The following is a 71,406-nucleotide window of genomic DNA, read 5'->3' as shown; positions in this document are numbered from 1 at the left end:
CTGTTGTTCCTTGTTTGGCTGAATGGCCTTAATGGTGTTTAACGGCTATACACTTCTTTAGCAATAAATTACATCCCCATGAGCACCATATGTCTATTTGCAGTTATTAACAAAATCATTTATAAATTTATTTACGAATGGATAAATATGAATTAATTAGATGAAATATGCTTATGGTGCAATATAATTCTTATGAGGGAACATTCATAGAAAGTCCCCATCTATTAACAGAAAAATCAATATATGTGCTGCAAAAATGTAGTGTAACTTTAACCAAAATGTGGACACATGATAGTACTGTTACAGTGCAATCTAGCGCTGCACCAAGAATAACTTCACGTGGTTCAACATAACACCAACAGTGGAAGATACCATTTCCATACCATTTCTCTGCATTCACTTTTAACAGCCTCATTTTTTTTCAGTTACACATTACTGTGACATGAATGACGTAATCTGAGGACTACACTTGTGTTTTAAGTGAATACGATTTCACATCCACATTTTAACAAAGGCTATGATATACTTAACGACAACACAGAGTGCTTTGGTGACTGCTAAGGTATTGTCAATGACCATCAGTAAACTTGATCACACTTCATCAATCAATATATATACCACAGGAAAAGATGGTATGGCTCAGTGATATTAAGAAATTTGCGTTGATGTTGATATTTAGCCCTGTTTACTGACCTTTGCTTTTTGCCCAGTAACTGTTTTGATTTGCATTAAACTGCATTTTGTAATACTGCGAGCCAACCACAAATCATTTCTGCCTGGCATGTCCCATCAATTCAGTGTGCAGTGAGAGTGAGGGCCTGATTCTGTCTATCCACAAAGCTGTGTGTTCATGCCTCCATACTGTGAAGTTTCCTTCACTTTTTTAGCTAATTTATTCCTTTGCATTCATGGCATTCTGCTTCATGAGCATTGTCAGAGTAATCGGAGCCAACGGGGAGGTGCCCTGTCACAGAACTTTCTTTTTGGATGTGCTTCCTGTCAGTCACAGTGCATATCCGAGTAAGCATGGACAATAAATATCGGGGAGAATGCACAGCATTTGTGCATTTAACCATGCTGCCATGTTTTAGGCCTCTCTCCCCCTCCCCCCTCCCCCCCACACACAAACTTGACTTCTGAAAATGAAAAAAAGTAATACTATCTGGTTTTCAACAGGTGCAAAGTCCACAGCCATTTCAAGCTTAGTTCTTAATCCTTAAATCCTTAAATAAAGAATTGATGAGAGCTTGTGCCATTATCTCATGTGAATTGAATTCCACCCAAAGTAATATATATATATATATATATTAGGAGTTTTTCAAAGCAAAATACTAGAAGAGTCTTGACTGTCCAAGTCACACGATCTGAATCCAATTGAACATGCATTTCATATGCTGAAGAGAAAACATTAGTTAACTAAGTTAACTGAAACAAGTAGGAGCAGAATAATGCTCCGGTACAGGTCTGCCAGAGAAGTCCGCAAGCAGTCATTGCATGCAAATGATATGCCATAAAGTACTAAACATAACTACGTTCATTTACGGAACATTAAAATGTCCCAAATATCATGGCGCCCTGAAATGGGGGAGACAATTAACAAAAAGTGCTGTAATTTCTACATAGTGAAACCAAAATGATGTATAAAAATACATTTGAATGTAAACACACACACATACATTAAATAAGCTAAAAGTGCAGGTGACCTTTAGTAAAAGGCCTGTGAACAGTAGTCTGGACTGCAGAGTGAAGGCATTAGATATTTACCAATTGATTTGGCAGTGTCACTCAGAATCGCAGCTTGCCTGAGGCAATAACCCATTCAACAGAATTCATATGTCTACTTCATATTAAGCCTGTGCACTGCTTATTGGCCTTTTCACTTTGAATTCTCGCTCCTGCGCCCGAATAGAGCCCATCTTTGTCCTGTTTGACATTACTATTCCCCCTCCCCAGACATTCCACCCATAAAACCACACAGCAGATCCTTTTGTTTATTGTTCCACAAAATCACGAGAAGGTTAACTGGATTCTTGCTAGAGCAGTTTATCTTATAGGGCAAGGGACCACACTCTATGGGCATTCAAACCTTGGTCAACTAATTATTGGAAATACTTCACCCTTTTGTACAACAAAAAGATTCCTGAAGATTCCAAAATCTTCATGAATTCTTCTTTAATATAAATATGCTCAGTTTTTTCATTTAAAATTCTCAAGGATCTCTGTAGGAGTGTTTTCAAATTTTACTGAAATGTCAACAATTAGAATATTTTAACCCAGGTCTGCAGGTGAAGCATTCTCTGTGCTCAGTGCGCTCAGTTTCTCAATGAAGCAACCCCCTCAACTACAACCACCACCACCACCAAGAACAACAACAACAGCACCCCCCCCCCCCCCCCCGGGAAACAAACAAAATTCTGAGCTCACCCAAAGTGCCACAACCTTGTGTACACAGCTCAGATCATTGAAAGAGTGTTTGAATCTTCTCCTTGGATAAAAAACAAAACAAAAAACCCTTTCCAACTTCCAACATGTTCTAAAGTATTGATTTTTGTCAGCATAATATTATTTTTCTTTTACCAGGCCCAGGCAAACCTACCATTGTTTTTTTTTAAACCTGCTCTTCACTTTTTCATCTTCTTCTTCATCTTTCAGTTTGTTGGTGGATTTAAAACCAAGACTAACGTGCATACCGCCACCTACAGTACCGGAGTGTGTGGTATGTCATTTCACTTAAATTGTTCTTGTCTAAATCTTAAATTCTATTCACGAACCTAGTACCTCCAAAAAAGAAAAAGAATAAAAAGAAAACTCACCTCCCATATCCCATCTCCCATCCCCGCCCAACCTCTTTTACCCTTTCATACAACCTTTCCCTGTCTGTATTATATTTTTACATAGCAAAAGTACATGTTCAACATCTGTTGACATTGCATTCCTCACACATATCTGAATTACATTTACCCAACAACAACAAACTTGATTTAATCCCTGTATGATCAAATCGTTATGTTGATAATATTACCTCTTCTCTTCTGCACTTCCCTTTAAGCTGCTTCACATTAATTGATTTCTGTATATTAAGGGAACCTCAGCCAATATCCCCTTCCTGGTTCTGTTTCTCTGTCTCGTAAAAGCACAAAGTGATAAAAATGAGACCTACCCTTTCCAAAATGGAAGGCTGAATTCGCCGTTCAGTAATTTTATGTATTGTAGAAACCCACTAGTTTTCTAAGCTAACCCACAACAGTTTTCTGTTAAAGTCATTGTGGCAACCCATTAATATTGCACATTTATTCAGTCTTACAGGTGTTTTATGGCATGATTTGTCAGTCGTATATATGTATGAAAAACTACATATTATATGATTGTGTCACAACTATATTACATATAGTTTTGTCATGTTGTATTTTTTTATACACATTTTAAAGTTTTCATCCACCATTATCAATTATAAATAGCTAATAAACCAGAACTCATTAAATTGGTTAAAAGCTGTTATGTGACTGCCATGCTATGTCAGTAAAGAGTTTTTATCTGTTAATTAAATCAAGTAATGTGAGAAGGGCACTGCAGTACATACAAACAGAAACATGACTAATAGCTGTGAACAAACTCATTGAATAGAAATGAAAGTATATATATATACCTAAATGCTGTCTATATGTATCTTATGTATCTTTAATCAGACCTTTTCTCTCACTGCATGGGCACAGTGTAAATTGTAGCATTTCCCGTGGTGTTGTGCTACAGTGCCTATTACAGGTGTCTGTGGTATTGAAGAAGGAGGTGTCTGTCTTTCATCCTGGTGCATTTTCATAGCCGTTTCCATGGGGACACTTCCCCAAACCTGCTTTCACATCCCTCTCTGTGGCTGATGATTTAGTATTGGCTTATTTTATTTGAGTTATTTTGGGGTAGAGGATTGCTTCCCTGTGAGAGGAAGAAATGAAGGTGAGGTCTGGAGCAGTGATTCGTCCCCCTGCTGATCAGCGCAGATTTTAGATAAATAGTGGCATGGCGACCCATCGAATACACAGGATGCACACATTATGATAAAGTAGGTCCAAATCCCAATTTATTTTATGCTGTCTTTACTGTTACTGGTAAAGGTTAATCTTGAAACACTGGGAGACATAGTTAAGCACTGTTAAGCAGGCAGGAGGATGAATTTACCACTGTGGGCAGTGACATCTCTTAGTTCTTCAGCTTGCAAATACATTAAATACAGAATAATTCTCTCAGTGAAAATAAATCAGCATTCTGTACTGTGCTTTTTATCCCAAAAGTCCCTATTCTAATTTCTTGAAGCCCATTAAAATCTCTTACATCATACAAGGCTGGTGGTATATCTAGATAAAACTCGAAGCCATCATTAAAATGGCTGAATAAAGATGAATACACCTTATATGGCCATTTTGTTGGTTTTTTTTAGCACTGAAAGTTCTCATACAGTCTATGTGCTGTCAATGTTTCACACCTGAACAAGTTGGAGTTGGAAATGAAAATAAAATTTTAAAAAACTTGTAAACAGTGAAAAGGGTCTGTCAGCTGTAACATGTCAGCCATTTGAATTCAGATGGAAAGGTGTAAAACCAATAGTATGTAAACCTGTGTTTCTTACATGTTGTCTTGATGTTTTCATAAAACTTTTCTGCTTCATATTTTAATATATGTGAGCTTACTTTTTTTTATAAGTAAAAAGCTCATTTAGTAAGACATGGGTTCAAACAATTCTTGAACCTCTGCCTTCTATAATTGTTTTTTTTGTGCTGTGCTCTTTTCTCACGAAATTAAAATGCAGCAAATGAAAGTGTCTTATTTAAAATGGCCCCAAAAGAATTGACTCTCAAACCATTTCTGTCTGTGCAAATGTTAGATTTTCTTTTTAATTGAACAAAACGTTTTTAAGTGGCAGAGGCACGGTTGCACTGTCCTCCTGCACATCCTACACCATAATTTCTGTGCTCTCCCCTTTTAAAGAATGAAGTCCTCACTTTGGTTGTGAAGACGCCCTCATGCTGGTGGATGGGTGCTGATTCATTTACATTCATTCTAATAATAACCACCTGACACATCTGCCTGTCACTTGGAAAACAGCTTGGGCTTTTCTCCCATCCCTGGCTTGTTTTCTATTGTTTCAAATTTACCCTGTCATCAGTGAAAGCAAAGCTGTGAAAGTTAAGTAGAAACTGCAAGAGGGCACGTTTGTCACCACCTCTGAATGGGTAACAGTTTGGATGGTTTGTTTAGTTTATTTATGTTTTTGTCTAGTTTTCTTGTTTGTCAAAATCATTAATGGAACAAAATGTGCGGAGTTGCAACTTTCTTTCAGAAGGGAGTGAGACCTAATTAGCACTGACTCACAACAAACATGTTTTTCTTTTTTGTACATAAGTTTTGATGATTTTCAACATGGTCTCATAACCCATTCGTATCTAACCAACCAATTTCCAGCGCCCTAAAATTCATGCTTAGTCTACGCATGATGGGCTCCTCACATCACGTGACTTATCAAGTTTCTCCAAATCAATTTGAACCAAAACGAAAATCAGCCTTTTTCCTTTCGCCAGTGAATCAATAAAGGTAAGCCAATGTTGATACTGAATTTGGAAACTACATTTATAGAAAAGCTTTCTTATTTCGTAATCTCATTTTCATGCAGTATGATGAATCATTCTCTAGCTTTTTTCATCTGTCCTTTATCTGTCCAAATTGTCTTGTATCACTTACTAACTACCCAACGGCGTCCTGCATAGCTAGCTATGTGCTAGCCAGCCAGCAAGGTCTATTTGCATCAGTGTGGCTGCAGTATTATGAGTTTTATAATTAATCAGGGATTTAGCTTGTGAGTGAGGCATCAGAGTGTTTAGTTTTCAGTTCTTTTGAAATGTATAATGCAAGGGAACTGAGAAGATCTGTCTGATTAAAAACAACACCGTTAACATCTTTGAGGAACAATTAAATGTGCAGTCTGTATGTAAACACATTTTGTTCTTTGAATTAACAATTTTGGACCCTCTGATTTAGGAATAGAGAATTACTCATACAAAACCCAAGGTTAAGTCAAAACAATCACTCAAGTATAGCACAGCTATAATGTCAATCATTTGCCATTTGTCATTGTCATTTCTAACATTTGCACTGATTATATGCACTGATTTATGAATTCTTTTTTGTAAATTCATAGCATTGTTTTTAGGTTTTGTGTTACAGTTTGTCGATGTGCATCAACATACGTATCAATACTGCCCCAATTCACAGTAAAAAGGTATGCCTGGATCGACCTACAAGGTATTTCAAAAGGTATTTGCCTCAAATGTTTGATGTACCTCTATTGCCACATAACTCAGCATTCTCTGGTCACAATATATATCAGGTCAAGCACATTTAAAATTTGCCCACTTCCTGTCTTTAAAGTAGCTTGCCTCACACTTAGGAATAGTCAACATTTTTGAGCAGATTTCCTCATCTAGTTGACCCAGACAGAAGTGTACTGGACTTTAATAAGGAAATACTGTGTATAAAGATGGATGCTGAGCATGACACAATCCCAGCTCCTTATCTTATCAAAACACATCATAACACAGATTTACTGAAAGCAGTTGTAAAGGCTTTTTTGAGCTAGCCAGCTTGGTAGAGTCCAACTGCAACTTGTAGTGCCCCAAGAACCTGACTAGCTGGCGACAGGAGCATCTATTTTAAAAAATATAGGTCTGGACAAAAAAAATGTCATTTTGGAAATTCTAGCCTTGCTACAACCATCTCTTGTCAAATTTTAAATTATGGGATGTCACCATTTCAGAAACATAAAATGTATTGTTTTTAAACACAAGAATGGCCATAAACAAACAAGGCAAATGACAGTTTTTTGTTTGTTTGTTTTTAATGACCATTCTGAAATAGCCGCTCAGTCTACAATGTAGCAGAAAGTAAATTCAAATATAATGATTTTTATGTGCCTCGGTAGGGGTCTAGAGATCGAGAGTAGGGCGCAGAGAATGTTGTTCAGCTGTCAGTATTGTCCATAGAACAAATCAGCAGATTTATTTGCTTGTCTGTCCTGACACTGTTAAAAAAACAAAACAAAAAAAAAAAACAAAAAACTAATTTACAAAGTGATAAAATTTCAGGGGCAGACCTGTACTTGGATGCTTGTCAAAATACAGATGATGGAAGTATATTAATGATGATTCCTTTTGGTGCTGAAATCCCCACAACTTCTAAGCAAAATCCCCACAAATTTGTAGAAAATTTAGCTGGCTCAGTTTCAGGGCATTTTCAGTGCAAGTTATGGTGGTAAAATTATTGGCTAGCTCGCCCTTATTAATTCATTTTTGCCTTGGGCTACAGATATTTAAACAAGAAAAATCAAAACACATATTAATGTCTCAGAGAAGCAAATACGGAATATAAATTTCAAAATGGGGTTTGCAATCAAAAGGCCTTCAAGGTCTCATTTACTCAGACCTAAACCTCCAAATAAATACACAGGAAATCAAGTGAGGCAGAAAAATAAACAATAAAAAAATCTGTAGTTCATACAATAACATGCAATTAATCATTTGAATTGCATGAATTTAAGTAGTTTCCATAAAAAGCTGGCTAGATGCTTGAGCATGACAGTCATCTAATTACTGTGTGTTAGGGTTTATGTAACCAAGCAGGCTTTGGCCTCTGGTGTTATCACAAAAAATATTTTGACATTATCACTTTTTATTTCATTATAATTCAAGAATTATATGGAACTTTATATACACCAGGGGTACACTGTTTCCAAACAAAGATATATCAAGTCAAAAATGCAAGCCACAGAACATGATCTCAACCATAGACTGTTGAGAAAAATAGACACAATGATGAATATCACCCGGTCATGTCCTTAGGCTTGTGTACACTGGCACATGAAGAACCAACCAGGGCGCCACCATTGTATTTTTGTAACCATTTTGCAATCAATGCAAGCAGGTTAATTGTTTTTTTTCCTCCAGTTTTTGGAAGATTTTACTAATTTTACTAAAACTCAACAGCATGCATTACTGCTAGTAACATTTCAATGATTTACATTGACTCATATTTTTGATATTGTTATATTTTCATTTGTTGTAAGAGACAACTGTTAGTCTTTGATAATAATGCTCATCATATTTGTATGGGGGGCTAACTAATAGGTGTTAGGATAGGGCATACCCTGGGGAGTGTTAGCATAGTGACTTGTAATGGCCTGCTTTGTTAGAATTCATACCACTCACAATTTAACTCTTTAAGAGGTTTGCGTTATTCTCTAAGTGGGCATTTCATGTATTGTAGCGTAAGCATTCATTGGTGGCTCAGTCATGAGCTCAATATGTAATTATTTGGAGTCAAAAGGTTGTGTATAATTTTATAAGAGTACATGTATCCAAAATTTTAAATAATGTTGATAAAATCTGCACAATTTTTTATTTTTCTAATAGCCTAATTCAGGAGAACTGGCTATATCTGATGGTATTTTTCATGCACACTTCATAAACTTCATATTCAGACTCACTCAGCCAAGATGTAGCTTCACTTGTACGGTCCAGGGATATGTTTGTTGCTCTGAAATATATGTATGGTCATCCAGCAATGATTAGTGAAGTTGAATAACATTTAATAATATTGTCAGAAAGACAGCAGCAGACTACACAATGTCATGATCTTGGGACAGGTTGTCACATGAAACTGTTTATACTAGATTATACATAGGACTACAGCTCAAGTATCAAAGACACATTATATTCTCTATTATTCCTCCTTACTTAATAAAACCTACTAAAACTTTTTCAATATCCATACGAAACAATGTCTTATTACATAAAATGTGTAGTACCATTTTTTTTTTACTTTGAAGGGTAAAAAATTGTTCTCACCTCAGATTAGTGTGACCTTGACCAAATGTGAAAAGGAAGTTGACAACAGGTCACACATATTGCTGTTACATTTTCGAGGTAGTGCCATCTGGTGTTGGAGTTATGAGTAGCATGACACCTATGTGACATGTCCTGGTTTCCGCTACTCACTATAAATACATCTAAGGGCTTTTTATAATTGGGGCACAAAAATCGATTTCGAAGTCGTCGCCCTGCTCTGCAGTGTCTCCCGCGCTCCATGTGAAGGGTCTTGAAGGAGAAAAAAGTACACAGACGAACATCAGCACTCCGTAAGCCCTACCATGGAAACAAAGAATGAGAATTTAAAGCTCTTTAGAAGATGTGTACCCCTATTCAACACTGACAAATAAGTAACACACTGACAAAGTAGAGGAAAAGACAAAATATAGCGTCATAAACTGAACTAGCTATCAGTGAAAACGATGTACCGATATTGTCATTTAGCCCAGATAAGAGGTGATACTGCACACATAATGTTAGCTAACATGATAGGAGATGTACTATGCTTAGCTATGTGACTGGCAAGCAGCAAAGTTTAACAAGTCAACATTGTCTCTGTACATTCACAACATTGGGCAGTTAACTAGTTAGTTATAAACCTTATATTTTATATATTTTACCACCACAAAGTGCTGCCTGCTTCAGTAGTCCAGTGAGCGGGCGGGACTCATGTCAAGGAGAAAGGATACCATCAATATTAACATTTCAGTCATCCATGCTTCGTGCCGGTATTGAACATGGCGCTGGGGGAACTTTTGACCCCCAAAGCACATTACATTTAATCAACACACTGTGTAAAAATAGAGGACATGCCCACAAGCGACTGACTGTGGGAGATTTAAGCGATGCTAGGTGATACCAACTTCATCCCTGTACAAAAATATCACATCTACGACCTGCATGCTAACTGTGCTACCTCTGTGAATGGCTATTTCATAACAACAATGACGACAAATCATTACCAATGAGTGAATCTCGGCACCATAGTTATATAGACAGTATAACCCTTCTGTGACTTCATAATTATTGAGGAAGATTTATATATTCATTTATTTGTATAAACTAAGCATGTTGCAGATTATTAGAGCACATGCTGAGCCCAAGGAAAAAACAATAGTTTTGGCTTTTTACTTTGCTCATGTTTATTTCCAAGCTCCCTGGAAACTTCAGTTTTGTTTCTCTAGGAGGTCATTCTCATACCCCAAAAATATAATTATTAAATAAATTCCCCTATATATTTTCCATCACTATGCTACAGTTCTCCTCATAAATCCACAGCATTTTTCCGTGGTCATAAAGCTAAAACCTAGACTGCTCTGTGGAGCAGCAGCGGAATCATAATGAATCTAAAATTCTAATTTGATGAGCCTGAAGGATGCATTAAAGGCCATTCCTAACCAAATGGCCATATTGTTTGTCGGTGGATGGCGATTTGCTGGAAATCTGCTATGAGCCGGGCCAGCTAGGAATGTGATGTGAGGCGGACCATGCAGTTGCGCATGACTGGAACAGCATAATTCATTTGCCTCTCAGCAAACATGAGCTTTAATCTTTTGTGTGGTGGGAATCTGAACTAATGAGATAAATTAAGAATTATAAGTCGAAAGCTACACTGTAAATATATGGCGGGAGCTGAGGAAAATGGCTTCCCGGGAGCACTGTAAACATAACATGGAAATGAATTCCACTGATAAGTCCTATTTAGAGCAGACTAAAAGGAAATGTACACACTGCAGCAGACACAGCCGATAAAAAATAACACATTCCCTCATACCTCCCCTTTACCTTTCTTTAGGAGCATTTAAATATGGTACTGTGTTAAATGATAAAATAATAATACAAGTAGTAATAGTAATAATAATAATAATAATAATAATAATAATTATTATTATTATTATTATAATTACAGAAATAAAAAAGTTGTGTGATGGTGACTGTTGTCCCCACAAGTCACAGAAGTAATTAAGTTAGAAGAAGTTCCCCTGGTGCCACCTTAAAAAGAACACACACCTCGCATGCTAATGAATCTGAGACCAGGAAACGTTAATATTAGTAATCTTTTTTTTATTCAGTAATTCTTTTTCCAGATAGATCACATTGAACACAGCCATTAGACAATAGCAGTTGAGATAATCCGTACAATAGGTTTCTGTTCTCATTCTCTAGTTGCCCAGTGTAGCCAAGAGCCCTATGGAATGAAAGGAGAAGGGTAGGGTTGGCAAAGGGTGGGGCTGGGGTGGGAGGGGGGGTATAGGGTGGCTGGAAAATGTCGGAAGAGGGCCCCTGGCCAGTAGGGAGCGAGAGCGCCAGGGTCTCAATCACGTTTCATTCAATTATGCTGCAAATCAACAAACTTTGATAGCCGAAATTCCCCTCCGCACTAATACAGCAATTAATCCTTCCCAATGCCAAAAGAAAGTAATTAGACAATAATGAGGGGGTGTACATTATACTAGATTTCCAACTACGTGTTGACCTCAGCAACTTCTACTCCATTAGCCAGCAAATAGCTTGAAAGCCAAAGGTAATAAAGCATGTCTCACACTTCACACAGAGAACAGTCTTATTTATGCTGCTGAATTACTGGCCTTGAATTTGAACACAGGACCCCGTAGCAGTCCATCAGAATCGCACAATATTTTAGCGCAGAAGAAGTAGGAAAATAAGAAGCAGAACTGTTCAAAGAGACAATGGTTTCTTTAAAAAAGAAAGTTTGCAAAACACTTAGGAACACAGTTACTTTTCCAGCGTTAATAACTACTCAGACCCAGCACAGTGTTTACACGCGCACACTCACAAACAGGTGAAAGCCATGAAAACAGGAGGAGGGGAAAAAAACCAACAAGCAGACTCCGTATCCATCGCTGCGTTTCAGTTACCTCTCTCAAAACATTTATGTTCCTTTACAGTGTTGTTCATTTAAATGAAAGGATTTAGTCACCGAGCGGTGATAGGAGAGGGACAGGAAATGAAATAATTCTGTCAGGCTGAAGCGGCCCTTTTGTAGTGCTGGGATCAGCAGTGTGTGGAACACAGCGTTTCATTACTTGTTCTGGGTTGTTGCGGCATTCTTGCAAACATGTCGAGCATGTCAGAAATGTCAGGCTTGTCATCCAGTTTTAAAAAATCTAATTTAGAAACCAACACAAAGGCATCCTTCTCCCAGAACCCGTCTCTGGCAGTGTGTTGATAAAGCTACTACAACAGACAGTGGAGAAAAAGGTAGAAAAAAAGTTTCTTCATTGCTATTTTGAGCTAGCTAGCAAGAAGAAAAAATTGATTTACAGGAATGGAGGGGAAGGGAAGATAAAAATCACAACAATGCGTTTATGCTCTACAGTGGCATGGCAGCGTAGGGCCAGAAAGCCAGAGATGTACGCGGCTCCTTGTGTCATCCCAGCTCTCAGTTTCATAATTGGTTCGATTATCTTTAATTTAATGCGGGCAACCGTGTGTTCAGGGCGCTCAGAATTTCAGCAAACACATATGGTCACCTGTGCTAATTTAGCATGATAAATGATCCAGTTATGTCATTAAGACATGGCCACCCCAGACCACAGCTGGCCCTATTCCTGTATAGTGATTATAGAGTAAGATTTCATGAACCCTACAACGGGTGGAGATAAAATGACCTGTTAATCACTGAATTTTCTCTGAACCAATCAAACAAATTCTCTCTCAAAAGAAAAAAGAAAAACAAACTGTTCTGCATCAGTGAGCAGAAGATATGGTAACTTATTCTTCACAGTGTCTACAAAGAATGCACACCCTTTGACTGTGAATTCAGTCAAAAAATTTTGATAAGAAATTTTTCACAAAATGGCTGATTTGAAGTCTTATGTTCTCTGGGTTTTCATAAGCTAGGCCTTTTCAAAATGGTCAATGAATAGGAGATCAGGACCTGCATGTTTAGGAGTCTATAAAGATTGAAATGGACTTTGTACATGGATGTTTATATATGGCTGCATGGCATCATTATCCACAGTTTTCATCTAATTTAATCCTTGCAAGCACATTTTAAATTATTCCAGTCCCAGTCCAGCTCACTTAAAGCGGTAAAGTGTCCCCAAGATCTTCTGTAAGTTTTGAGAAAGAACTTTGCATTTTTACAAAACTGCAAAAGTGAACACACAAGGCTGTTAGAAACCTCATTGTACATGATTTTAAAGAATAATCTCTTTAAATTATTTGAATTATGCTTTGACTACTTCAATAGTGCTCAGCTTAGAAAAGACATTTAAAAAAAGAAAAGAAAATAATTTCCTTGGAATTTCAGTTATCAAGTTCGATAAATCTTGAGAGAATGAAAATTCTGACGAATACAATGCAGTGCATACAGAATATACATAAACTGCTCAAACAGGAACCTTTTTTTGGTCCTAATTTACAAAAATCAAAAACGGCACATTCCTCTGTGAATCCTTCAGCCTGGCACACTGGCTCGGGCGCAACAGTCACCAGAAGTGTTCGGCACAGAGCAGGTAAGGCAGTTTTACGTTTAAAAAGGAAATAAGAACTGCGGTATAAATGACAAGATTTTATCCTTCCAGAAACAAAACAAAGCAAAAAGAAAATGTAGCTGCCTCGGAGCATGACATTGGCTGAGTAGGAGCGCTCATTTGAGCCAGCGATTGTTGCTTTTCCTTCTATTTTTTTGTTTCCCAAGAGCTGGCTCGTGAAGCTTTGAACAGTTTATGTATCCGAGTGATTCGGACCGAATGCAAAGGGAGACTGCACTGAAGCTCTGCAGCTCAATGCTGCAGGAAGAGCAGTGGAACAAAAGAAAGTAAACTCATAGAGTTCGACGGCTACCACGGCAACAGTTGCCAAATACAATATAAGCCCATGTACTGTATATTGCAACACAACTATATATTAATTTAATAAAATACACAATATAGCTCTTATACACTTAACAATTTGGCTCATATGCACAGAAATTGCAGTAAATCAATAAAAAATATTTCATTTTGATGTAAACACATTTAATTTGATACATTTACACATTAAATGATATTGTGTACAATGATATGTGAAGGGACATTTCCTTTTTATTCTTTTTTTTTTCTTTTTGAAACTCGGAGCCATAGCAGTGTCCTCGGCAGTTTCTTAATAAATAATTATTTCACAATTAACTGCACTTTGTCATTTTAAACACATTTTTGTTCTCTCTTTTTCTGTTCACTCCTTTTTTTTTTTTTTTACAAAATGTATAAATATTTTTGTTAATATTTGGACACTATACATGAGTGTATACATATTTAACTATATATATATATATCTTTATATATATATCTTTCACAGTAGAGGAAAAATGTCCCTTATATACAGGTGTGTGATAACTGTAATACAGGGTTGGACACATGGACAGTACTGCACATGAGGGATGGGGAGAATGATGGCCAATGAGGCGCTTACACTTCAAACATGATGCGTCTTACCGCTTCACCTATCTGGAATGTTCTAGAATGTGTCAGATAAATGTGTCAGGGAATACAGTTTACACATGTGAACCATAATGGTGGAAAATGGTTACATTTTTCTTAAAAGCCCCACCCAACCCCCCTACCCCCTCCATCCACCAGCCCTTACCAAAAAAATTCATTTTTCAGGGTTTTTTTTTTTTTCTCCATCAAACAACAATATCTCAATATCAGAAAAGTTGTGTGTGTCTTTGTCTCTCTCTGGCTCCGTCTGTCTCTCTCTATCTCTGTCTCTCTCTCGTCTGGAAAATTCTGCCTTTACACCGATTGTCATGATACACTATCATATCTGCGGCGAACACACACACTCTCCAGCACACGCACACACTCACGCACGCACACACAGGGACACACATACACGCCCGTTGCGTGCGAGTGGGGTATTTCTGCTAAAGGACTGAAATGAAATTGGCTATGAGCTGGTGGACACTTAAAATGCTTAATTCCAGGAAAGAATTCCATAGTCAGTTTCTCAATGCCACCTCCCAAATCCAAAAACACTTCATTCCTTTATTAGTTTAGGTCAAATAGGGCCCCACCCATTTGAGTGGGTGTGGCCTCGCTCCCTGGCAGTCCTGCAAAATCTTAGGCCCTTGCTCACTTATGTCATTTCTTCCAGAGGTGTGGCCTCACTCCCCCAGCAGTCCTGCAAAAGCTTAGCCCCCCCGCTGACATCACTTCCTGAGGGGCGTGGCCTCACTCCCTCGGCAGTCCTGCAGGAGTTTGTCGATATCCCGTACCACCTGGTCTGCATCCATGCCCTCCTGGGGGAGGTTGGCAGCGTTGCCATGGTGATCCAGCTGCTCCAGGACGGAGTCCATCTCACTGGAGTCCTGGCTAGCGCGCGAGCGCACGTCCGTCAGCGCCTTGGCCACGGGGTCAGAGTTCACATGTGATGTCGCATCCTTCGCCTGCTTGTTCGGTGACAGGTACTGTCCGTCGGGCGGGCCGTAGTGACCGCCGCAGCCACCCGACTTGCCCTCGGCCGCTCCGCCTGTGGGACCTTTCCCAGAGGCACAGGGTGCCGAGCACATTTTGGTGGGGCTATTTGAGGCTGAGGGGACCTCCTGGAGCAGGGGGCTGAGAGCCCGCTTGGCCTTCAGGTATGGCTTGACATTTGCCACCAGAATGGTGTGGTCCCGCCTTTCCTTTCCAAAGGTGCAGAAAGTCTTTTTCCCATTGGGGTTGACTGTCTCATAGGTCTCCGTCTCCACAGCGACCTCCATCCCCGCCGGTACAAAAACGTTGGTACGGTAGTCCGCCCCCTCTGCCTGGTTCCCTGTCGGGAACTGAGGCATCCAGCAGCGGTCTGAGTGCCCTAGCACTCGGCACTCCTCTGTACAGTTAACACACTCTTCTTCTGCAGGAGAGAGAGAGAGAGAGAGAGAGAGAGAGGGAGAGAGCGAGAGGTTTATCTCTTTTGCTATTAAGGTTTATCGCTTTAGTTGTTAAATGATGTGCGGGATACATGTGTGGGTCTCCCTCTCGACCGAGCAATCTGTGTGCCCCGTTGTGTCCTATAATTAAACACACAACAGTGCACGCACATGTGTAGATGCAAATTAAATTTTAAAAAAGAAAGAAAAAACTGAATAATTACTCAAAGGAGGAGCGCAAGCTTTCAGGGGAATAGTGAATACCAGCTGGCAGAGTTTGTATTTTCCACGGCTATGATCAAGGGGATCACATTGTTTACAGAAAGCCCAGAATACACTCCCCTCCCTAAAAATGGGAGAGGAGAAAAACAACAGTTCAATTTGGCAAAAGTGCGCCACTGTTATCACAAATTTATGTCACCGGGCTTTGAAGCCATCCCAAAGCAGACAAGCCGTATATTTCAGCCAACTGCCTTGCGCTTTTCTGTTTGTGTCTCCCTTTCATCTGAATTCAGAAGAAACCACATTCCAGATTATTTGTTTTTGATGGCGCATCCAAAGCATCCAAGACAGGAGAAAAAAATGAAAAAGCAAAATAAGTAAATAAATAAACAGGAACAGGCCCTCCTTACCATAAACCTTCAAAATGTTCAGGTAGGAACTCACTTAGAGGGAAAACAACTTGCAGGTCTTTGTAAGCCTCCAGCTCATGGGCATGCATGACTGAACACAGATTCCAAGTTTAGCCATCATGTCGCTTTGTGGTTTTTCCCATGAAAAGTAAATGACCAAAACGCGGCCATTAACTATTCAGAAGTGCACAGCAGGAATGTGCTTTCCGGAACGTTGGGTAGCAGATGTCCATACAAGAACGCGCGCTTTGTGGCCCTCCAAATTCAATGGAAAACCATTTCCCATAGTTAAAAAGAACTAACCCAAACATGCCAGCTAAACTTTTTTCTACCAAATCCCCATAGTCTCAGACAACTGTGACTGGAAAGCAAAAGGCGGTGGTGGATAGCAAAAGTAAGGCGACAAGAACATTGTTCTGCTACACCCCATAATGATCTGTTCTGATGAAGCCATGAGGACGGGAGCCATTAGTGCTAATCCTCTATTATTACATCACTGGACTCTGCATAAGAAACCAGCTCACGACTGATGTTATGAAGTGCCCTTCTTATGAAGTTTGTGACCTCTGGACGTCACGTTGTCTATTATAAACTTGTATTGCCGCTAGCGCTACTCAGTAGAAACACCATTTCCCTCCTAACACCCTTAGTATTCACTGGTTAACATCTCCGGGTTGAAGTCTCATCGGATCTCGCCACACCCCTCCGCGAAATCTTACCATGGTTCAGGCAAAGTAAACGGCACACGCTCAACAGAAAAACACGCAAATCTGCCAGGGGAAGTCCTGGTGGCTTTTGCTGTAAAAATGCTAAGATCACTTCGGGGGGGGGGGGGGGGGGGGGGGGGGCAGAAAAAGGTGCGTCAAGGAATTCCTGCAAAAGGAATGACTACGGGGCGGATTTGGCTGCCCGTGGAAGCTGCTGCCGGTGCCGGGTGTAACCAGGCTCAGCCGCTTCCTGTTATCCTGCCGTCGCTCGGCCGATTGGGTGTCTGTATTAATAGCAAACGGCTGAGCACATCCCAGGGAGTGCAGACAAGCTTTCTGTAGCAGCAATCCTTTAAACGCAGGGAAGGGAAAAAAGAACATCCTTTTCTTTAACAATTTGTATTCAGTCGAGGGTCATAAATCATGCAAGACGACGACTGGGCACAGGAAATACAAGCAACCCGCTCTTGTTCTGGGCTTACTCCTATCTCTCTGCCACCACCAAACTGATCTGCCTCACCTTCCATATTTCACAAGAGGGAAGTGGAGGGGCTTCAGGAGCTGTACATGGCCTGGCCTATAACACACCTCAGTCCTTAGTTACTCTTGGATGGGGGGGGGGGGGGGCTCTGTAGGATTTTTTGGTATGTGGCAGACGTGGCCTCAGGTTAAGTACCCCACTTCACTCACTTCAATGCGCGAAGCAGGGAAGCACTGGGTTCAAGTCTTTTTTAAGCGGCAGAGACAGAAAGAGAAAGAGAGAGAGAGAGAGAGAGAGAGAGAGAGGGAGAGAGAGAGAGAGAGAATGGGCTGACGATGACAGAAAAGTAAAAAAAAAACATTAAATAAAAAGGTAAAGGTTAAAAAGGAGCAGAAAATAAAACTTCAAATGGTAGCATGACATTTTCAGAGGTGAGCATAGTCGTCTGGAGAAAGAAAAAGAAACTAATAAAACTGGAGCCCCATGCAGCTTGGAGTGATGTAAATAAAGACACACACACACACACACACACTTCAGCCATCTACCCTTGACTACAGAGGAACAGCTTTCTTAAATAAAGATAGTGCCGATGCTTGGGAGTGCTTGTATCCGCCCGTCCTTTGATACCCATGTTTCACATGCTGACACGGCCCGTTAACACTCACTGCCTCCATCTTTCACCGAACCAGCCACTGACAACCCAGAATGTTCCACGAGCAAATGACTGACATCTATCCCCCGGTTCACTCCTAACAAGATCATGTTCATTTGAAGCTGTATATGTTTGCAAATGAGGTTAGGTCATTTCTAATTCTTACATTTTTCTGTGCCATGCTGAGATCCTTTTAAAGAACACAAGCTGTTGTATGTAGGTCACATGAAGACCCATGTAGAACAAGGACTCGTATAGATTATTAACACAAACTGCATTCTCTGTATTGCGACCTTGCGTTTCTCACCTTATAGCCATGATTAATAACATGAAACTGGAGGCTGGCCTATCATCTTACAACACTATGGTGTTATCAAGACAGTGTAACTGATAAATAACATGCATTGATGCATTTCCCTTGTAAGATAACCATTATTCATTAAATTCTATCACCATGATATGATGCTATGCATGTTCATTATTCTTATGATTAGTGAGTTACATGAGAATAACACCTAACCCTCACTCTTTTCATTGCATACACAATCCTTTGGATTATTTGTTATTCTTTTTTTTATTAAATAGTGGAAATCACTTTAATCTTCGAGAACTGGATTTGTTTTGCAGCCAATTCACACTGTCACATAACAAACTACCATAAAAAAATAATTTGTTTGCAATTAAAAAGTAAAGTATCGTGACTTAGGCAAATGGTTACAATAGCATAAGGTTTATATAAGGCTATGTTATCTGTAGTATCTAAAGGTGGCATAGGTTTCAGGTCTAAAGGCAAAAGAGTGACCCTCATCTTGACTGTTCACAAATGCTTTCAGTTTAAAGAATGAAACACCTTTGCCTTTACACTAGCCATTGGCTGGAATAGCTTGCTAAACCATGCAGTCTAGGCAAAGATACTCTCAGGATAATCGGCACAGATGAGCTGAATGGCTTGTTCCTGTCATCAAACATCCTTACCTTCCCACAAAATGAACAAGCAAGCTTCAGAAAGAGAACTCTGTGCCCTTTCAGACAGTAGAGGTGCTAACATTGGCATTCTGACTTTCCTGTGGGGGGAGGGGGGGTGGGGGGTGGGGGGGGGGGGTGGATGTGTGCTGCCGCTGTTTTATTTGATTTCCTTGGCGCTTGCAAACACAATCCGGAGAGCAGAGAGCCCCCCGTGTGCTTCTAATGCACAGACGGCTGCATTAAGAGCTCCAGCCAAATCTTTTATTAGCATCTCATTTTTCAGCCCCAAGTCTCCGCTGTGGGAAGGAAGCAGGAGGGAGGAGTGGTACCCAGGATCTAGACTCGTCTAGCCCACAGTCTGCTCCTGCCTGCGCCACTTCTATTTCAATTTTCAATTTCCATTTCAAATTCGCTTTATTTGCATGGCAAGATAAATTGCATCGCTACAACAGTAAATACATGATTATGGCATTAACAACATCGCATGCTCTCCCTCTCTCTTTCTCTCCCCATCTCTCTCTCACTCACTCCCCGAGTTGCCCATTTGTGAAATGTCAGTGGGACTGAATTTATGCCAAGATTTAAAAAAATACTTCAACACATACTCGGGCAAAAACAACAGCCTCCGGGTTTGAATTTAGCATTTAGTTTCTGGTCCCGTAACCCTGACCCAGCCAAATCGCTGTCCCAACCTGTGCCAACTGACCAAAGCTAAAATTACAGGAAGAGATAAGGCATGAGGGTGCCTGGCTGTCATTGTTAAACGGTGGCAACGGAGCCACTTTCTGAAAGTAGAACAGGAGAGCAATTATCCAGCAGGGTTCATTGTTGTTCAGTACAGAAAAGGCAGCATTTGGCATGCCTTTAAACTAACTAATTTCTGAGGGTAATTTACCCAGCTTTGAAACACATGAATGGTACACACAATTACGGTGGCTAAACTGAGGTATGTACCATGCTGCATCAAAAATGCAATATGCTTATGTTTTCAGCCAGTGATTGGAAATATCCATTTTAAATAGCCATTAGCTGCATTTCCTGGAAATTCCTGTTAGGTTCAATGGAAGCAGGAAGCATGGATACACTTAAAAGAGTTCTCTGAAAGGGGCATCAGTCAGCTTTCAGCAGCACCATATACACGGAACCATGCTGCAAATTAACATTAAGTGATTAATGGAGCAACCGTCCTATCCCATACAGACACAGTATAGGGGTGTGCCGCTACCCACTGCTAGAAATGCTTCTCCATGAGATGGCAGACAGTGATTAGGAATGATGCTTCAAAACCTTCTGATGAAATCAGCTTTTCTCCTTTTTTTCAGGACAGAGTGGAGGGAAGGATGACAGACAGGTGGGCCCCTAGCCCCTCCCACCCAGGATGCTGAGCTGCCTTTGCTTCACCGGTCGATGATGTGAGTAAGATCCAGCGAGACTGGACAGGAAAAACTGGAGCCAGATGTTACGAGACCAGGATTCCGTTCACACCTGATGCAGCCGGTCACTGACCACCACCCCTCCCCCAGCCAGATTTTGTGGCAGCTGGATCGGGGTTCAGGCTTCTCCAACAGGCTGCACTTGCACCTGTTCACCTGAGGGGGGGCACCGGTCGTGATCTAAATAAACTCTCCACAACAGCTCGGTGGGACAGGCCTCCTCATCACTCCCCAAGGCAGCACGCCAGATTCTTTGAGCGAAACGTCTCTGCTTTGCCTCCTCCCTCTCAACCCCCCTTTTAATTGCCTGTACCACGGACACACAAAGGGCCATTTCAGTCCACTCTCTCATACTCTTCGGTGCAAGAAATGAGGGTATCTGGTTGAGTGTGTCACCACATGTAATTTTTATAAACACAAAATATTCAACGCCTTTCTGTGTCACATATCGACAAGAATTGGATGTTTGTCATCTTGACTTGATTGGAAGTATTCTTCCTTTGGGTATTTGCTGAAGTGCTGTTCAAATCTTGTCTTAATACAGACCTTGTACACCAATATGAATACATTTTGGACAATCCATTAAGGCACGGGGTCCTAATCATTTTAAATTAGCACAATTCTCAAAAACCCAACGTTTCTGACAAATAGGATGTTAGCTACATCAACATAAAGTTCAGCTTGGCACAGACCTCCAAGAGGGCCAGTTTGACACCTGGTGATTGAATAAGGCCACTCCCACGTCTGGACTGCTTTTAGGGATTGCGCAACAGTGGACCTTTCATCCCAGCACGAGGGGAGAGATTTCCGATACGCTCTATGAAGCATGCCAGCAGGCAACTAAACAATGCCGCGCTGCTTTAACTAAGCCACAAACAAAAGGCCTTCAATCGAAAAGCTAACTTTTCATTAGCTATTCCTTTCCAAATCAGCAGGAAATGTCTGGCTGTTAATGCCTGACCGTTGTCTTCAAAGTGCTATCCCTGCGAGGGATGGCATAAGTTATAAACAGAGGACGAGGGAGAAGGACAAAAAAAACAAAATACCCCAAAAAATAAATGGAATTGATGGCCATTATATAACATAAGGTTATCATGAGGCATTGATGGATGCGCTTAAACAGAAAATGAGAGGCTGTTTTGGTTTCTCTTAGACCCCTCCATCCTTGGGCCAGCTCCAGTTACCCACCCTATCTGTATCACCCTGGGGACAGAACAGGACGGACCGGGGAGGTGGGGGGCAACAGGGATTGGGCTGTGCGAGCGAGCACTTTGTCTGCTATTGTGGCTGCTACTTTGGGATAACACAGTAAAATCTGATTCTTCATGCCGATGGGGATTTCCCCCGAAAGAACGAGCACTTATAGCTGTGAGATGGAGGATATAATTACTTTGATCTGGCTGTGAGGCCAAATTAACCCGACGGCAGTTCTTCGATCTCTCGCAGCTGGCATGGCTGTTATCGGGCATCATATCACATCGATGCCTGTTTGAATGGGAGGGGATCCGTTTCACAGAGGAAGCCGTTTCTGATGAATAAAGCCATTCATCTAAGTTTGAGAGTAGACGATATTCTGTTAATGCTGTTAGGTAAACAAACACAAACACAGGGAGTCTGGTAGTGTGAGCGTCTCAGCCTACCATAAGGCAGTCTCTTTTGCTTTGATCTAAAATAAGGCTCTCTATATTCGAAGAAAAAAAACAATGAAAGCCTTTCTTTAAAAATGGTTTGAGATTCAAATGTCAAATTTGCCACGGTTGTCTCAAGCAGAAAGGGGTCTCGACTGACAAAGCCCATCTTACCACAGTCTAATTTATTGCACTCTAAATCCAAAAGCCAGGCCAAATTTTGAAAGGTGTCTTTCCAATATTAACACAGAAAGATGAATTAAATCAGCACTTTCATATTCAGTGAAGTGAGCAAACGTGATTAAAAGTTACCCTAGTCGGACATTATTACATTTTTTATGCATACATGCAGACTAATATCAGCCACAGTTAACAGTCTGAATGCTCAGTCTGTTTCAGATTGTGTTCAGTATGCCCGATAAAAAGGCAGAGGCAAAGGTCACGCTCATGTTCAAGAAGCAAAAAAAAAAAAAAAAAAAGGCAGAAAAAAAGAGAATAAAGAGGACGACAGGAAGCATTTTCCGTGACACTGTATAATTTCAATCTCTTGCGGCGACACGCGAGGCTAATCAGCCCTAATGGCTCGTCGATTGCGCAGGAATGCCTGCTGGCTAGAAGGGGACAAAGGCCGTTTAGACTGCAAACGCCTGACCAGAACACTGTGCACCGTTCCAAGAGGAAGAAAGAATCAGGAGCAAAAAAAGAGCATAATGAGAAAGAAGGTAGAGAAGGAAAAGGAGAATAACGTATAACATAGAAACAGTAATGAAAAAAGCAAACTGAAAACGCCTGGAAAAAGGGCCCTCGTGTGCCCCTTGCCTTTCATCCCCACAGCACACAGTGAGAGAAGGCTGCCCGCCAGCCACGCATATGCATATTTTACCTGGACACGAGCGCAGTCAGGAGCTTATTAAAAACAGGTGGAAACATGGAGGAGCAGATTTAATCCAGCGTTTAAGCCTCTGTAATTAGGACATGGGGGGATCGGATTCTCCAGGGGGGGTAAGAAGGGGGGTTTGTGTTTCTGCACGCGCTCGCCCCCGCCTCGCCCGCCGAACGGGACGCAGGTTTTCTCCCGGAAGCTGCGATCCGTGCAGAGACGGGAACGCCAATGCCCGGCGGAACCTGCGGGCAGGTGCGACGGGGAGGCGGCAGCTGAGGCTGGCGAAGGGCAAGTTCAAACAGGCCTCTCTTTGCCCCTAATGGAGAGCTAATTACACAGAAACAAACAGCATGCACACTACTTAATTGTTTTCATTCTATCTTGTTTTTCCTTTCTGTTTCCATGGCTTGTCTGCTTGAGAAGTACACCACGTCTGTTTCTTTGTTATTATTAAACCTTTTTTAGTCTTGGTAAGATCTTGAAAAAAATATGACTCATTTATTAATTGAAAAATCACTGCCCACATTTTTTTTGTCTTAATAGGATTTTTTTTTTTTAAATCACTACATCAAGACAGGTCATCTTCACATGCATTCCTCAACAAAAACTTTTCTAGAGAACAACTAGGGATCTAATAAAGTAATTTATCTTGACAGATTTAATCAAGCACTCATTATAAAGAGGCCAGTGAAGGCTTTAACTATGGCTATATTTGGCTGGGACAGAAGGGAGGACCCAGGAAACAGTCACTTGATTGTGAGTCAGCTTGTGAAACCTGGAGTTACAGGTTGGAACCACTAGAGGCAGCAAAAGGCAAAAAGGGCAGTGATGTCATTACGGCTAATATTGACTGTGCTGCGCTTTTTTCAACCCTTGATATAGATTAATTCACAACTCTTTCAGTTTTTATTAACATCCATTTGTTTCAATTATAATAACTCCTCATCAATGTAATATACATATCTGACTTCACCAGAAAATGGTATCAAATTACCAATGCCTTATTAATGTCTTTAAAAAAAAAAAAAAACGATCACACCTCAACATGTATACCTACACTATATTTATAGAGTAATAGTATGGAAACACGGATATGATTAGAGGTTCCGGAAGATTTTCCACTTCCACATTTCCACTCTATAGACATCTTCTGGCTTATTACAGGCAGCTGGACTCTGAGCTGTAACAAAAGAAAACCTTTCACTGTGAGAGTGTGTAACCTTTTTAATTAAGCTGACTGGCAGTTTGAGTGAGTTTCCTGTAAGGTGACTTTATCATCACTGAGAGTTCACCTCAATCTTTACAAATAGATCAGTGATCCATTGTTGCAATCTATAATGTTTCTCAGTGAGTCTGCCTTGAAAAAGAATGTTTTCCCCTCCAGCATTTATTCTGGTTAATGTTATTGTCTCTTGAAATTCTCACATAAAATTGAAGGTTTCAAAATTGTTTTAATTGATCTGTTATCCAGGATTTCCTATTGTGTCAATGTAGCTTCCTCATGGCCACTTGCATTGCATTGATATTTTAAGCTTTTGTTAGTAATAGAAATTTCTTTCAAAATTGTTTTTCAAGTTATGGAAAAGAGACATTGTTATTCTGCACTTTAGAAAGTAAAATAACAGACACTCGGTCTCTGATGCAACATTTCGCTGCAGTAAATGGAAAAATTCAAATTACATTCATCAGTATGAGCAGAAAATACTGAACAGAATGAAATTCAATTACTTTTTTTTTTTTAAGAAACAGCTAGGACAACATTTATTGTGATTCTCTAGAGAACAGTAACATCTGGTTTGAGCCTACATCCAAATGGACCATGTCTAGTATCACCATTTATACCATTGCAGTCGTATGCCATCTATGGAGGAATTAAGAAAAATTCTCTCTACAAAACAACTCAGTGGGTTTGCTGCTCCTGCTGTGGACAATATCTCTGTGCATTCAGATCATTTGGGCCATAAACCCAACAGTGGGGATAATGCCACCAATACCATCACCCTGGCAACTGATTTAGGACACCAGGAACACAGAGATAATGTCCTCTCCTTAATGAAGCCTGCCAACATCATGAGAATATCTTAAGACGACTAGCAATGTTGGATAATCTGGAACTAGATCACAAAAATGCAATAACACATCAAGAAAATATATAGTGCTAGTTTTCACTGTGTTGGTTTTTTATTCAGAAATAAAATCTCTTTCTCTCCCAAATATGAAATCCAAATGATCAGTCTTGCATTACCAATGTATAGCTATGCAAGCGACAAGGTTCTCCTTTGCTATGGCTCACTGAATATTTTAATGGGCACAAGGAGCTACAGGGGAGCTAGTGCTGATTAGAGACCTGTCTCTCACTGATTAAGGCTGCGTGTGTGCCACAGGAAATACTGGCTGAAGTTGCAAAGCAGTCAAGGCAAAGTTCGTGAAAATCACAGAAAACTGAAAACAAAAATGTAAGAAATCACTGAGTTTTAAAACAAATGATTATTTATTAAATCATTAATAGATCTCATGTGCAGCAGTGGGAAATTAAATAACATGCTCGGAGTTTCAAAAACGGGCATTAACCGGCTCCTAAGAACAAATAGCCTACCCGTGATTTTTTTCTGAAACTTCAAGAACTTGTTACTGTAGCTACAGCTGTGCATGTTTATTTCAGTCATGTCCCACTGCTGCGTATGAGATCTTAATTTAATTTAGTTTAAAAACATTTTATAAATTGATGTATTTAAACGCTCCCTGATATCTGCTTTGCTGAGACTTCTCTGTGACTTTTGCCAATATTTCCCATGACAAACACCCAGGCTTTATTGCTTGGCTGCAATAATTCATAATAATTCATATTGATAATATGCTTTGTTTTTAATGTGAAAACTCCAACTGGCATCATAAAACACTCCCTTTAATATCCATTGAATAACTCCCTTATTTCTGAATGTAGGATTGCTTTTTTTTTTGTTATACAGAGCAGATCTGTGACTCTCAAATATGTTGAATCTACCAACAATAAAAGCAGATTTGAATTTTAAAACTTCAACTACATTTGGTAAATTTTGGCTGTTTAGTCACCAACAGTAGTAGCTTCTGAAAACACACAGTGAGCACAGATCATGCAGCACTGCAGCTTTAATACTTACGAAAGGTGCCTCAGAAATAAACATTATCAGTAAAGCTGCCACTGAATGCCACACTTTATCATAATGACGAAGACTGTCCAAGGATGAGGATGTTCATTTCCATGTAGGATGACGCACTATTGAGGACGAAGTGAAACAAAGTGTAATATGTAACTATAGAAATAAGCATTGTTTTACAGGCATTACAAAATCGACAGTTATTCTCAAACTGTGTTTGATACATATCAATTTTGTAGGCTTTTTGTCATCTTTTTCAATTGCTTGTAGCCTAATCATTCAGTTCATGCCAAAAAAAACAAAAACTTATTGACATGGATAGTTATTTAGAAAGGTACTTTTGTTTTATCTTGTAGTTATGTATAATGTTAATTCATTTTTATTTTATAATTTATTATTGCTAAACAAATTATTGTTTGAATTGGTTAGAGTGTCATCAAAATAAAAGAAAACTGTTTTGTTTTGTATTATACGTAATAAAGCCATAATGGTATGTCCTATTGACATGGCCCTATGATGTGTTACTCCATACAACCTATGCTTGCAATGAAAGACAATATACCTGAGTAGAAACTTTTGGCTTTGGAGATATACACAAGTGGACACCTTTTTTTTAGTAAGTGAAAATGATTTTTTCCTCCTATAATAGGATCTACCAACTAAACCGTATCATATCCAGGCCTAAGCTTGACATTTCCTTTTAGGGGAAAGTCTCGTAAACAAAATGAGGGATTGCATGAGGGGGATGTCTATTGAAGGAGTTAAATATACATGCATTAAGGAGAGAAGCGCATCTTGCGATGACTCACGTAGATCACACGCATACTCTGCTTCCAGCCCTGTGCACTTCTTTGATACATAAGATGCATGTTTCTGGGGCAGAATGTGTCATATCTTTGTATGAAAAGTATCAAAAAAGCTTAGTAAATCCGGCCTTTTGTTTCTCCCAGAATTTGGCAATATTGTTAAAATGCTTAGGCTTGTAGAAATAACATTGTAAACTACGTTAAGGTTGGCAGTTACCATGCAAAACTGCCGAAAAATCACAGAAAGTACTAAAAACTAAGGAAATTGAGCAAATGGCAAAAAAAAAAAAAAAAAAATTGGGGAAAGTCACGGAACTGTAAAAAAATGGCACAAATCATGGAATCCATGACACCCGTGTCTCCCGTGACAAACACCAAGCCTTAATTATGACTGGAAGATTGTGAGGATCTGGCATGCTGCTAGAAAGAACTAATGCAGCTGAAATCCAAAGAATCCCACCAGCCATAAACACAACTGTGTCTCACTGCTGATCCAGTTCCAAATCAACCAATGGCATACTCAACCCTTAATCACAAACGCAGTTCAGGCATGCCCAAACTGATCCTCGGCTGATACCTGAAATTATTGCCAAAAAAAAAAAGTTTTACACTGAATAAAACATTGCAAATGCTCGCACTTATTTGTAACTGAAAAATCTCACCTGAATTCATACCAAGGGATTTAATGTGACACAAAAGAAAGCTCACTAGCACTTTGGATTTAATACCGCCATTTTATAGGGTGATTCCTACAGCAGGTAGTATTCCTTCAAAAACAAGCAATTAATAAGTAAGGTTTGGTGAAAGCCAAGAAAAGGCACAGGTTCAGAATGCATCAGAGCGAAGATGGGGAAGAAAGCTAAAAAGGAAGCCTCCACACACCAACCTGATCCACAAAGAACAGCAGAAAACACTGGCAGGTATTCAGTCAACGTTGGTCCTTCACTTCGATTAACAATTTAAAATAGCAACTTTTTTTCTTTCTTCACATACACAGTTTGGTGAGTTCAGCAAACACTAAAACTTAAAAATAAAAAATTGAAAAAGTTAAGTTCACTTGTAAGTCAAAATTAAGGACAAATGTTATTGAATACTGGCCAAAATTTCTTTTGAGCCCCATTCTCCTTGACCCACTGTGAGCCCAGGCTTGAGTTTCTCTGCATCCATTTAGTATTGATATTTCATCCTTCTCCAAGCATACTTGGTGTTTACTGTCTAGACCTGGGCTGTTTATATTTCACTTCATAAATATGATCAAATGAAAACATTTTTCATAGAACTGAAATGTAATAGAAGCCTATTAAGACACTACAAGGGGGATAATCATTACAAATGCCTGAATTGTGTTTCAACATATTAAATTAGCCTGCTCCACTTCTGTCAGTTTCCTGCAGCCCCACTATGCCCTAGATTAGTTACAGAAGCAACAGTTTCCATTAAAAAAGCAAGCAAGCAAGCAAACAAACAAACCAACAACACAAAAATGGCCTTGCCTTCAGAGAAAGGGAAAGCAGGAAAATGTATTTATACAGGAGCAAAAAAATAAATAAATAAATGAAGAAATCCTCCAAATACAATTCATTATGGCTCTGTGAGATTAGGGTCAAAGATTAGGGAGCTTACATTGGATAAATGTAGGATTATAGGAGCTCAATGATATTAAATGACAGATCTGTGAAGCGACAAAATACCTACGCTGTAAACAACCTCATACTACATGTGACACCTCTCCCCCATGAAAAAATAAATAACCCAAGGAAACTTGATAAAGGCGGAGGACACGGTACACCACCAACCCCAGTGAGGAAGAGAGATCAAAGCAGAGCCCATACACCCCCCCCCCCCCCCCAAAATAAAAAATAAAAATCCATTACAATGGGATTAATGGTACAATTTTTCAGGGAGCTGGCAGACTATTACAATCTCTTTTAATTATGTGGTCATCCGGCACACCATCACAGTACACACTGTTGATGGATGATGCCTGGTGTCATCAGCGTCAGGTGCTGCACCAAACAGGGAAAGCTACACCTGCACAACAACTCTTTACCAACTGCAATACAAAATATACAAATATTGAACAAAAAGTTGTGTCCTTATAAGAAAGATGAGACGGAAACTGACCCATTGTGATGGCAAAGTACAGACAGATATTTCACGTGGAGCAGTGTAAAAAAAAAAAATTGTATGTTAGGCTTTTAAAAATATCTCTAAAAGCACTCGAGTGGTTTGAGGGGCAGAGGTTATGCAGGGCTTCAGGCTGTTCAGGTAAACAATCTTGCAGAGTTCTGTTCTGAAATAGTGTTATTTTTGGGGGGTGTGGTTGGTATGAAATTTGACCAAAATGCCCTGACATGTTCATGAAGTGGGGTTACTCCAAGTAAATAACTCACTTTGCAAACAATGCTGACCATGTGGAAAAAACTAATGTCTTTGTTCAAACCCAGGTGTGTTAAGTACCACAGTAATGTGTTATCGGGGGCTTGAGTCATTCAATTACAAGCATTCAAATCTGAAAAATCTGGTCATCAAACAACGAAATACACTTGTGCAAACACTTACTGTTGCTGATTAAACAACTGGCTCGCCTTACAAGCGATCAGATGAAGCGATTCCAAAATTGGAATATATGGGGTTTGAACTCTTGAGATTTTAATCAAGCATGCAGAAGTGGCCAAGTAACCTTTATGAATTACAATCAGGATCCTGGGTTCTGATGGTACAATTTTACTTTCATAGTTACCAACGGGAGATTTTTGTCTGTCTCAACTGAAATTCCATAAACGGGGGAGAAACAACAACTACAGTGCTTACTAGGATAGCCGAGAAACGAGGCTAACTGAAATCCTGTTCAGTCGGTGGATGGGAAAATCCTGGAAAACATGTCCAGGTTTTCTAGCTCCTTGTTTTAAAATGTCAGTATTTTCGCTGGCCGTTGGCAGTAACGTGATTTTGCTCTCCTCGTCCTTTGTGAGGCGGTACATCTCCTCTCTGTCAGCATACTCCTGTCTGAAGAGGCATTATCACAATCTCCTGACTAGATTATCCCCTCTTGTCCTTCTCATGGCATATATATTTCTACTTCTGAAGAAAAATATAGAAGGCCAAGAGGCTTACCCATCTCGCTTATTTGTACTTTTTAATCAGGGTGGATTTCAACCACCTTCCAGGGACAGATGGCCAAGACAGCTTTCAGGGGGGTCCCATAGACACATAGGTGCCAGGATCCCCCCTCAAAATAAAAACACCACAACAAACCCCCACAATCCATTTACTATAAGCAGCAGAAATCTCACTGTGCTGAATTGTGCAGGTTCTGCCAGTTCATACAGAAGCATGTGTACAGTGTGCTCCTGTACTGCTATGCACATGCTGTAGTTTTTAGGGGAGGCTCCACAGGTGAAAACGGTCATTTTGGCTTGATAGGTGAATTTTGAAATATAATGATAATTTTATAAGACAAAGAATGTTAGCATTTTTATCCACATTCAAAATATAAAATATCATTTTTATTGGAGAAAATGAATTTTTTTCTTTATTCACCTGTGGTGCCTCCCCTTAAATGCCACCGCGGCAATGTGGCTAGGCCAAGAGATCATCCCCAACAACCGAGTCAGTGGGAAGCGTTCTTTCTTTCTGTTGATGAACACAAATTTAATGTGTTTCACTATCACGAACTAGATCAACCTGCTAAGGAAAAAGTGACACCTGCATTTATTTGTGAGGCAAAGATAAAGAAAAGTACTGATACAGTCCAGGCTAAAATGTTTCTTAGTTCTCTTTTTTGTAACCTGAGTACTTGTCTCACTGCATTTCTCCACAACAGTTTGAAGAGGAAACATTAGGCTTTGTAAACGAGTGTCTGATTGAGCACTTAGAATCACAGTCCTATTCATAAATACTGAACTCTTCACTATAACAGAAGTTTATCTATATTACATTTTTGAATGATTGCCTTGATTCTTATACTATGAATGAATGATACCATATATATCTATACATTTAGAAGAATAAGAATTGTTCAAGTAAGAAATATATAAGAGATATAAAGATATTTCCAATAATGCACATACTGTATAGTAATTCAATGAAGACATTTCAAATAAAGCATATATAATAATGCAATCCAATGTCTCCCGTAATGCTTTTATGCTTTTATTTCTCTTGCAGGCAATAATGCAAAGCCACACACTGCAGTTTGGGAGAATGAGGCAGTGGGGAAAAGGAAATAATAGATGAATGAAAAGCTTCCCTCCTCCTCATCTTCATCTTTCGCTCTCACAAGGTTTTGCAACGCTTTGTTATTTCATGAATCTTCATAATAGCTGCAACCAAGCACATTGGAGGACAATAGTTTTCAAATTAAGCTCCATTTCCAGGTGCCTCCAGTTCCTCCAGGTATTGATTTGACAAATTTAATTAACATAAAGCTTATCTTAATTACCGAGATAAAGAAGTGACAAACTGGGATTAACAGGGAAAGGACACCTGTTCCCTCACTTCAAAGCACACATATCTTTCACCCTAATAAACTGGATCTGGGAAACCTGTCCTAAATGGAGAGCTCGGTAAAAGCCACGGCCACTCGAGTCACGGACACGCCCCCTCCTGCTCCCATAATCCCGTTGGGGGTCGACAAACATGTCTATGAAGGGGAACGAAATCCGGGGCGGGGGCACAGAGAGGATAAGTGTGTAGAGATTCACCTTTGAGTACATTTCTGTCAACAAGCTTTCTCGTCTTTGGGTCATTAATCCATCAGGTCTGGCTGGAAGCCGGGACTGTGCGGGGTAGAGAGGGTGCCATGCGTGAGCGTTCCCACAGTACATATAACCAGGAAACCAACCCCCTCACCGGGTTTGGGTTTTAACCCAGAGAAACCGCCCGGCCCGTTTCTGCACGTATCGCTGGGTCAGCGCGAGCATGCTGCGGCACGTCACACGGACACAAGGAACGCGCAAACGATGTTCACCCGCACCCCGAACCCAACCTCCTTAAAACCAGTTACTGACCCATCATCCTGCACTGTCACTGCACTCTCTGCAACTCAGGCCCTAATGAGCCTGACAGGATGCAGATTGGCTTCATTTACACATCACAAAAAATACCCCCCTGTCAGAGCACTGCGAATTGGAAACTACTCAAAAAAGCCCATGTAGCTATATTTAAGATTTTTTTTTTTTTTAAATGTAGCAATTATGCCATCAAGCAAAAAAAAAAAAGCTAAAAGCAAAGCAAAAAATAAACACAAATTTTACATTTTGGAGTAGCAATGATAATTTAAATGTATTAAGCACTTATTTCACGTAGGAAATCCTTTTAAAAAGATGCAAAAAAAAGGCATATGTACAAATATATTTTTTAAAACCCTGACAGCAAGGAGAATTGGAGATGTGTTGGCATGTGGTTTTACCAAAGTTAACTGCCATCAATTAACCCCCCCCCCCCCCCCCCCCCTTCAATTTTGGGGAGGGTGGAAAAGTAATGATAAAACCTGTCCATGTCTTGCAGGAACAACTCACAGAAACTCTGAATGCTTGGGTCACACAGGAAGAAGTGGGTTTGAGTGCATAGTTTGTTCCTACACCTCAACAACTGTTCATACTGCATTATAGTCACCTCCTCAATGAACACTCTCTTGCACACGTGCACACACACACACACACGCGCACACACACACACACACACACACACACACACGGACACAGCCCTTCTGTAATAAGATGTACAGAAGATGGGCAGGCTGCCAGGTTGCCAGTGAAGGACAGGGCTTCATAATAACCATAATGGAATGCCAGAACTGGGCAACTTTTCTTTCTTTCTTTCTTTCTTTCTTTCTTTCTTTCTTACATTCTTTCATTCTTTCTTTCTCCACAGAGGCAAAGCAGCACTCCAGTCAGGGGCCTGGCCTCCATTGGAAAGGAGGTAAAGAAGAAAAGAAAAAATGGGCCAATTTCACGATAGAGCAATCCTTCAACCCATCCCCCCCTACCCCATTCTGATTGCTCAATCATGTTGCCCCGTCCAGAAAAAAAAAAAACAAGGCCTTGTAGGTCGTTCTTCTGATATTAGAGCATAATATTTAGGTACAATAAATGCCACAATGTAGAACAATATTATGGGCCAGATTTACATACAAACTGGCTGTGAAAATCGTGGGCTGAGGGTATGCTGGTGCATTCGCGGTCTGCCCGAAATTAACGTCTTATTTATGAAGGCTACAGCTAATTACACAATCAGAGAATGGTACTGCCTACTGTTCACATTGATTTAGCACTGAACATTGTGCTGTGTATTTTCATTGGATGTGGGAAGCGGACATATCGTCTGGCGCATATCCAGCACTATGGCTGGGTGTTTGTCACAGAAGTCACAGGTGCCATGGATTCCATTATTTGGCAGTGCCGTGAATTCTATCATTTTAGTGCTTTATTTGTTATTTGCACAGGCGGATCTCTTTATATGTATATGCATATGTATAAAGGAGAGAAGCACATCTTGAGATTACTCATTACATTACAGGCATATAGCAGACACTCTTATGCAGAGTGACATACACAACTTTTTGCATAGCATTTGCATTCATTTACACCGCTAGATATATACTGAAGAAATGCAGGTTAAGTACCTTGCTCAAGGGTACAAGGACCAAATTGTCCAAAGACCAGCTCCTTACCCATTGTACTACACTGTTGCACATAGATCACAGGCATATTGCACATGCAGCCCTCTGTGCATTTTTGATACATAAGACGTGTGTATCTGGGGCATAATGCTTCATATTTGCATCTGAAAACAGTCGCAAAAGGCTTTGTAAATTTGGCCCTATGTTTTTATGCATGGGGGTAGGTGGTCATATGCCATGAACAAGATAACAGGGATTTGTCAAACCAAACAATCTGGCCTACCCTTGACATACCTTACTTCACCTAGCCCTCTGCCAGTCACCAGTTCTGGCCTGGTCTTTGGATGGTGACGACACTGCCAGACCCCTAACATAAATGTTACATTCAAATAACAATGTGGAGCCATGCTTTGCCGTAATGAAATTTCATGCATCCAAAAGAAATGTTTTTGCTAATTGAGTTGTCTATACAGGAAAAAAAAAAAAAGATCTGCATGACTTCCATTACATCGCAACCTCTATTCATCACCCCCCCCCCCCCCACAACCACAACCACATTCTAATGCCCCCCCCCCCCTTCTGTCTGTATAAAAAACTGTGTCTTGTATTATCTAATCAGTACTCTTAATAGCTTGCTAATTAAGTGCAGAATAATTACGCACCAGCAATGCCTTAAAGTAAAAGGTTAAACCAAAATGTGTAAAGTGCTACCCTGGGGATAGATGCACAGCGTTAATTAATCGCACGTGGGTGCTTATGGCCGTTATGAAGGTATTAATCAGCTTGAGTAGAAATACAGTGCATCAGGAAAAAAAAAAAAAAAAAAACTAAAATTCTGTCTGAAATGCAAAACAAACAATATCCTGAATTTTCTTCAATAGCCTGTGACTTAACAGCCTTTTATATTACAAACTTAAAAGTGATATACTAAACGGGCTTTGTTTTGACAGCACTAGTAGTCGGGTATTTTGGGTGAGACAGGGCATAATTACAAACTGTGACTGTATGATAAAAATAATGATGTGTAAATGGAAAAAAAAAAAAAAAAAAAAAAAACATCACATTTTCTATGGCCTGAGTACATGTCTTCATTAACTTATTAGTTATTCTGCTGTAAGGAACTGCCACTGCAGGCCCACGCTAGGTTTCTCTAACAGTTCATATACTTTACCCTGCAGTATCACAGGAAGTACAGTCTTTTCACAGAGGTTTTAAAGTGGGGAGAAAACAAACACATGGTTTTGCGAGAAAAAAGGTTTCTTAATTGTTTCTAATAAAGCAAGGGGCAATAGGTAAGAAAAGGAGTTTTTTGAAAAAAAAAAGTTTTTTGAATGAACTTTTTTTTAATGCTTAAAGTTTTTATGGAAATGACAACAGGTTAGATTGTTATGAAAAGAAATGAAGTTAAGCAGAAATGGTTGGAATATAAAGTACAGTGCTCTGCAATTGAGCAGCAAATAGCATTTTACTGTGATCATGCTATGCCAAGTTAAACATACAATACAGAATCAGAACAGAATCTCCCTAATAGGATGTTATGGCTCAACTGTTTATTAATTAAAAAATAAATAAAGCATTTGCTTAATCCTCTTCCAAAGACTTTAAGAGAAATCATCATCATAGTAGAATCCAAACTTGATAATATAAGCTGACATAATAACACTTAAAATAATTGTAAAACATTTTAACCGCAAATGGGTTGCTTGCAAAACCCCTTCAAACATAATTTAGCCTTTTAAACATTTAAATATGCATAAATAATTTAAGTCATTGACTTAAATAATAAGTGCTTTAACTTGTCCTTTTTCACCTCTTGCCCAATTTATGTATCGCAGTACAAAATAGATCAGTGGTAAGGTTATGTCTGAATATTCCGAAAAATTTCTGCATTCTATGCTCCACTTATGTTCTGACAGTTCTATGACAGAGTATGAGTCAACAGTACATAAAACCACAAAATCATTCAAACTTAGATGGGTTTGATGTTTAGATGTTTAATACTTAGCACTGGGACTGAAATTGCTTTAAAATATATTAAAAACTTCTTCATTTTGCCGGCAAAGTAGTTTTATTGGTTCCTGGTTTTGTAATTACCGAGACCATTTGGAGTCAAAATAATTTATTTGCAGCCATCATTTGCTGGAATATATGGTAATTTGACAAAGAGGACTGAAAGAGCACAGAACCTGTATTTGAAATTCATAGCCTTCTGCAAAAAACATGGCATGTTCCAAATATTATTATTTTGAATAGATTCAAAAACACTATTAATATATTTTTTAAATTTATTTTATTTTTTTGCTGTGCATCATCTTCCTTTATGCTAATCTGGAAAGAAAAAAAAAATAACAGTAAAAATGTACTGACTTCTTTGATGACAACCAAAACGGATACAAATGTTTAAGACTGGGACACTTTGCAAATTAAACAATGTAATTTAATAAAGTCTGTGTATTAAACAGAACATGGCCTAATCCTTTAAACCTCCCACAATAATGGAGACAAATCCTAAATCTTGGAGCTTCAAAAAAGAAATCCAGGGTTCTTAGCTGAAAACCATTTTATTACAACGAATTTGCATTGTTGAGTTCATCCTACGACTATGCAGCCAAACAGATCTGACTGCTGTGCTCTGCACAGCCTTGGTAAGCTGACTAATCTCAGAATTCTGCAGTACTTTTACTTTTCATCATATCCAATTCCACACACAGATGGGTGGCTGTGGTGTTTCCAGTTTTCTTGTTTTTTTACATGGATGACTAAACAGCGAAACAAATGTAGCACAGCCAGAATCAGTTAGCCTATCGTGAGATAGAATTCTGTGTCACTCGGCTGGGCAGTGGTTTCCCTCTCAAAATGGAGGGAAGACCTTTTTGGTCAATCATGGTGAAAGTCTTCATATACACCAGAACTCATTCACGTAATCCAAAAACATATTCACATGAGTATTGTTATCCTCTAACCTGTGTCCATTTAGTAATAAAAGCCCGTTAACAGATGCTGAGCGAGAGAGAGAGAGAGAGGTTGAGGCAGGTGCAAATAAAGCTTGTGAAACCATGCAAAAAATGCAAGAATAATTTTCTGTGGAAGTTGGCTATTTTACTTCATTAGTGTATGAGTTTGGCGGCTAAGACTGTAATTTACTGTCAGCGCTATGGCCTTTTTTTGCTCATTTTCTGCACAAATAATGTTTTAAACTTAAATCACAGGAGCAAATCCATATATAAAGTGTCTTATAATTCAAATAATTTGACTGTTATCTGAATGACCATTACACAGATAATATGTACTTTTGCACATTCAAGGATGAAGTTGTTTTGTATCAACGCTGTTAATTGTCCATTAACAAAACATTATTAGTATGTATCCTTTTTGATAATTTCAGTTCTTTGAAGAGTGGAAGTGACAAAGATTACACAATGAAAATTTAGGTGATGAAAATGAAAATATGCTTTTTAAAATTGCTATATTGATTGATGATCTTATGAGTGATTTGATAATGATTGGAGTTAAGGCCTGTTGCCTATGTCCACAGTCATGATGTCACATATACAGTATTAACTGTGTAGAGTCTATCTACACAGATCCACAAATTCATACAAAACAAAACCAAACCGTTTCAAAGACATTGCCAACCTCCTCTACATATCTTCATTTCAAAATGCAATTAGTTTCAGTTAACACATAAAAAATAGGCAGATGTACAACAAAAGGAAAAGCATAATCACCCATATGGTACCTGTTTTGGACATGTGTGCTTAAAGACATATGATTAAAATATGTTTGTGTGTGTGTCCTGAAAGCTTGTGGCAGATGCTGGGTCCCTTAACATCTGACGACAATGAGGACCACCAATTCCGAATAAAAAAGAACAGTAACAATAAAAAAGAATTGCCATAAGGACTGAAAGAGTAGGGGTTTAGGCAGACCAAGAAATATAAATAAAATAAAAATAACAATGTACAAATGAACAGATCTAAGCAATGCATCAGATGGAATAGCACTCAACAGTAAGGATCCGACAAAAACACATGTATGACTGCAGAGTCAGGAGTGACACGTTTCCCATGGTCACACGTTTCCTACTAGCTTATGATCAGTAGGAGACAAATGGCATGAACCATTCAGGGCTTCTACACCTCTCCAATAAAGAAAATATTCCTCTTTTAAAGAAATTTGTTGATGGTGCCATTTTTTTGGCTTGCAAATGTTTGAAGGCTAAACACTTTGTCAAAGACCTCAGAACACAATTTTGTGTTATATTACATTTTTATGTTATACAACAATATTTTATGTGGGTCATAGCCACACACTGCCAAGACCTTGGCCTTCCTTTGTGCGTGAGGTCAAATCCTGCCCACACAAACTGGGGCTATAAATCTGCAACAAAAAGATGCAGTTTGCCTGACATTTCTATAAATGACAGTAGTAGAGCCCAACCACTTCATAACAGTGCTCCTATTGAACAAAAAGGGCCTTGCCGAGATAAAGCTTATTATTTTTCAATTACAGTTAACCGCAGAGGCATACATTTGGTGATAGATTTCATTTATCATGGTTTTTTCTTTTTCTTTTTTTAAGCGCTCAGCCATTTTTGACCCACAATTTGTCACAGTTCTGACAGGAGAGGGGGGGAAAATAACAAGAAAAAAAGAAGAAAAAAATATTTGTTTATGCTTCAATTCCTCTCTCCAGTATTTGTAATTTTCCACTGACTGCAAATCAATGTAACATTATTTAATTTGTGCGACTGTGATACTGACATAATGGCACATAACAGCAAGTCTTTCACAAAAGTATGAATGTAGACAAAAAGTTCTGCTCAAAAAAAAAAAAAAGAAATCTGAGCAAAAGAAAACATACTCAATATTTATCCAAGAAAAAATATTCCCTTTGCTTTTTAGGTAACACCAAGGCAGAAAGCAAAACAGTCCACTCCATAATGCTACAGCACCCAGGTCACTGGAACTGCCTCTGAACCCACACTGAAGCTCTTCTGCTTGTTTGTTTGACTGGAACTACAGTGAGCAAGGAGAAAGAAATAGATTGTACATCTCTCTTCATTTGGAGAACACTCGCCTTTTAAGTCCCCCTGCCCCCCCCCCCCCTCGGTGGAGGCCTGCCTAAGCCCCTTCCCAATCTCAGCAGTTTAGTATAAATCTCTCCTGTATCACCCCACAGCCACCAGGCTGCTTCACACTGTAGTAATTTGATTACCGCTCTGTTAAATTCATGCCACTCAAAGGATTTATACACCTTCAGCCAAATTTACATACTATTTAATCTGGGAGGAAAAAAATATGCTGAAACAAATTTCAGAATATCTGTCCTGAACATGTTTTGGAATGAAAACTGAAACATGTCAGAAGTAGTCAAAAATAAGATGATATATTCCAGGGATGAAAAAAAAAGAACTATATGAAAAAGGGACAAATTCTACTTTCAAAGCTCAGCAAGCCTCAAAATAAATAAGCAAACACAAATACATTTTCACAAATGCTTGCGTATTGTAAAGTGAGATATGAAAAACGTCAATTTCTTATTTTCCAGACCAACATGGACTACATGACCAAAAGAAAAAACCGTTACTATAGCAACACATCATGGGCATCAGATCTAGCATTCAACCATGCCATTTATGCTTCAGAAATACACCTTTAATTAATTGCCTCTAGTGACTAATATTCTCTGCATGTTCAGTCAGTAATTTAAGCACTGTCCTCACTGCCACTGGATAAATACTAGTTTGTTTTTTACAATTAAAGGACAAATAGCATTGATTCTTAAAATTAAATTATACTTTATATATATATATATATATATATATATATATATATATATCTTTTTTAAGCTACAAAGCAAATTAGCCAATGGCAGCCTGATATTTTTGTTGCAAATACTACTATACTGTAGCTACATAGCTCCAAAGAAGAAAAAAAGGTCTTCTATGGCCATAGGGTTTCAGATTCAGAATGATGCTTGTACTGTAGATTGTGAACTATCATGAGGTATCCCATCTAGCCACCCATCCTCTGAGGAGTAGGAGATTTAAATCAGGCCACCAATGAACAGAGCCTATTCCATGTACGCCCATTCTAATAGCAGGCTTATTTAAAGTTAGATTACTTCTATTGGTTAAAAATGCTCCCTATTTTCTATACTCCATGATAGCCTTTGCTGGAGTCATGGAAGCCGCAGAATGCTAAACAGCCAATCGTTTGTTGGCTAAGCTTTCTTCCCCTTTTTGATTCCTCATGCCTCTACAGACAAAAATAAAAGACTAAATCGAGAGAGCTGAATCAGGTCAGACAGCTCAACCGTGAAAAGTTTGCAGTTGTGATTTTGTGTCCAGCCCTTTAAAGCACTTTGATGTGCTGCTACAGCATGTTTAAGCACAGCTGAGCCACACCACAAGGGAGTCAACAGACCACTGGACATCATCCAATAATAAATAAACTGATGTGCTAGCGTTCTCTAACGGGTTAAATATCTGTAAAATTAGATGTAATAGAATAGAACTGAATACAATAGAACATAATAACTTTATTTTTCCCAGGGGGAACTTCGGGTGAGACACAGCTGTTAATATTAATACTATCCTGGCTATACCTCGCACCAGTTGCCATATTTTATCACTTTAACAGGCAGGGCCGCCCCTACCCTTTTGGGGGCCCTATACAAAATTGTATATGGGGCCCTTCACACTTTTCTAACCATGACAGATTGTTACTGTGTGGACCCCGTATGTGTGGGCTTATTAAGGGGCACACATTCATAAGACATTTGCTTTGTCCAATGTACGAGCCAAATACTTCCTTTATTTAACATACCATACAGTCATGCTTATTAAATCTATATTTTATTTTTGTAATAGCCATTGTGCAAGCTCAGTGTCATAAATTCTCCCTTTTAAGTTTAATAATAGCTCTGTGTCCACAGGAAAGGTGAGAAAATAATAGCCCTTTAACTATGTATTGCCATGCACAAATTAAAGACAATTAGACGTGGAGGTCAATCTGAACATTCACAGTATCAAATAATTACATTCCTCACAGTTCCCCCTTCCCTGCTCCTTTACTATCAGACATTTTCTCCTTCAGCAACAAAAGCACAGAAATCAACTTGAGCGTGGCAGCCTCTGATGAACTGCATTCCAGGATCAGTTTGCACCGTAGGCATTGGTTAATCACCAAATTAATATGAAGACAGGAATTTATTGCTACTTAATTAGTACACAGCTCTTAATTTGGAAGAGCTTAATTAGTCGGTTAAAAATACAGCCACCTTTCTGCCACAGCCAGCAGCCCCTGACCCATCCAGCACTCAGTGTGATCACAAAAATCACGTGTGGTTGAAATCCCGTTTCCATTTTGACTGTAGCACAACGACATTGCGAAACATATTTTTAAAAAGCACTAGCATCATCCATAGACGATACAGTAGGGTTTCAGTCTGCCCCAATTAAAGCTTCCCATCACACATGAGCGCCCCCTGCAGGTCACCTGCAAGTCTAATTGTTAATCAGCACATGAAGCGTCTTCCTCCAGGCCTTGTCTCTGCAAACCCGACTTGTGAACTGCACTGCGATAAAAATGGCTCTTGGCATGGTGTGCTATACACTCTATATATGTGTGTATGTGTGTGTGTGATAGGGCATTCAAAAATTGGGAGTAACAGGAGGGGGGAAGAAACATTTAAATATTAAATAGAGGGTCATTTAAAAAAAGTAATTAGTGCTACAATCCTTCCCTCTGCACATAGTGACAAACTGCAGGGTGAAACGCAAGGAGGACCAGCGAAGCCATACCACTCTGATCTGTCCTTTGTACTTCTGCTGTTACTATTTCAGAGAGTATGGCCATTATTTCCACCTCATGCAATTCATCCCAATGCAAAAGAAAAGGTTATTTAAAAAGCCCATATCAGTGGTGGACTGCTGAGGGGAAATCAGAGAGGATGACTGCTGCAGCGCTTGTTTATTTATATTTCCAAAGCCTCGAGCGTGCCACATGGACTACATCGCAAGCTCTGCCTCTTCCCGCTCCCAGCCAATGCTACGACCACTCTGGATGCCGCGGAGCGGAGCGGGGGAAAATCAAAACGCCCAAACTCCAAGAAGCACTCCTCAGCTTCATCCCATCTCTGCCCCTGTCTCTGTGTGTGCACGGACCATGGTAATGGAAGCAAATGGATATGTCCACTCCCCGTGTCAGCTTAATGTACAGCTGCACCCAGAACGCTTTCCTACGCTCCAGAGGTTTTTAACAAAAAAAATAAAAAATGAAGAAGCAACAGAAATCGATGCAAAGACAGCATTAATATTAAGCGTAACACTATTGACTAGGGCGCGGTTGCCTTAACAGGGGTGCCATTTATCTCCCAAAAAGCAGATTGAAATAAAGGGACTTTAGGTGTGCATCGGGAGAGCCCTTAGATAAGAGACGGGATGGTGAAAAAACAACCTCCTGCTCCAGGATCATCTAAATAATACATAAACGCAGCTCCATCTTGCCCCAATTACCCTATGCACACGTTCCAAGAACAGAAATTTTAGAGCATTTGCTACAACGTAGCCGGGTTGGTAAGTGGTCGGAAGGTGAGAGGCACCGTCCAATGCCTGCTAACTGGTAGTGAATGTTCCACAAATTAGGGATTGAATTTGTCTGTGTTTTCTCTAGACCTCCTCCCTCCAATGATTCAATGATTCTCCACTCTCCAGGACTGCAAATCACACCAGTTTCGTATCACTTCGGAAGATGTTAACAAACACTGAATGCAGCTAACCCCCCACAACCCCCTTCTGTGCTTTTAAAACATGGCCTGAATTCCCCCTGTCTTTCCCATTCACTGAAGTGTCACTGGAAGACTGCCTGAGAATGGAGGCAGAGAAACAGAATGCTATTGGTAACACACTGCCAGCTAAGACCACCTAACGGCCTTATCTCAAGCCCATCAATTTTCTTTGTGCGTGGAGGGGAAAGTTACAGTCTTCTGCAGTCTTCTACAGTCTACTGCAAAGGGTTAAACAGGCCACTTTACATCACATCTTTTTATTCATCTTCCAGTGGCTGCATCTCTGAATGCATTAATCCTCTGAAAAGATCATTGGAGGGGAAAAAAAATGCATTCTGTAGAAAGACGTCCTAAATGTCAATGTTTATGACCTGGATGTTACCGCTGCTGTTCCATGAGCTAACCTTCTCGTCATCGTTGTAGGGCCAATAATGGATTAATTCTGCCATCTCAATCAGTGGCTTCCAGTGCCAATGGGAGATTAAACTGCCACATTTAGAAAATTTGAAACATAAGGAGGACCTCTTCAAATGTTCAGTTTCTCCCATCAGTGCATTTGGCTAAACTAAATGCATATGTACCGATCGTTACAGTCCGCACCCAGGTTTACTTTTCTGGCAAATGTTTAAAATTGCAAAAAAAAAAAATGCATAACAGTTTTCCCGTTTCTGTTTTGACCTTTCCTAAATGCTTACAATCCTCTTCACCAATATAACCAATCTGTGAAGTGACCAAAGCATGAGCCAGGGGCTTATAGTATACAGGTTATGAAAAGGTTAGTACAAACTTTGTGACACTGCGTAGGGCCAGCAAATAGAATTATATGGCATCATATTTGCAGCAGAACTAGAGGGATGAAAAATTGCCATTGGAGTGGTTAGTGTTCTACATGTGTCATGTGTAATATTCTCCAAATGGTAGTGGTTAAAATAATTATTCATATTTAATCAATACGAAGATGTTACATTGCCTGGTGCATGATAAGTCGTTTTCCATGTTCCATTATTAAAGTTTTAAAGAATCATGTTCAATGGTGGTTCTTTGCTTGGACTAAATGGAAGAGCTAAAGTGGTTTGGCTTATAAAATCATAATGGACTTGTCTTGTCTGATAAACTGATAACGTGACTGGAATATTAAAGAGCGACAGACAGGGTGAGGAAAAAGAGTGGAGTGGGGGGACACACACCAAACAGTCGCGGGATATGGGTGGGATGGAATGGGGAGAGTGAAATGAAGATAATGGAGAAGACAAGAGGAGAGGAGAAGAGCTAGAGTGAAGAAGATGGAGAATGAAAAGATAGGCCAGAGGGAGAGAGAGGTAAGAGAGAGAGAGAAAGAAGGAAAGAGAGCGAGAAATGACTCTTTAAGCCACCTTACTGCCATGGCGTTTGTGGGGGGAAGGGAGGGGGGGGGGTGAAGCAAGGGTAGTGACTCACCCTGCTCAAGAGGAGGGGCTTTAGCAGAGGTCGCCTTCATCTTGAGTGCCTCCTTGGCAGACATGTCGCAGCATGAACCTTTATTAGTGTCCTGGTCGCTATCGGCCTGATCACTGTCGCCATGGCCACTGTCTCTAAGGCTCGCTCGCTCTGGGTCCTTGAATGTGGAGCTGCTACAAAAAAATAAAATAAAATTAAAAAGAAGAAATCAAAAATCAAATGAAAATAAATTAAATGAAGTGAAAATAAAATAGGGAAGTGGAGTGGACTAAGCCAGCCGGTCCCTAATCTTGGGCAGGAGGGTTCGGGGGAGTCAGGCACGCTGACAGGAGTGAACGAGTTATTTAGCGGCCCTTACCTTTGCACAAACTGCTGCCTGCTGCCCATGTAATTGGACTCTGCGGGGAAATTGTCTGTCTGTGAAGGAAAAAGGAGAGAATTTATGTGTTGTGCTGCACGGGGATAAAAAAAAGTCTCCTGCTGAGCAACAAGACTTACTGGTGGAGAAATAATTAATAATGCAAGGGCTCTCTTTAATCTCCAGATTGGCACATTTTTGATCATTTAAGAAAAAAAAACATGAAGGGGGGAGGGGGGTGACAATGCTAATTAGACCTGCTAAAACAATCCCATCTTTCCAATTCTTCAAATCACCTGATCAGTGTCTATGGTCTGGAAGAAAAGGGGCAAACATCTTCAGGTTTGATCATGTATTCTCAGAGATTACTTGCAAAGTGACCGTATCAGGGAAAAACTATGACAAAGCACCGGCTTTTACTTATTTTACTAATTTTCAGAGAATCTTAAAGTGTATATATGTCCAAGGCATGTATGTTTGTGTACATACACTAGGTTTAGCAATGTTGTATAATGTGTAGAATTGTATACAAATATCAATCACCAATCATCGTATGCACTGCGCAAGAGCATATGTGTGAAATCCAGGAAATGTGAATATACCCAGGTTGTGCACATAATGCGACTCCAGTAATGAAGCAGAGTTGATTTAAACAGTCAATCACTGGAAGACCATCTTTTTTTCCCCCACTGCGTCTTAATTCCTCAATATGGCATTTCGTCCCTCAGTCAATACAAACAGGGCACACAAACTCAATTTCAGAAGTGGTCTAGACAATATTGATGAATTTATAAACCAAAATATAAGAGTGAGTCAGGAAATCTAATGCGGTGATCACTGCCTTTACCACCCATTGCAGTTTGATAAATAATTTAAAGAGAGATTGTCACAGTTTATTAGTTAAATGAAATCATGTAATTAAAAGGGAAAAACAAACATTAACATAATTTGATTAGAATGGAAACAATGAATGATTATAATCATTCAAAAAAAATTTGAAGAGTGGGATCATTATAGGTTGTGCATTTCAGTGTATCAGGGGAACATCAATAGGCTATTGAATAATTTGAATGTAATTCATGTTGATTTTAAAGCACTAATTTACTTTCATTATATTGCAAGGGGACATTGCTTGTAATTAGAAATATTTTTCTTCCCAAGCAATTTGGTTCATTTTTGTATATAAACACAAACTGTGGAGTAATAAAAAGTGCATACAGTTTTTATACGTTCTCCCTTGGATGCAAGTTCATTGGAATATTCCAAAGCGAACCACACGGTAAAGATGAATCAAAAGGCACAAATGGCAAACAAAGGTCAAACACACCTCTCCCATTTACTGCCCCCTCATTTTCTATGTCCATTTCCTCCATTTCAATGATTACAGATCAACCTTAAAGATTATCAAAACAGCAGTACGAAAAAAAGAAACAAAACAACCTGCAAAGCTACAAACGCACTACAGAAACGATAGTGGTAGCACTGAAATGGCAGACCCGTGAAGCTTTTTGTCACAGAGGGAGCATCAATTTGTGTTTGCACAGTTTTTATATTTGCATACAGTAATTTGAGCTTGGTTTGTGTATGTGTGTGTGTGTGTGTACATGTACATGTGTATACAGTTGTACAGATGGCAAATACATACAGGGTGATCAAATAAATTTGGAAATCAATTGAGACGAACAGTTGTGTGTGACAATTTGAGTGTATAAAAATAAATATTTCTGGTCCTGAAACAAACAATACGTTACGTCAATGCCATTACGTAATGTACGTATCATTTAAATGAAATTACAAAAACTCTACTAGACTTTGAATGCATATTGCATAACCATTTAACTAGGAGACCAGCAGAAAGTGGGATGGTCCCACACACACACACACACACACACACACACACAAACCTGCCAGCGGATTATATCCCACAAATTTAGCCCATATTCTGAAGACGAGCACTTAGAATGAGCTCCACTGCCAATAAAAGGCACGTTAAGGAACTACAGAGAAGGCTTCCCTGCCAATTAGAGGAGAGACGCATCTTATGGCTCCGCTTCTTCCTGTCAGCTTAATATATCGGGTCATATTAACATCCAGGCTTTGTCAATAAGGCCAGGCTGGATCCCATTAATGGAGCTATCCCACCAATATAACCGGCCGCGTCTTTATGGAGCACTGCCTTGTGTGGAGGAGCCGTGAAATGAGATTATAAGGTTACCCTGTGTGCATCTGGCTGCCTGGCACGTAAATATTTCAGTAATTTGATCACACAAGCTGTAGAAACACCTGTCTAATCGCCGATTTTGGGGACAGTTTTGCTCTGCTCTGCTGCGACAAATCTGGCCGGTGGCGAGGCGTACCGGTCCAAAGCACACAAAGAATTAGTGTCTATCAAAACAGGTTTTCTGTTCACACGTTATCTCTCTGGCTCCCTACTGCGAGGAGTGCACACTCCAAACACTGCCGCGCAAGTAATGCACACATAAAACGCCACCCCGCACGCACCGCACACCTGACACACGCCAGCGCACATAGTGTGCACTTGAAATGCAGCTGGGCATGTAGTGTGCACTTGAAATACAACAGTATATGCAGTTGTGTGCCCTTGAAATACAACAGTGCATGTAGTAATGTAGGGTTAAAACACAGCAATACAAATATTTTACACTTGAACTATAGCATGCTTGCAACGGTTTGCGGGGGTATATGTGTGCATATATGTGTATGGGTGTGTCACAGCGCGGGTGTGTGTGTATGTGTGCCGCAGCGTGTGTGTGTGTGTGTGTGTGCGTGCACTTTTGCATGACTCTCGTTCATAACGCAGCTGCACAGTCGGCTCCCCTGCGCTCCTCCAGGGCCCAGGAGAGGGCTTTACCCTGCACTCTGCACAGCCCCGCCGATGACAGCCGCTTCAATTGAGACAAATGCAGAGGGAGGCGCAGTTTGTTTTGTGACCAAGGTGTGGGAGTCAACGAACGCTACAATGCACACTGCCCTCTACCAGCCTCTAGAATTTATCAAAAACATCTGGGAGAGGTCTGCTCTGTGCCACCTTCTGAATGTCAATGTGTGACTAGAGTTGGGTTGGTAGGGGGAGCAGGGACTTGGGCTGGGGGAAGAGTGCAGCAGCTGTTTTTGCACAAGTCAAAACCACATGCACACTGCCATCCGTAATCTTCATGTTGTTCAATTGGCTTTTAAAATCAATAATAAAAGCTTTATTTTGAGTGCCCCCCTTACATTTTGACCTGGCAAGGATGGCAGGGGGCTGGCTAGGAGGGAGAAAACTTCTGATAGGTATTTGCACTTTCACAGTCAGAGGCTGCCTGCAGGTATCCCCAGAAAAGGAACGCTTACATCAGCTCATCATACACTTACAGTGCAGAGAGGTATCCACGTAACGCTCTACTTGAACTGTACACCATAAGGCCAACATAACATTTTTGGAAGCATGACATAACTGGTCATAAACAGTCATGTTAATGGATTACAGCTAATAACCAATGTCACAGAAAATTTGGTAATATATGCAGTGGTTATTTTGAGACTGTTCAGTTACCTTTTTCGAGATACATTCTGAGTATTTTTTAAATGGTCAAACGTTGTACTACAATGTCATGTCTGGTTATGACAGGTGTATGTCATGTGTATGTCAGTGTTGCGTAGGCTTTATTGCTTGTCTCTCTGCAATAAGCCTAAAGAACAAAGCACTCAGAAGTGCTGGCAAGAATATTTTAGCAAAGATTTTAATTAAAAATATGGATATCCAAAATTACAAAGACATTTGCACACTTAGTATTTGTACCAACACCAACACATACAGTTGATTTGTGCTTCAACAAGTGGTGGAAGAATGAGGTGGTATGACATCAAAAGTGGGTGGAGCTACCGCATACTACTGGGAATTGATTTGAACCAATCACTGTGTTTTGTTATTAAGCACAATACTTTTCATTGGTTCAGACAAGTCAGCGACTGACATTTTTGCACCACCTATTTTTCTCCCATTCTCCCATCACTGGCTTCAACCCTTCAAGGGATTCTGATGAAGACTTGGGAAAAGGAAAAGTTCAACCAGCCCAATAGTCCAATGAAAAGAAGTTATTCTGGAGAGATATGTGGACATATGCCGGATAGGGATCTTTGTCCTTTCACAACACCTTTGAAAGACCTGAGAGGTTTAATCGATTCTGGTCGATTTCCAAGAAAGAGAGGGAGCATTCACGGTCATGCCCCGATGCCAACATGAACAACTGCACAGTAAAATGTTCAGTGTTAATTCAACTCTAACAGAGTACATGTGAATCCAATAGGGATTTAGCACAGAACATTTTACCGTGTGCCAGAACGTGGGCGCTCGCCAATGTTCAACAACATCAGCACGCACTTTAGGGTGATAAAATTCAATCTGCAGCTTCCACATTACAACCTGTCTGCGAGCCGCACCACTGGTCTTACTTGAGTGAACTAAATGTCACCAACATTCATTTCCCGCTACAAATTCCCCAATGACTTAAATACTTTAACAACCCATTCTCGCTCACTGTAAAATTAATGCCATCTTATATATGACATTTGTGGGGTGCAGTGTCTGGTTGATGAATTATAGATCATTAAACAAGCTCTTTATTGTATATTACCTGCTTCGAACTTCCTTTAAAACATCAAATTACTACTTAAGAGCTTTACAGGATTTCAGCTTGTTCATCTGTTTGGAGTAATTAATGGCAGTTTAAAACAATATACTCAAAATGTGCTGTACCATTATCACACAAACACTTCACCCTTATAATTAACATTATTATTATTATTATTATTATTATTATTATTATTATTATTATTATTAATATTATTATTATTATTATTATTAATAATAATAATAATAATAACAACAAAAGGCTAGAATTAAATAGAAAATTTGTTATTAGCCTCACAATAAGTGAAAGTTTTTGGTGTTTTCTGAACACTTTGTGTTCATTTACAAGTCAAAGAAGAGATGCTGCCTGAATCCAGGCCAGCATTTATTTGGCCTGAAGTCAACCGCCATTTGTATCAATTCCAAAAGTAAATGGAAAAAATGAAGAAAAAATCTGGCGCCGAATTTAATTTTTTGGGACAATCTGTAATATAAAATAAGTGGCACAGCACCAGAGAACTCCAACACCACGCTGTGCTGATGCGCATCACAAAGGTAGAGCACAAAGCGGAATATTAAAGTTAGCACAGATACAGCTCACACAGAACCAGATCCCAGTTCATCTTATTTCAGCACAGCCATAATGAACCCCAAAACTAGGTCTAGGTTACGCAAGTATGAATTACATTCAGGTGCCTGAGGGTTCACTTTGATGGTAAAATAACATATATGCAAATCCTATGAACTTCACTGAGGAAAAGAAAGGGGGATTTCTGAAATCAGCAAGGGCACCAGAGAGAACAGGCAAGGAGGGGACACCAGTGGGCTGTGGAGTGGAGCAGTGAGTCTCTGCCACATGCACAGAGGTCCTTCTCCCAACCATCTGTAGCACATCGTCAGATTCTCAACTTCAAATAAACGTAATGGTAACAGTGTGTGTATGTGTGTTTGTGTGCATGTGTGCGCGCGGAGGGGGGTGGGGTGTAACAAATCCCAGAATTATGCAAAGTAAATAAAAGAACCACATCAAAGGTTATTTGCTTATTTGTGAGCATCTAATACACATAATGTTCACTTTCAAGAGGACTGTCCTGCTTCAGACATACGCATTCTACAATGCATCACAGCATATCAGTAAAATAAGAATAATACAAAAAATACATGGAAAATCCGAGAAAAAAAACATGTAAAAATTCAAAATACATAAAACAAATATCAACATACATTGAGTATATTAAATATTAATATACTACCTGCCCCATAGCACTACATGAAAATGCACTAAAAAGTGGCTTAAAAAAGGCTATATAATATGCTTTCAATATCCTAATTCATTTCACAATATCCAGAACTATATGCCCCTGCTATGTTATTGATTGACCACTTGCTGGTACACTTAGCACACACTGAGGAAGTTCTCATGTTCCATAACAGTTTGCAAAAGGTCATTGAATCAGACATTGGTAGGATCAAGAAGCTAAAGAAAATGTTTTGTACAGAGTTGTACTAAGAAATGTTTATTCAGAGCAGTGCATGTAATAATCAATTTTGTTTTATTCTTAGCAAGATATCTGATTATATTTTGCAAGGTGTAGCCAGGTGCAAGTATGGAGGAATACTATTCTGCTCTATGAAGAAGACAAATTACTTCAAAGCAGATCAAATTACTGGAAGACATAAGTAGCTACCATACTTCTTGTTTAAATTAAATGGAAATACTTTTCTACATTGAATTATTGTGAAATATTATAGAAAACAAAAAAGTTTATATTATTTGAGGTCCTCTGTCAATGTAAAGTCAAGTTAATGCAAATTTATGTAAATCGTTTAGAGAATTTAAAACGAAAATACAGAATTTGGGAAATATCACTGCAAATGTAGTCCAACCTACCTAAAAGAAGATGAGTGAAGACTAGGATATATTCAATACAATTCCAAACACATCAACTGTAATATAATTCAAAACAGGACACAGGGGATGTGCCATAACTATACTTTTACTTATTAATTAAGTTTCTCCACATTGTACTGTGCTTATCAAGCAATTATTTCAACCATAAAATTACTATACAATTATGTTTATTTTCTTCCATAAATATTACCTGGTGACTGCCATTTTCCAGCCTAATTCCTTCTTCCCAAAAATGTAGTAATGCATTCTCAAGGTATACAATATATAAATGGACATAAGTCATCCCAGAAACTATTACCTAACTCAGGACTTTCCATATTATATTTATTGAATGATAGGACCAAAAGGGACACTAAACAATGTTACTTTTTATTTTTCATAGTATATTCATGAAACTTTTACTTAATATTTTAGTTAAATAGAATTAATTTAACACTGATTGCTGAGCAAAATTCAAATAATCTTTTTTTATGTATCATGCATAATTATTCCATGTCCTCTTTCACCACAGCCCTCCCCACTCCATCCTGAGTTTCTTTCTGGAATGCACCCACTGGCTGGAGCTTGGGCGAGGCCTCTGGTCTTGGTTTTGTCTGTCGGAAGAGCAAATTCTTTAAAAATGTTTAACAAGTCTCCGTGCTGAAAAAGCTAGCCCACCGCAGACCAAAACGCTTCGCCTTCTGCAGGATCCTATCTTCAGTCTGCTGAGGATACGACTTCAAGTTCTATTCAAATAAACAGGACCATGACATTTCTTATTAGATAATAAAAAATTTAAAAAGCACTCTCTATCTTTCTGTGCACTTGGTCTTGGATTCAAATGCTGATAGAGAAGAGATGTTCTCTGCTGTTCCCACATGAGTAAAAACAAATATCTGCAGGAGCTTACTGAAATGTGCCAGTTCTACTTTATTAATGTTTCTGGCCCTGCTCTCTTCTGTGTCTTTTGGGTGTGGCAGAGTGAGTTGCTAAGCAACGGCAAGCCGCACAGCATGCAAAAGCAGTAGTCACTACAAATGCGTTAAGATACGTTTTAGAAACCTTTTCAAACATCTTGGCCAATCACGGAACAGAGAAACTACAGATCCTCCATGTTTTAACAGATGTGTGATGATGCTATAGTGTTTCCAACTCAACCATGAAAAATATGGAAACATATATCTGACTTCCCATTTGTTCAAAATTAATTGAGTCTGTGGGAAATACAAGTAAATTCCAGCATTTGCTTGCAAGAACAGCATGTTTTATGAAAACTATTCATGTCAACCTAAAGTTTTTCAGCAAAAGACCAATGTACTAAATCACTCAGAAATGTAAAGAATGACAGTTATTTATTTACTCTTTTACAGGTATTGTGCCTTTGCTCTGTGTAATGTTATTAAGATGAAAGTATAATAGTTCTTGGCATAAACCTTATATTCTCAATATTATTTATTTATCAGTACATTTAAACATGACAACGATATTTTGACATGGTCAAAGACTAAAACTTTCAACAATTAATAGAAATTCAAGTACCTACGACTAAGCAGTGAAGTAATTAAATGCATGATGAGCATTAATGGGTATTAGTGAGATTTTTATGCGCCAGCTCACCAGCGCTCCTCCACCTTCTCACCGAGGTCAACTTATCAGTCAGGAGAAAATGAAAGCCAAGCTCAGTTTTGCATGTGTATGTGTTTGTGTGAACCAACAAGGTAATTGCATCAGTTCTCAGTAAATGATGCACAGTGCAGACACGGATTTGTCTGAGTTACAGTTAATTACTCTGTGCTTCCTGTCAAGCCTACCTAAATGGCAATCAGTATTCCACCCACTATCCCTTATTTGACTGGTTATATCAATTGAGCAGTGCAATCATTTTAACTCTCAATACAACAAGGCTGTGTGAACTTTGGGATTTTGAAACACCCACACCCGTTTGGAAAAGCTGGTTTCCATCTCAAAATCTCATCTTCCAAAAATGTGTTTCTGAAATTCCCACCCTATTGTTCTGGCATCACAGAGAAGTAGGTGCTCCGTTCGACAAATAGCCTAAGAAGCAATTAAACTGAATAAATAAACATCTTCCTGGATTTGCCATTCCAATGAAGGTATAGTGTTTGTTTTCAAATTCATTTGTATTGTTCGTAAAAAATAAAAAAAATTTAAAAATTACCAACAGCCCCAATCATGATGGAACAATCCAGAAACCATCAAGCTTGCTTCCACTCAAGCTAAACTAAACGATGACTCAAAGGTGGTTAAAAATAAAGCAGCACTACAGTGCAGCCTATTTTTAAGAGAGAAAATCAGAGTTTTCCCTCAAATAAATAAATGGAAGGTATGTAAAACAGCTACACTAAATCTGATGAAAAATGATTAGGTAGTATGTGTGTAATGCCTGTAACTAGCCTCAGTCCTTGCCCTTCACCCAAACACTAGAATTATGCATTTTCAGCTGTTTGTTCACTTTAACCTGCACATCATGCTCCTCATATGTATTGTGTTTTCTAGGCATGAGCTCCTTATTTTACAGGTGGTCCACGATTAACTTAAGGAAGCTTCAAAAATGTACTGCATATATGGATGACTGAAATCCTTTAAAAGGGAGAATCCACCTTAAAACATCAAGGAGTGGCATAGCTGTCTGTGCTACAAAGACCAAGGCTGTGGACCATACTCAAAACATTATAAAGGAAAAAAAAAAACGCATTTTAAACATACAAAATATTTCCGTGTAGCCTACACACAGCATGATACTGTCTCCAAAATAAGATACAGTATTTTGTAAAATGCCCATTTGTAAACAATAAAAAATGATATAGGTCCTATTCAATCAGGCATTGTGGAGCCTTGTTAACCTGACAGCAATCTTAATGATTGTCTAACTGGAAATTACTAAAGACCAAAGCAAACACAACAAGCATGTATTCAGCGCAGTAGACAGTTATTCTATACAGTAGTTCTATTTTTACCTCCTAGCAGGCCCTCACTGTCATCCAGAGCCACTCTCACTAGCGATAATTATATTGACACTTGCATAGGTTAGCTGGCAGCGTTGCTACTGCTGCCACGTACCGACGGAAATGACAAAGAAAAGGAAAAAAATAAATAAAAATTGATAGAAGCTGCTCATGTGATTTTCCTATACGGCCAAAGTGAGCCGAGGGTGACTCACTGGCTGTATACCTTTTTCATCACGTATCACGGCGCACGGATTTACTGTCTCACCATTACTCACCACTGAGGTGGAGGGAGGGGCCTACAGGGACTGAAGTGACAGAGACAGGCGTTGCGTTGTGACAGACGAGCAACGATTCAACCCCCACCCCTCCTTAAATAAAAGCATGTAGAATCCAAACGCTCTCCGTATTTGTGTAGCAGTGGAGGGCAACAGTGCATAAACAAGCTGACACAGGGAAGGAGGTTAACCGTTTTCCCTCCAGTGTTTTATATATGTTAAACCCATCACAGAGTAGTGCCCATCACAGTAAGGCCCAAAACTTTAAAGGCCAGATCTCCTTTACTGTACATGATTGTGTGTGATGTGTGTGTGTGCATGTGTGAGTTTGTGTGTGCATGGTTTTTAATTTGTATTAAGTCCTGCAGTACCTTCTATAGTCTAGATGGATCCAAATCTACTCTAAGAGAGCAGGTACTTTAAAATCAAATCAATGAGAGGACATGGCAGTGATTTTTATTCCCAGTAACCAGTACAATGTAGACCCAGTTGGTGAGTTTGTCTACCTACCTGTTTAGACATATACTACCTATGGTGGTAAAGCCACATTTACACTGAGTCTGTTCAGGGTGAGTTCTGTAGTTTGGCTGCTATTGGAGGGACCGTCCCACTCATTCTATTCATTCACTCATTCACTTGCTCTCTTCAGAATTCACTAATTTATTCACTCACTCACACCATCTTGTCCAGGCTCCCTCAGAAATGCTGTTTTATTACTAGCGGGTGCAAATTTTACAAAAAATAAAAAAACCAACAATCACTATTCTATCTGATTTCCACCATTTAAATTTTAAAAGCCTTTTTGTGCAGAGAGCCGCATTACAAAAGCTTATTAGGACTTTGGAAGATATATCTTTTTATCTCATCAGAAGTGACAACAGGTGGTCAGGATTAGAGAGTGGTGACAGCGGGACGGGCGGTTGGCAGGCAGAACCCAAACCCTGGGCAGGGACGGAACAGGACAGAACACCTCAGATCACATCGCGATGGGCAGGATCAGCACGGAGCCACCTGTCACAAATTCGGGCTGATCCTCGCGGTTCATCCTAAATCCCTCCAAGGCCTGCTGATTCCCTGCCTGGATAAGAGGGATCAGTGATTTGGGCTGAGGGTGCCCGCGGACACCACGGACTCCCTGCTGACACACACACCGTGAGGGACACGGGTGAGAGCCCCGCCTCGCTCAGGTAAAACCAGCCCACACCCCCTCCTGGCATCCAGAAGACATTTCTGCCTGGTTAAATAAAAGATGAACATATGCCCTAGAAATCACACAAAAACATGCAGAATTGGGATGAAAACTCTGAATTTGAAAAGAGATAGGCCTATTTAAAAAAAAAAAGTTTTGAGTCAAAGAGTAAAAGACATTAACCACAAATTCCCAAGAACTGGCTCTGTACCTCTGGCCAATTAATTATGTATCCATACAGCTGATTGACTACACAATTCACATTCAATTTACACCTACACTCCTCGAGTCACCGCTACAAAGGAGATGTGAGTTCTGAGTTTGCCTATCTACTTAAATAAAGGTTATCTAATATACTGCGGGTGACACAAAGACAAGAAGCTCTGTTATAAAAGCTCTCAGTCTATAAATATGTGGTGGTCCATTCAATATGTATGAGGGTACCCCACTCCAAGCTTCATGCTGTGTCCAGACCAGGACCAAATCATTATTTAAAACACTTAAATCACCAGTAAATAAATTCCCGCGGATTACTGACTAATTTAGGAAAACACCAATTTTCCACAGGATTCAGTCAAATTTCTCATTTTTACCAGCATCTAAAGAGCTGAAAATGTACTTCAGATACACACGTTTCCCCAGGTGTGCTGGCCACTGAAAGACATGCATCACATGCTAAACCCAACATGGAGCACAGGATGCGGATCTCATTTGAGGTAGATTAAATCAGCGGACGAGCGGCAGGTCCTCTCAGTGCTAACCTCCTTTTATTAGCTTCAGACAAGGGACTGCAGCTGTAAGGGGGGCTTTTAGCTTGATAAAACAGGATACACTGTCGCCATCAGCTGGGAGGTGGCTGAGGACGAACTCTCAAGTGTTAAGCCTGCCTTCTACATGTCTATATGTTGATTCCATATACCTGTTGCCGTGGCAACATGGTGACAAAATCTGCACCGGTGCTGCAAGCAGAGTTCGTGACAGGAACAATGGGGACTGGCACTGCAACAGGCATCCAGAGTGGACGAAACCTGAAGACCCGCCCTGTTTCACCAATACTACCCCCATCCCCTATTCCATTCTCTAAATCCACTGCTTTGAGCTTCCTGGCCAAATCTTCCACCAGAGCCAATTTCATCCCCAGCCACCAAACTGGAGCCAATCCGCACAGAACAGAGGCAGGATCACAAGTGAGCGTGTTTGTTTGCTCTCGGTCTCTGGCAACAGGGAACTCCAGCATCTTAGAGCCAATTATAGATCAGATTATCATCTCTTGTTATTCCCAACTGTTTGAGGCACTTTTCTGAGACTTTTTTTTATTTCAGCAACAAGAAGCAATGAACAAAATCTGGGGTTTCATTTCAGTCCCTGCAGGCTTAGTGTGCCATCAGTGAAAGGGGGAGGTTGGGGGAGAGAGAGACAGAAACAGAGAGAAAGAGAGAGAGATAGAGAGAGGTAAACACACAGGAGTGTACTCCTTTTCACTTCTATGGATATCAGCAGATTTTCATGACAGTTTTGCCTCAGGGTGTCAAAACTGGATTAAGGGATATTTAAGGGCTATTTTTTCCTCAGCATCCTCACATAGTACTCAGACACATTCACCAAAGATAAAAATGTTATTTTGCTTTCTCTTCTATTGTTTTGTTCAAACACTGTACCCAGGGTATGGGTGGGAGAGAAGTTAAGTTTCAGTTTAACTGGAGCACTGATTGGTGTAGAAGAGGTGAAAGTCCAGGTCTGTTAACATGCAGAGAAAAGGCCCGCAGAAACCTTGCGTCTACAGCAGCTTTATGGCCTTAATATTCATGAAACAAAGGCTGGGATATTTTAACTTGGACTAAATCCACAGTCTTATGCTAACAGCCTGAGGACTCGCTAGTCAAACTTGCAGGTAAGATACTTTCCCCCCTAATTAAAGGTGCAGTGTATAGGTTTGGAGAAACGAGCCAAATCACTAGATTTTGGAGAATTAAAAAAAACATTCCACTGCCACCCCTCCTGTTATGTTGCGGGTCAAATTGACCCTTTTTAAAGTTTGAAAATCTAGGAAAAATACTTAAAATTATTTTTTCAGTATGAAACTTCTTCTACTGGCCTTAATTAGTGTAATCAACATTTTAAATGAAAATGGTTCATTTCATGTATTTGCAAACCCCCCCTGTATGGGGATTGACCCGGGAACATTTTTGCTGTACCTAAAAAATGAACAGAACAGGAGGGTTAAGCTTTTCCTCAAAGCCCCTCAAAACACATACATGCTCGCTGCCTGATGTCTGAGTACCGTAGAGAGAGGACATGTGACCCCGTTCTCTCTTAATAAATTGGTATTCGCTATGGCCAATTTCACATAAATGGTATTTTTTGGCTGTTTCATATTTATTTCAGTAGAACAATATTGTGAGTTTCATAATCTGTATGCCGTAATGGCGAATTCAGAGTAAAAATACAGTTTTTAAGCTTCCAAAGGCAAGATGACAGCACCATAGTTTTGCATCGCATGGAAGACAGCCAGCTTATTGCCACCAGTCAGACAATTACCTCAGCGGCTTTCACGGCTACAAGCCAATGGGTTTCATCTGCTTATAACTGAAAAATGTCTTGGCTTTCGTGATCTGTGCGTCTTCATGTCAAATTCAGTGCAAAATATAGTTTAAAGGTGTTAAACGTAAGATGACAATCTAGCACCGGAGTTCTGTTAGGCTACTGAGACCATAGCTACTGTCATTTGTCACCAGTCACACACAGCGACTATTTTAATGTCTTGGCTTTCATGATCTGTATGTCTCAATGTTAATTTCAGTGTAAAATATAGTTTTGAAGCTTTTAAACAGTAGGTTTTTAAAGGTAGTTTGGAGGCTAACTTTAGCACTATCTGTGCAATTTGGTCACATTCCACGTGAAGGTGACTCCAACGGCACTCTGGTCAGTAGTAAGTAATTGTGTGGGAGTATCTCCACACAGACTGTGCAAATTCACTCGGGAAGACTCTCTTAATGCTGTGTTGTCAAAAACTGGGATCATAATGCCATCTGAACTCTTTAAAGTGCATCCACAGTGCATTAAAGAACTGTCAGCCAGGGGTTTAGTATTAATCAGCTAACTCCAGAAGAAACAATCTTGTATAATCTATAGCTATAAACCAGGCTGACCTTCCCTTCAAACCCACTGCTAAATTTCAAACCCTCTTCAGACAAGCATTTCAGAGTGTTCCGGGAGACTCTCGACTTTGACTGCTTGAGCTCGTTGGCAACGTGCTGACTGACTCGTCCTACAGCTCCCATGCATCTCTAACGGCCTAAATAAAAGCCACCATAAAACTTCAATGTGACCCTAGCAACAAAAAAAATCCAGTCAGTACTGAGAGAGCCTATCCATTCATTTATGGTGAAAGCCTTATAATGCTGAGAATGAGAGAGAGAGAGAGAGAGAGAGAGAGAGAGAGAGAGAATGTGGATACACACAAAGTCAAGAGAGAGAATTGAAGGTACTGCAAACATTATACTTGCAGTTTGTGTAAAAACGTCACCATACTAGACAGAACAGACTTCATTTTGAGAGAAAGTTTGTAATGGCATCTTGAATCTCAACCCCATAAACGTCTCAAATCGGTCAGTACGTACTGATATCTGGCTATAACCAGCCTCCGGGCTACAGTGTCGGGGGAATTAGCCTCCGTAGTCAGGCTCATTTGGTGGCTGAGTAAGACATGGGCAGAGATGACCACACAGGACAAACCCTTGAATTCTGCAGCACTGCTGATTGCATCAGCAGCAAATAAGAGCAGCTGAATTATTTTCTGATTTCAATCAAACTTCTCATGTATAACAGTGCACGCATTTCCTACACTGATAATCAGGAAAATACAGGGGGGGGGGGACATTTTTCAGTGAAATTAACCACAAAACATAAAATTAAACCAGCTGGAACAGGAACCAGAGCTTTTTTTTATAACTGCAAATCTGTAATAAAAATATCTGCGGTTTATAATTCAGCTCTCGGTCTGAGCGGTGTTAGCATAAGTGAGCTGCCGAAAACAGCAGCATGCAATATTTACTTTGTTTTTTTTTTTCTTAAGGCAGTACCACAGGAGCCATTTCATCTCAAATCTCAAATGACTTCTTAAGTCTGGAAGAAATACAGAATAGTATTTACAGCACTGGACTTCTGGCTGTGGATTCCAATCATTGGTGGTGTGCTGTTGTTGGAAAAAAAAGGTATTTTTGAAATATTGTAATTATCAGTCATTATTTATTCTTAGCATTTTGACCAATTTTTACATTTGTGTTCTGATTTGTGGAGTGCGGCCCACCTTTACCTGTGAAAATAGCATTCCACACCAACAAGTGATTTTCACAGAATTTATATAATATTACTTTCTTAAATGCAGTCAGTGTCCATTTTAACTAATGGTGCCTTCTCTGCACAGTCACATTGCCCCCACGCTGTTGTCACCAAACTTTTTTCCTTCCCAAGTATGATTTCTGCCTTGTCACACAGATTTCAAATCCTGTCAGGGAAGGAATCCAACACACGGGCCAGCTCAGAAATCATGTGGAATTTCAATGCAAATGTTGTAGCCATTGTGAATGATGTTATGCTGCCAAAACGTTGTTTGGGAGGCTTGTGATGCGGATTTTATGGTGTGAACTGTGGCACCCGAGGAGATGTACAGGGCTGATATTTAAAATGCAGCAATTTTACGTGCTCATTTCACAGGCTCTGGAAATATTCGGTGCTTGGCAAACAAAAAGATGTATTTACTGTGAACACAGGCCTGAGACATTTGATGAGTGCATTTTCGGCAGTGTACAAAAGCTGGCAGGAAAAAGAGAAGAGGTCTATTCAAACAAGCCTTGAGCTAGATCCACAAGTTTAAACTGCAATGGCTGGAAGTGGTAAAACACTTCAGTTTTAGCCAAAAGATAATCGCATTGTTGGGAGTGTCTGACTAATTGACTCTTATCTTTTACACAGCGACAAGAATTCATATGTGCGTTTTATTTTTAACAATGGGAAAGGAAACGTAAACGAGTTGTTTTATCAATGCTCTCAGGAGTTCAGCCTCACTGAAGAAAAGACTGGAATTACAGCGCTATACAAGCCTCTTAATTATTTACCAGTTACTTAGATTTAGAACTTTATTTTGTAAATAATACATGCAGTTCAACTAACGTCTCTTTACGCATCTTTATGCTTCTGTATCTCGCTAATGACCGTCCGCTCTATCCAGAGACTCTCATATGCACGGTTAGTCTGGAGATAACGCATTCAAGGGAAGTTTCTTAATATTTCTCCGAAATATTTGCAGTCGTCGGTTAAAAAGACCAGAATAGCATCAAAGTAGCTATGATCTATTTATAACGAAATGATGGCCGTTCATTTCCCTTACTTAAACCCACAAGACGGCTGGAAGACATCTACGCAGAGACTCGTTACTTTAAAATGGAATTACAAATGCTGATATTCATCCGTTTTAATGGAAGCAAAGTTTTGTGGTTTAGACTTTCCCACCCACTCCAACAACCCGAGGCATATGAAACGAGTATTCCAGTAGCCTATCTTATTGTGGCAACGTCCATTTGTCAGCGATTTGCTATATGAATTATTAATAAGCCAATAAAAATATAGGTGTCTATCACAATCTAGCCGTAGTTTTTTATCCGAAAATAACAAATAGGGCAGATGATAAAGAAACGCGAAACAATATACATATATTTTTTCTAACCGGTGGCAAGAGACACTTTCCACTGGCAGCGCATATATTGCACAGCCATGTCGTCGTTACTTCAGTTGCACTGATAGTGTAATACAGAGATACCAGCGATAATCAATGCGCAAAAAACATTGTTATGGGGGGAAACTCAGCTGAAGGTTGTGAGAGTTTCGATTTGCGACAGAGCTGTTGTAGTTTAGAGAAGCACTAATGCTGACAGACTAATAATGTAGTTTCGTGTCCTGGAAACGCAGAACACATTGACGCAATTTCTTGCAAAAAATACATACACCAAAAAATTAAAATGAAAGCTCAAAGAAATATGCCCGTTGCACCGTGGGAGTCAGCTCAAATCCACAAAACCGCATGCATTCTGGAGCCTGATCTCCAAACGCTCGTGAAAGGGAGCTAGAGGCCAGGAAAATGAGAAGCAGCCTGACACATAGATATGAGAGCCACTGTGATGGCCGGTATACCGTTCTTCCCACACACGCTCTGAATGCAAGACTAGGAAGGGGGTTTAAAAAAAACGCGCTCTCCAAAAATCCGTTTAACTCACTTCACTTCTCTCGTGTCTCACGTCTGGCCTCAAACTTGTTGAAATCAGCAAAGCGTTTAAAAAAGTTAAATAAATAAATATTGACAATTTAACGTAACATTCGCTCACTTTGTTCTCTTCTTAGGAATGTAAAAATAAGCTTCTTGATATCGTAAGCACTCAGCTTTCACCACTCAAGTGTTCATTTGCTGTAATATTTTGTGCAGCGACTTATCAACCGCATTCTTCTAACGAAGCAGTACAATGCCACACAATGCAAAAAATATCGATCACAATCTAAAGCTCTCCCACAACACCCGGATTGTGCAGAGAGAGTTCCACACTGCGGTGTAAGCCACCTTTGCAGCGTGAAGTAGCGGTTATGAGACTTATTGAGGGAAACCCCTTCAGCACCCCCGGTCTCACGGAGAGAGCTAGATCTATGTGGCTGCGACATCGACATGGATCTGAAGGGGGAGAAACGCTTGGTCAGTTTAGCGCGGACTCCTGCCCACTGCTGTCAGCTGACCTTTATAAATGGTCTGCGGTGAGGCCGGCCAAAGACTCGTAGTCCTGACTCACTGCTTGACCCCTGTGCGAGGTAAACTGAGCTAATTACCTAGCTTGGGTTCCAAATGCTGTTTGGTTTTAAGTTTTAAGACTAAACTGAAACACCAGCCTGCCCTAGTCTGCCATCATTCTTTGATTTTCAGGATCAGTTCCATGTCACACAGGCCCCATCAATCAGCCCTTACAAAAAGGATTACGCTGCTGTGCTGATTAGTATGGTGACAAAAATAAAAAATAAAAGGACAAAGTGCAGTGAAGGTTTGAGGACTTGTCTAAGGTTGAAATTCTCCTTCACAGATGTAAATATGATGTGCGTAAGTGACAGGCAGGATGCATTTCTATATGCAGTCTTTATGGCTAATCCTTTTCCTCTTGCTAAACCAACTGTAAAGCAGCCATAAGGCAGTATGACTCCATCTAGAGGATCATTTTATACCTTTTTTTCTACACCTTCTTTCCAGCAAACATAATGTATGTATTTTATTATAATTATTATTTTTTAAAGGCCTTCAAGGAGCTGTACGAGAGGGCACTAATGACAACAACAGTGCACAAACTGCACTGCCTCTGAAATCAAGTGACTGTAAGACAAACAAACATTAAACAAACAAAAATTCCACTTATGCATTCCTACTGATGGTTGAGGGCTTGACTGCAGCAATAACACGCAACAGATTCTGAACTTCAGTGACAGGCTTTGCTTCAGAATTTTACTTTTTCCTTTCAGTTTCTTAGCTTTATTGCGGGGGAGAATATTCCTTACCTCAGAAGGTGGACTTCTTATTCAGACTTGAATAAAAAGGGTCTTGACTACCCCAGGCCTCACCCAAAATCCCTCCTGATGAATCCCTGAGGAAAATCTAATTCTGTAATCTAGTCACTGGACTCATGCTGGCATCTCTAACCACCATTAGGCCAAAGAGGCTTGTGGGATAGAATTCTCGATCACTTTCAAGACAAGCACGCTCTCGTCGGAACAGATTATAATTCCCCCGCTTGCTACTTTGAGGAATACTCCTGCGGAATTAATTCTAACCTTGATTCAACTGTAAGTAATATGCTTTAGCGCCTTAGGCAGAATTAGGCATTATTACGTGCCATCCGTCTCCATCCCCAATAATTCTTTACAAATCAAATTATGCTGCTTGTTGCACTCCACCGGGCCTCACTTTGTGTGTGAGCTGGTGCTGGCCAGGGCTCATTTATATATACTGTATATATATATTTATTTTAAAGTGTACGTATTTCTTTATTTTATTATTTGAAAACAAGTGTGGCTCCTCCAAACCACACCAGCCAAGGGGAACTTTGGAGACCATTGTAAAATGGCGTTACAGGCATATTAATTTCATCTGCCTTGTCGCGGGCTAATAAAATGGCATAAGGTGCCCTTGCAAAGATGAATTAATTTGTTCATTTATCTGTCTATTTATTTATTTATTTATTTCTCCTCTCCTGCCATTAATAGCAGATACATTTTGCTCCCCCCAAACCCCTATCATACCACCCCACCCCTGTTACAAATGAAGGGAAAGTCTTTCCTTTTCCCTTATTTTTTCTGTCATTTCCCCACAACCACTCAGCACAGATTTAGGTTACACTCTACAGGCACGGAGGGGAGGAGAGAGGGAGGGAGGACAGAGGAAGAGAGAGCCTAACGACTTTGGAAACGTGATCCCAGGCTCTCCCCCACATTGTTTCTTGTAAATAATAGAATACACATGTTTGATGTATAGGAGGAAAGCACTAAAATGGGGATGACAATGATTAATTAATTAAAAAAATTTTGCAGGGGGATGGGGTGGAGGGGTTGTTTTCTTTGACAGAGGAAGGAAGGCAGTGACAACAGCAATAACATCCACCACTGTAGCTCATAGTGATGCTTTATAACATCTGCATTACATTACATGTTCTCTGGTCCTTTGCCACGATTCTGTTCCCGTGAAAAGGTCCAGCTCAGGTTGGAATGTTTCACAGTGTGACCTTGAATATGCTATTTGAGAGAAACACAACCCACACTCCCACAGACATTCTGGAAGTGCTTAGGCAGTCTGTGCCAGATAGACATCAATCAGATCATCACCTTTTATGGCCAAAACAATAATATTTAAAACGCAAACAGAAGCAGATGTGCAGACGAGCACACACACAAAATAAAACATGCACAGCGGCGCTTACTCATGAGAATGTCTGCTCCACCCCGCATTTTACATAGTCAGATGCCACAGATTAATTAAATGTGAACTACCGGAAACAAAAGCAAGTAAGCCTCAGAACTAAATGCGCTAAAAATACGGACCGATGGTCAACGTATAGCTTTAAAGGAACTCAGTCCAAATGACCAGTTTTTAAACCAACAGTAATCTTGCAGGATGCATATGTATACCTAGTGTACAGTGTCTTGTGTTTGACTTCAGCCCTTGTCTGACATGACAGATTTCCCATTACTTAAAACAGGCTTAGCACAACAGATACGGGGTAGCAGTCAGCGGCTTACGGAAATCTCTCTTCACAAAGAGGTCTTAGCTGGAGGGAGAAAAACAAGCAAACCTCCTTGCTTCCTCTAACAGACTGCAAAATGTCCTCAATTGTTGAGGGGACAATGTGGTAGCAAAGAAGGAGTGATCGCCTCGCACAGTATAAAGCATCTACTCTACTAGTGTTTGCCTGCAAAAAAAACAGTAAAGAAATGCAATTCTTCAGGTGAATACACCACCAAGGACGCAATGAGGAGCAGGATATGAACAGACGCAAAAAAGAACTACGAGTAAAATAAAACAATAACATTTGTGTTTTGGTATTATTTCATAATAAGAAATTGTCTGTATTCTTTGTAATTTTGTAATTTTGAAATGCATAGCTTTGTGATGAAAAAAGGAAAGAATGAATGAATGAATGAAAATAAATGTTTAAAACTGGAGATGTGAATAATTTGCTCTGTGAAACTGATCACCAAGTGTATTTGATGCACCTATAGCGTGGCTGTACAACATTAGCTTTAGCTATAATTACATGGAAGCATTAACCTATCAGCAAGACAAATTACACCCTCGTGTAATAGCACAACCATTTATCATTGCCTATCAATGATTAAAGATGATAGGAATATACATACCCGCACACAAGCGCAGGCACACACGTGCGCACACACACACACACGTGGACACATATACACACACACACACACTCTTCAGCATCTGGCACTGTATGACTCATATACAAGATCTGACTTTCAACCTGAGGTCTGAAGGTGCATGACTAGACCTAATGCACACTGTAGGTCTTTCTCGTGTTGAACATCTTCGTCACAAATTAACACCCCCCCCCCCCAATCCTTTTCTGCAAGTTACACACAAAGAATCTCATAGCTGCGAGAGACCGGGAGAAGGGAGGGATGACATAAAGCAGACATAAATTGTGTTTCCTACCTGAATTATTGACATCCTATTAACCGGAGTCTCAGTGGTGTTAGTCACAGGGCTGGTGAAGCTGGTGTGACAGCCCACATGTCCTTGGGGAACAGTCAGGTTGTTGGCAGTGGGCTTAAGGTACATGACCTCTGACCTGGGGGAACTGAGGGGCAGTCGCGTCTGGTAATCGAAATACATGGGGGAGGTGGCCAGGGAAGGGCTGCTCACCACGTTCATCACGTTCATAGCGTCTCTCTCCTCCACCTCGCTCTGCACCAGCATGATGTCGTTCTTGTTTATCTTCTTCTTCTTGCCCTTGCCCAACTGAGGGTGCGAGTACTCAGCGATCCGGCAGTTGTACGTCCTGATCTCCTTATTCTCTCGCTTGCACTTGACAGCAATGGTCACCATGGCGGCCAGGAGCATGACGGAGATGATGGAGAGGGTGACAATGAGTGGGAGGGACATGTCCCACTGCCGCTGTTCTTCATTAATCCTTGGCTCCCCCTCGGGAAGGGGCCCCGTGTAGGCCTTGATGATCAGCTTGGCCACAGCGGACAGGGAGGGTTTCCCATGGTCAATCACCTTGACGATGAGCTCCACCACAGGGGTCACCTCTTCCCAGAACGGGTGGACGGTTCGGACCTCCCCAGTGACTGAGTCCATCTCAAACAGGTGGTCCTCATTGCCATCAGAAATCTCATAGGTCAGCCGCCCACTCTCACCGTAGTCGTTATCGACCGCCCTCACCGTGGTGACAATGTGGCCCACGCCTACATTGCGGGGCACGTGGATCTCAGCGGTGTCGTTCTGGAGGAGGGGCAGCACAATGACTGGCGCGTTGTCATTGACGTCCAGCACACTCACCCTGACCGTGGCGTTGCTCTCCAGGTGAGGGGAGCCTGAGTCCTTAGCCACCACCTTGAACTCAAAGTACTTTGTCTGCTCATAGTTAAATGACCGCAGGGCATAGATGGCACCATTGGTGGGGTTGACCGAGACGTACGTGAAGATGGAGACATCACCCACATTTGATGGCAGGATGGTGTACGACACGGTCCCGTTCTGGCCCAGGTCTGGGTCATGGGCCAGGACAGAGCCCAGGTACTCCCCAGGGATGTTGTTCTCAGGCACCTGAAGCAGGTAGACGGACTTAGTGAAGCGGGGCGCATTGTCGTTCTCGTCCAAGATCTTAACAGTGAACGACTTTGTGGAGTTGAGCGGTGGGATCCCATTGTCTTTGGCCACGATCGTCACATTATACTCGTCCTGCACCTCCCGGTCCAGAGGCCGGTCAGTAACCACGGTGTAGAAGTTGTCGTAGTTCTCCTCCAGCTTAAAAGGCACATTACCCAGAACTCTGCACTGGAGCTGCCCGTTCCGTCCCGCGTCCTTGTCCGTGACTCTGACCAGTGCAATGACCGTTCCTGGAGGGGCAGCCTCACTGATGGCCCCTTGACGCACAGACACAAACCCTATGGATGGCCAGTTGTCATTCCTGTCCACCACCTTAACAGTCACTTTACAGTGACCTGGAATCGGGTTGGGCCCAAGGTCTTTTGCCTGAACATCAATCTCTATAATTGGGTTTTCCTCATAATCAATTTCTCCCTGAATCTTAATGACACCTGTTCGGGGGTCAATGGAGAACAGCTCTCTGATCCGGTCGGGTGCATAACCGCTGAAAGAGTAAACCACTTGGCCATTGCTCCCTTCATCTGGATCAGTTGCGTTCAAGTCTATCAGCACTTTTCCCAGGGCGGAGTTTTCAGGAACATCTACCGTATAGGAAGGCTGTTCGAACATCGGGCTGTTGTCATTAGAATCAATAACCTTCACATTGATTTGCATGGTTCCTGATCTTGGATATTCCCCTCCATCGGTTGCTGTTAATATGAGGGTGTGATGGCTACGCTCCTCTCTGTCTAACGGTCTCTGAATGACTAGCTCTGGAAACTTTGTGCCGTCGCCTCTGGATTTTACATCCAAAGAAAATATATTGTAATCATCTCGTGTGATCTGGTAGGTTTTCAACCCATTCTCCCCAGAATCTGGGTCGTGCGCGCTTGTTAGCGGGAAGCGTGTTCCTGGAGCCGCATTTTCAGAAATGTCAATATCGATCTGATCAGAGGGAAAGCTGGGCGAATTGTCGTTTATGTCCAGTATTTCCACTTTAATCATGCAGATTTCCTTGTCGTTGGCAAACACTTCCATTGAAAGCTGGCACTTGGGGTTTCGTCGACACAGTGTTTCCCTGTCAATCCGCTGCTTCGTATACAGCAGTCCGCTTTCAGGGTCCACGTCAATGAGATGCGGGGCTGAATTCTCCAACACCCTGAAGTTGGATTTTTTGCCCCGCTCTCCCGGTCCCAGTCTGGCGTCTTTGGCAATGTTCCCAAGCACAGTCCCCGGCCCCTGTTCCTCGGGGATGGAATAATTTAAGTTTTTCAGTGTAAGGGCTTGTGCCCACAGCAAGAGAAAGAAGAAAACGGACAGATACATCCCCTTTACGATGCGACGCGCTTTTATTTTGAGATGCGTTTTTTGATTCCGACCTGTTGATTTGTTCAGCAAACTGACAATCCCGACACTTAATTGCAATTAGGCGACAGTCCCGTTCATAACAGAATGAAAAGCCATTTTCCGTTTGGTTTTATGATCTTTAGTTCCTCTCTGGCCTTGCTTTCCGTCCTTTTTAATTACAAACGGTGATGCCTTACACCTAATTTAAATTCAGCGGAACGCCCAGACTCGTCTGTGGCATAATCGCAATCGAGTTCTCTCAAAATGAAATAGCCGTGGTGCATGAGCTCATCTGAAATACAAAAGGAAATAAAATATTCTCCCATCAGTACAGGAAACATAGTGAAACAAACTATTTAGTCACCAATCTTCACAACATTTTTTACATTTTTGAAACATCTTCCTTATACAGAGACTTGAATTTGTATTTATTTTCCAACAGCCACAAAATAAACGGATGCAATTTTTCTACAAGGTTAAGGAAAGTATATTTAACTGTAGGCGATGAAAAGCGTTGTGAATAACCTTGAGGTATGCGCTGATTTATGTACATATTTATTTTATCATGAAGACTACGTGTTTATATTCATTTCTGCAGTAAGTATAAATGCTCGTGTGAACAGCATTTGTATATTCCAACAATTCAATTGGAATGACAGAACAAAATCTGACAGATAATGCCGCTTCAAGAATGTTTTTGTGACATTCGCAACAGCTGCGTCTCCGTGGCTGTATCTACGAGTCTTCAAGTAGCCCGTTGAATACAAATGCGTCCAAATAAGATCCCTTACGCAAATCCACACAAATCAACTGCAGGATGGTATCTGACACGAATTTAAATAAAAAACAAGAAATAAAATGACTGACATGGCTAGCTGGTTCTGACATTAGTTTCCTTTCCCTTTTTTTCGCTGAAGCCCGGGGGCTTTCGTAAAAGCTGTTGCATTCTCGCTGATACGGGGTAGCTACAGTAGCTTAACCTGCAGAAGCGCAATGCCCTCACGATTGGAACGCATATAGCTATCTATACAATTCAAAGAATCATATCAATAGCACGCGGCATGAACTTAGTATACAGCAGTTGGCTTCCGATTCACATCATAATGTCCTCTCGGTGTCTTATTTCTTAGGATGAGAACAACCACAAGCTCCAGCGTGCTTTAGTCTACACTGTAAGTGGCTAAACTGGTCATGAAAGTGTGCCAGTAATATCAATGAGCAGGTTTCCCCCCAGTATCCCTGATAATAATTCAGTGGATTTCCTTCCGCTCAAGTTGTCTTCAGTAAGTCACAAACACAAAAATATGGTTTTGAAGAATGCTTACGTGGTATATGAAGATCCCAATAGGAAAATATAGATCCAGACCGGATATCATAAATGTGATCATCCCTCTTGCATGCTGCATTGATGCGGGGTAAAACAGCTCGGTGATAGCATTGCCCTTGCTCTTTTTACTAAGTCCAATGCATGACGGCTGTAAGGTGACTGTCAACGGTCCAGTTTCTGCGTATCTCCAAAAACAATCTGGTGTCAATGTGTTCTGCGTACCCTCCTTGCACATCAACTGTTGAAACGCTAGGATTACAATTTAACACTCCGCAGACCACCAGCTCCCTCTCAACGTCTCTTACTGACTAACTCCGCTCACCTCATAGTGCATTAAACATGGTTACTGATCTACTGCCAACCAATAAACGTCAGGGGGATGCAACCTGCCTTTGGCTCGGCCAATGGCATGTGTGCATTTCGCGTTGGGGGCGGAATTCACAAATCAATTGAAGGAGTACGTGATTCGACCTGTTAGTTTCAATATAGTGGAAAGATAAGTCGGGGAACTGTTTCAGTCTAAATTTACTAAGCGCGTTTACTAAAAGCAGGTTTCCAAGATTTGCTTGCATTTGATTCGCACGGTCCGATAGCCTACGTCAACATGGAGCAATTGCCTAATCGGCACGAAATAAAATTCAGAACCGAAAAAAATCCGTTATGTACTCATAGTAACACAAAGTCTGACCTTGCACTCATATTAGCACACGCCAGCAAAACCCATGCCTTTTAAAACACGATGGGAATAACACAGGCATCGTAAAGATATACTATTTCCAGCCGACGGAATTCCATGTGCTAACTGTAGCCTAGATCAGATAGGCTATCTCTCGGCCAATTTCTTATTTGTGTTATTTGTCCGGAATTAACAGCAGGGTAAATATCCTTTAAATTCTGTAAAGCAAGAGGTGGCGCTATACTACTTCGTGTATTGCTTTGAGCGATACTGAACAGCCTTTCTGTCTGGCAAAAGAGCTGTTCCCACTGTAAAAGCGCATTTAATCTCTGTGGTTTAATCCGCGTGTTCAAAACTGAAAGTATGCCATAAACAGTGCTTCGGTTTAACGGAGGTGTTCAAAACAAGTGGCATAAGTTTAGGAAGTCATAATACACTTGTTAAATAATACTTATATTCCGTTGCAATTAGCCAATTGAGCTGTAACCGATTTATTCTAAAAGCAGTGGCCGATACGAATTGTTTATTGGCGAGATAGATATAATGTTACATTTAACTTGAAAGAAAGACTTTGCTAATTTCATACTGATAGGCTGAAGACTGTTACGTACCCAGTTCACTAAAGATCTCAGGAAACGTGAACTCCAACATCTTTATGAAACAGCGAGAGAATGAAAACGACCACAGGGCACACCAGTATAAAATATTTAAACAAAAGATTAAGATTCCCTAAACTGAATGGGTTGCTCGTTTTATAACATATACAAAGCATAGTGGATTATACCACCCCATTATCGTTTAGCCGAGAATATGACAATCCAATCAAAAGAATCAAGTGTAGCGAGAACTTAAAACAGGAAATACTTGACCCTTAATAATCGTTTTGTCAGTACTATCGTGATGTAGGCAACGGTGTTATTATTGTTATATTTGTTGAAGCAAAACATAAATGAAGTTTAAACATTTACCTATCACATGCAATATATACATGCATTATCATATTTTGGAATGCGTCCTTCAGAAATGCGCGCGCACACGTGCCCTTTATTAAATTGATTCGATATCTCAGAAATATATAAATAAATGATTTAATGAGGGGCATTTGTAGTTATAGAACGTGTACTTCATGTTCTTCATTTGCAAGAGGAAAAAAAAACAATCAAAGATGATGCCCACAGATATACAGGCATAATGTCACAATGCAAGTAAATATGGTGTTTTTCTTAATGAGGGGAAACTGACATTATGCGTACATTCCAAAAACACTGTGAGCCGTTATTGTTGAGCTGGATGAGCACCAGTTTCTCTCTCTCTCTCCCCCCCCCCCCCCTCCCCTTACTGTATCTCAGTCCCTGGCATGGCCACCTTATTTCTGTTAAGCAAAAC

At 40.2% G+C, this 71,406-nt stretch overlaps 1 protein-coding gene across 4 annotated transcripts; it reads right to left on the bottom strand.

Moving 5' to 3' along the window:
• Positions 1-13,977: 13,977 nt before the first annotated feature.
• pcdh17 (protocadherin 17) lies at positions 13,978-69,656 on the bottom strand. Of its 4 annotated transcripts, none has more exons than XM_035394530.1 (5): positions 69,343-69,656; positions 65,513-68,309; positions 44,307-44,365; positions 43,949-44,121; positions 13,978-15,752 (listed from the first exon to the last, which is right to left on the bottom strand). In XM_035394530.1, the coding sequence occupies exons 2-5, from the start codon at positions 67,994-67,996 to the stop codon at positions 15,067-15,069; spliced, it is 3,402 nt and encodes a 1,133-aa protein (XP_035250421.1). In that variant the 5' UTR covers positions 67,997-68,309; positions 69,343-69,656; the 3' UTR covers positions 13,978-15,066. The 4 variants fall into 4 exon arrangements, with proteins under 4 accessions (XP_035250421.1, XP_035250422.1, XP_035250423.1 ...); XM_035394531.1 differs by having other exon boundaries at positions 43,949-44,118; XM_035394532.1 differs by having other exon boundaries at positions 65,723-68,309.
• Between the last annotated feature and the right edge of the window lie 1,750 nt (positions 69,657-71,406).

The sequence above is a fragment of the Anguilla anguilla genome, chromosome 15 (assembly GCF_013347855.1).
Source record: "Anguilla anguilla isolate fAngAng1 chromosome 15, fAngAng1.pri, whole genome shotgun sequence".
Lineage (NCBI taxonomy): Eukaryota > Metazoa > Chordata > Actinopteri > Anguilliformes > Anguillidae > Anguilla > Anguilla anguilla.
Note: the sequence above shows the minus strand (reverse complement) of the source record. Positions and strands in the feature narration are given on the sequence as shown.

Coding starts and splice junctions, on each gene's coding strand:
- pcdh17 (XM_035394530.1), bottom strand. CDS start 67,996: ATGTATCTGTCCGTTTTCTTCTTTCTCTTGCTGTGGGCACAAGCCCTT. Junction 44,366..65,512: donor ATAGGATGTCAATAATTCAG/GTAGGAAACACA, acceptor TTTCCTTCACAG/ACAGACAATTTCCCCGCAGA. Junction 44,122..44,306: donor AGGCAGCAGTTTGTGCAAAG/GTAAGGGCCGCT, acceptor ATTTTTTTGTAG/CAGCTCCACATTCAAGGACC.